At 35.8% G+C, this 54,117-nt stretch overlaps 3 protein-coding genes across 4 annotated transcripts; 2 read left to right on the top strand and 1 right to left on the bottom strand.

Moving 5' to 3' along the window:
• Positions 1-7,057: 7,057 nt before the first annotated feature.
• LOC306863518 (vesicle-trafficking protein SEC22c-like) lies at positions 7,058-13,418 on the bottom strand. Its single transcript, XM_079406895.1, has 7 exons — positions 13,229-13,418; positions 12,290-12,501; positions 11,184-11,347; positions 10,854-11,033; positions 10,657-10,775; positions 10,012-10,077; positions 7,058-9,887 (listed from the first exon to the last, which is right to left on the bottom strand). The coding sequence occupies exons 2-7, from the start codon at positions 12,469-12,471 to the stop codon at positions 9,687-9,689; spliced, it is 912 nt and encodes a 303-aa protein (XP_079263021.1). The 5' UTR covers positions 12,472-12,501; positions 13,229-13,418; the 3' UTR covers positions 7,058-9,686.
• A 455-nt stretch (positions 13,419-13,873) lies between these two features.
• LOC306863489 (NK-tumor recognition protein-like) lies at positions 13,874-28,456 on the top strand. Of its 2 annotated transcripts, XM_079406838.1 has the most exons (17): positions 13,874-13,955; positions 16,256-16,332; positions 17,362-17,436; positions 18,324-18,431; positions 18,560-18,604; positions 19,724-19,811; positions 21,076-21,105; positions 21,262-21,407; positions 22,850-23,063; positions 23,342-23,500; positions 23,724-23,811; positions 24,076-24,224; positions 24,448-27,162; positions 27,250-27,333; positions 27,422-27,478; positions 27,575-27,661; positions 27,764-28,456. In XM_079406838.1, the coding sequence occupies exons 2-17, from the start codon at positions 16,275-16,277 to the stop codon at positions 27,831-27,833; spliced, it is 4,173 nt and encodes a 1,390-aa protein (XP_079262964.1). In that variant the 5' UTR covers positions 13,874-13,955; positions 16,256-16,274; the 3' UTR covers positions 27,834-28,456. The 2 variants fall into 2 exon arrangements, with proteins under 2 accessions (XP_079262964.1, XP_079262965.1); XM_079406839.1 differs by lacking the exons at positions 13,874-13,955; positions 16,256-16,332; positions 17,362-17,436 and adding an exon at positions 18,890-18,917 and having other exon boundaries at positions 18,380-18,431.
• Positions 28,457-29,085: 629 nt separating this feature from the next.
• On the top strand, positions 29,086-53,732 carry LOC306863156 (zinc finger and BTB domain-containing protein 47-like). Its single transcript, XM_079406368.1, has 7 exons — positions 29,086-29,291; positions 34,234-34,322; positions 43,529-44,775; positions 46,331-46,478; positions 48,331-48,446; positions 48,826-48,970; positions 51,141-53,732. The coding sequence occupies exons 3-7, from the start codon at positions 43,591-43,593 to the stop codon at positions 51,545-51,547; spliced, it is 2,001 nt and encodes a 666-aa protein (XP_079262494.1). The 5' UTR covers positions 29,086-29,291; positions 34,234-34,322; positions 43,529-43,590; the 3' UTR covers positions 51,548-53,732.
• The last annotated feature ends 385 nt before the right edge of the window (positions 53,733-54,117 follow it).

The following is a 54,117-nucleotide window of genomic DNA, read 5'->3' as shown; positions in this document are numbered from 1 at the left end:
ATCTGCATTATGTTTGAAGGAATCTGAATCATTACCAGCATTTGTTACATATTGTTCAGCTTAGTGTTTTAAATTAATTTACCATATGCAGTTGATTGGATTAGATTCATAACACTGTAAACAGGTATTTGTACATGCTGGCAGATGTGTAAATGTCATTGTAATTGTGTGTGAGGGTCTGATTGTCATTTCCAGATGTTTGCCAGCTCTTCCCTGGATGTCCTACTCATAAACCCATTTATCAACTGCAGAAAAGCAACAATACATGCAATTATCCTCGTTACAATTGCTTTTGGTGCCAAAATTTAATTTTGTGAAGCCAGATTGGATGGCTACAGCACCATGAGATTTCCAGTGCTAGTGACACAATTATGTACAAAATTCAATCCACATTCAGTATGTTCTATACTGTCAAACTATGGCTCTGGTGGGTGCTGATGGTTTGCAATGACATGTCGTAGGGAAATTTTTGATGACTCTGTCCTTTAAGCATTATGTATATCAGTGGTTCTCAGCCTTTGAAGGCCCCCTAGCCCTAGTTTTGTTCCTGAAAACAGGGTTTCACACTGAAACACCATTTGTTATATAAGAATAATTTGATTTCTTTCCTAATGGCAGACCTAAAAATGCTTTGAGCATAGACTGAGACCATTTAGATTTGATTCAAGCCAACTTCAAATGAAAGTCATTATGAGATGAGTGAATGAGTGGACAGAATCAAGCTAAGTGCCAGATGTGAAATAATTCATGTTTTCCCAACAGTTTTCCTTCACTTTAAGGATGGCGTGACCTTTCCTTCATAAGTCCAAGGGAGTGAAGACATGCTCTCAGTGGTGCGGACTCACCCTGTGGCAACTTGCACAAGTTTTAATGGGTTTATGTTTTTGATTTTTCCAGAGGTGGAGAATTTCACACATGAATGGAGCAGACCTCTAACATCAAACAGAGACGGTGCTTATCGAGCGTCGACTTTCTTACCATGCTCTGAGGAAGCAAAACATATAGGTTTATTCGCTACGCTTTCTGAATTAGGAGGAAAACGTGGCTGTTCTGTACTGCTAGCAATGTCTGGCTATATGCAAATGTAAATGGCACTCTCACTAAAATATTTGATCTCTGTCCCAGTCTTTGATTTTAGTTGATCATATTTAAACAAAGCTAATCTTTCAGCAAAGTCGTACTGTTGTTCCATATTCTATATCTTATTGTTAGTCACTAGCTACTCATGTTATGTTTGAGAATTAGAGCTGCAAAGTACAGCTTCAGATAACCAGCAAGCAATCGCTTGCAATTAAACAGAGTAAGATTCATCAACGTAATAAACTCTAAAAGACCCGTCTGAAGTCTTTGATAAAAGCAGCTTAATCCCCATTTCTAATTACAAACAGTATTACTTTCTTCATTCAGTATGACTGTATGAAGCCAATGATTAATGCCTATAAAAATGATCTCCTGTGCTTAAAGGTTTGCTTTTAAGTGTTCATTTCAGATTCAGGAGGTAAAGCACTACAAAGCAAAGCTCTCTCAACAGGACTTCTCTGTTCATTTGTGTTTGTTCTTTAATGAAGGGTTTAATACCATTGTGGTCCTGATAGGAAAGTTTGTCACAATGAAATCGAATTAGTTTGAGGCTGAGATTCAACCATTTTGAGAAGTCAAATGGTGCCAGATTTCAAAAAGACTTGCTCCATTCAACCTGATACTGTTTTCAAATGTGAGGTGGAATAAAATTTGACAAAAGTGCATTTTTTGACTGTCATTTTTAAAAATATAATATATAAGAGCCTCAGTATTAAATATAATAAGCCATGCACAAATATGTACGGAGTATTTATTTAGCTCAAGTCCAGACTGTGTAACTTATTAATTAAATGGTAGTGGGGTAAATATTTAAATGTTATTCAGATCTTATAATATTGATATTATATTATCATTTTAATATTTGATATTCCTTGTATTATCTATATTTTAATATGAATTTCTCAAAAGCCTTATGTAACTGTAACTTATGTAAGTCTTATTTGAGGAGGATTAAGGCTTCTATAATAGATAAATTAGTCAGTAGTGTCTATAAATTAGTCTCCACAGCTTTTATCTGCCATATGTGTGACTTATATTTAAGAAACCTATATTTAGTGGGGAAAAAAATAAGTTTAAAAGCATAATTCAAAGTTGAACATAAAATAGAATAGTTAGTGACTGATTTTTCATCATTTCTCTGAAAACCAAACATCACAAAGAATGTATGCAGTAAAATCTAGAAGGATTTAGAATTTAGAATGATTTTCAAATAATAAGACTCATTTGAAAAGATGTCAGTGCTAAATACAAGAAGACCTGAAAAGTCTGAGGCCACTATGTGAAAAGGGGTCACTTTTGCTCTTACAAATTATTGAAGTCATTAAAGTCATTACAAATTAAGCATGGTGATTATAGCGAAAAGTTCTACTAAAATTTTCCACCAAAAAATAATGGTTTAATGGTTGTAGCACTTTATGAACTCCGCAGGTTTGTGCATAATCTGACGATCGTGTTCTCCAGCATAATTGGAGATGATTCAAAGAACATTTTGAACTTGGAAAGCAAGAACATCTGACCTTTTTACGATCAATGCCCAATTTTCTTATTTCAATAGTGACCTAGAAATAGTGCAGATTATTCATTTAATGCCATGACATGACTCTTTGTTTTACATTTTTATAATCCAAAATGTTTATAATTTAATAAATTAAAATCCAGTTTATCTAGTCTGTAACGGGTCCGTTTACTTGATCAAAAATACAGTAAAAACAGTAATACCGTGAAACATAATTACAAATAAATAATTCTATTCTATTTTAATATATTTTAAAATGTAATTTATTTCTGTGATGCAAAGCTGAATTTTTAGCATCATTACTCCAGTCCTCAGTGTTACATGGTCCTTCAGAAATCATTCTATGCTGATTAGTTGCTCAAGAAATATTTAATAATATTATCAATGTTGAACACAGCTGTGCCGCTTAATATTTTTGTTAAAAAAAGAAAACAAATCAGGATACTTTGATGAATTTAACGTTTAAATGAACAGTACTTTACAGTCCTGCATCCCTGCAGATTTGTTTATTAAAAAAAAAAAAAAAAAATCTTAATTTTGAACAGTAGTGTAGATTAGATTTTGAATCTCAGATGTTCATTGTGGTCTGAGACTGTATGGTTGAACAAAAACTGCTAAAACTGATTGAAACAACAGGGTCTTTCAGGGTCACAGCAATCTCAACTGAATGTGCAGGGCCCTAAAGAATTCTATAGGTAACGTGAGGTATTGTTGTAGTGTTGTTTGTGGAGCATCATTTTCTAAACACACACTGTAAAAAATAGATCCCTATTATCTTCCCTGTTTTTCACAGGATTTTTACCCATTTTATTTTGCACTTCGCTATTAAAGAGATAAAATTGTCCTAATTTTACTCAACCTCATGTTGTTCAAACCAGTATGCCTTTTGCAGAATTTGGCAGAATGACCATGATCATTCACTGCCATTGTATATGGACAAAAGGATACAATAAAGTATGTCTTTTGTACAGTATTCAACACAAAAATGACATGAAGTTGAGTAAAGGATGACAGAAGTTTTATTTTTGGCTGAACTATCCCCTTAATGTTATGTTTTAAATGATTAATGTTCAGTAAATCACTGTCTTTCAAACAGAACTAGGTGCTAAAACCATAAACCAGCTTGATTATATATCTACCCACATAATATATCATCTATGCAAAAACACATACAATACCAACAACCTGATTACATATTGTTTTGTTTAATAAGATATTCACAATGCTGCCAAAGATCTGTCTCAATTAACAGTGTTTCCGTCTCATGTTTGAAACAGAACAAAAGGTCTCTGAAGTGTCTCATTTTTACTGAGAGTACAATGATTTATCAGAACAAAGATTATTGTAAAAAACGATGGAGATGGTACAGTACCGGACACGGTTCCTGTGGTTCTTTTGTTTGCTGTGCAGACTCCCAACTCGAATCATGAGGCCTGTATAACAGCAATTTGACATTGAGTCACCAAGCATTGTTGGAAAGGGATTATTAGAAGCCTATTTGGTGAAAATCCTACTCAATTCAACACTAGAGTCCAGCTGAGAGCCGTGTCAAGTGCGTTTCCAATACAAATGCATTATACATGGACCAGTCAGGTGTGGAAACTGTATTGACAGACACTCGGATACACAATTTAACCTATGAAAAATGTATTTCCTTTTTTAGATTGGTGCATATGTGCCTGAATGAACTTTGTTCACAAGTTTGACTGTAATGCAGATATATGTGTGTCACGGGGGGAGAAAGACATAAAAATAGGTCACAAATAACTTCCTCAGATTCTGAATTTGTACATCAAACCCTTGATGCTGCTTTAACATAGTCAAAGTTCAAACAAAAGAGTTTTCTCAGATTGAATAAACTGTTGTACGGGTGCAGCACACAGCAATTTATAGTGCACTGCAAGCAAAAAAAAATAAATTTAGAGAAATTCACCTCTATCTCAGCAAACTTCCCATTAATCCTCTGATTAATGATTCATGTCCGATAATAAAGATATGCCTCTTTTACTTTCGACATCTGCGTTTATCATTCAGAAAGAATGTTAACAGATACTGTTAATCACAAATTTGTTAAGACAAAGTGAAGGGTCTATGTAAACATTTAACTTTTAGAGGAAAAAGCAAGGCATGACTACAAAAAGACTATTACAAACTTTAAATTTCTTCAGAATTTCTGAGACCAACAAGTTCCTTATTATACAGCAGTTAAGGGCTGTTTACACTGAGTACTAGAACTATAACAGTTTAAGGGATAGTTCACCCAAAAATCAAAATTCTGTCATTAATTACTCACCCTCATGTTGTTCCAAACCCGTAAGACCTTTGTTCATCTTCGGAACAAGAATAAATATATTTTTAATGAAATACGAGAGCTTTCTGACCCTGCATGTTCATTCCTCTGCATGTAAACAACGTCATCATGGTACTCTCAATAATGGTGGAAGATATGGACACTAATATACATTATTTATCCTTACCGTTGTCTTTGTGTCACAATTGAAGTATGAGTTAGATTTTAGTCTGTGCATTAGTGGTGTGGATTTTTCATTACATCATTATGCCAGTAGGTGGCGACAAATGACTGTCTTTATAAGCAAGTCATTGGCCGCATTCAAATACACATTGCAAAGCAAGTACTTATTTAAAATAAGTACCTTCTCAGAGAGTATGCAATTTTCGACGCAGCTATTGCCTAGTTTTCTCAAACGATCGATTAAAAAACAAAGGTTCCTTCAGGAACGAAACAAGTGAGTAACTGTATTCACTCAAGCGATTTATTCAAAAACCCTGATTCAGGAACAAATCAGTAGTAATTGAATAATTCATTCAAGCTGCCCACTCAAAAACACTGATTCATCAATTATTGTTTTGAATTATTTTTATTGGTGAGACAAATGCGCTCACAATGTTGCGTCTAAAATATACATTATCCAATATTACCCGAAGCAATATCGCAGTTGTGATCTTATGCGCTGTAGACACCTCACTTTTCTCAGGAAATAAAAGATGATGGCTATGCTTGCAAATTGAAGTGGTGAGTGCCAACAGGAGAAGCAGAACTCTGTGACTGATCCTCTCATGCTTGCTTAACACAAAAATGAAATGGATCAGTGCAGTAGAGTGATCTGGGTCAAACCTCTGCTCTAATCTGTTGGACCGAAGGTGACTATATACTGCCAAGATTTCAGAGCAGTGTTGCCAAGTAAGAGACAGCAACACTGGGTGCGCAATGCCGGCACCAGTCTTGCTTTTCCCCCCAGCATTATATACCTTGTTGTGACCTACACCATTGACCTTGATCAGTATTGCTGCTCTGATACGCAGCATTACTCACATGCCCTTCCAAAACTGTATACACAAGGATACAATTTTAAACCATACCCCTAGAGAATAGACCAACACCTCTGTTGGTTTAAGGTCATAAAGTTAATATTAGACATACAAGTCCCAAATCTCATCTTAACAATAAAACAGCTGAAGAATTGGAACATGAAACGTCATTATCATATAAACAATAGCAGTTCTTATTTACACACAACAGGGCATATTTCAGTTGAAAAAGTTTCTCTTAATCAGTATAGCAATACTAGGTGAACCAAAGGAAGATCTGACCTTCAGTTAAATGCATAACCATTTTGAAAAGTAAACTAAATCTGTATTTAATCCCTGTATGTAACTTCATGCGGTTGACAATCATAAAATGCACACAGCTCCTTCAGCCTACAATAAACTAGTTATATACTGCCACCCAATGTTCTGATACATATAGTACAACCTTACAAACACCATCTGATATGATAGACACATGAACCATCATAAAAAATGACTACAAAGAAATTAAACAGAATCTTTGTGGTCGTAAAAGCCTACAAATGTAAGATGAGAATACTAAAACATATGGTCTAATTGTAGAACTGTTGCTTGAGAAAATATATCAAATGCAGTTTATTTTTATTTACTAAAGCTATTACCACAATTGCTTTGAAACCTATTAAACGTGCAAAGTCTGTATAATTTACTGACAATTCTGTCAGTTTTGATGAAGTGAAATAGCACTTACATTTGAATTAGGAAGTAGATGAAATTTCTTGAAAACTACAGTACAGGAAACTGAAAGGCTTGAATTTAAAAGCGTTGAGCCATTTAGAACAGCCGTTGAATCATTCAGCATTTTGCACTGATTCAGCTTTAATTATAGTCTCTAAAGCAAAATATGATGTTTTCATGAGACTCTCTAACAAGTTGTTTCACTTTTCAGCTTCATCCGCAAAGTGGTATAAAATCGCCGTCAACATGAGTGTTTGAAACCTCTCTGGATATTCAGGCTAATTATCAAAACTATTTTTGAGTCAGCTTAATCTTATTTTTTTATCTATTAGGAAAAATATAAACAGCTTCAAACTGGAAAAATGAAGCAAATCTTTTAGCCCAACAGTTAAATAAGACAAACACACAGTTCTTATGTTCAGCTGTTGATTTATTAAATGTCTGAATCTGTTTTAGCAACAAACAAGTTGCAACAAGGGAATAATATTGAAGCAGGTTTCCACCACAGGATAAAATTGAGTTTTTATCTCACAATACTGATCTATTTTTTCCTTGTATTTTCTCAGATTTCCCAGAATTGCGATAACTCATAATTCTGAGAAACAAGTGTCAGTTGTGAGATATAAAGTTGCAGTTACCTTTTTTTATTTTCTATTCCGTGACAGAAACAAAAAAAACTATTTATATTTTGTTCATATCTTGCATATTTGACTCTTTTAAAGAATTTCTCATTCTTAGAGATTTCTAAGAATATTCTGAGATTAAATCAGACAGAAATCAGAATTGTTAGATTAAAAATTCACAATTAACTTTTCTTTTTCTTTATTTTGTGGCAGAAACAGGCTTCCACAGAATAGTGCTCACATTACTGTTCACTATTTAAAAATCTCTTACTTGGTTGCTGGAGGTTCATTGGTTGAAGTTAAAAGAGCAGTTCAACTCCAGTGAAACAAAACCAATTAAAAAAAAAAACCTGTCCATCCATTTAAGCAGAATCACTTGTTAAAGGCAAAATTGCCATAGTCCTTGATTAAAAAAAAGTTTTAAATGTATGCATCATCTGAATCAAATGTAGGTTGATGTAAGACAATATTGGTTTCAAGCTTTCATTATTACTAAGCAGTATGTAAGTAATAACCTCCAACACCAATTACAGTTTACTGACATAGGCTTTAAAAAACATGGGTCACAAATGCATGAGATAAAACTCATCTAAATACAGGTTCTCCCATTTGTGTAACTAAACACTCAATCTGATCTACAACATGAAAAACTATCATTATAAAAATACATATCTCATAGATTCAAACACAGTACTCCATGTATTATATGAGGAGTGAGTAAATATGTATCAGTTTAAAAGGCTAAGGGCACCACTGTGATAAGAAACCATGATTACAAATCGGAACATGTTGCTTTATTTTGTCAAGCTATCCTGGGAAGAAAGCCTAGAAATCAGTCAATAGAAACAGAGCCCTTACTTTACTATTATTACAATTAGTATTCGATTTACTGCACATTGGCTGCCGTTTTCACACGTTTTAAATTATAATACATACATTCTCACTCCTCTGTTTAACTATCTGTAATAAGGCATTGACATGAACATACTGTAGCTTTACCACAGCACTAAATGTTATCCTAGACAAAAACTTTACATGCAAGCTGCTGCTACAACACAGCAAAATGACATTTTTGCCAACTCTGCACCAACCATTTAGAAGCACAGCTTACTTGTAAAAATTCAAGAATTTCACTATAGTTCAGATAATTATATCTATGCTTATTACTTGCCTAAAAACTATTTCAGATGAACTTAAACGGATTTTTCCATGCTGACATGCTGAGCATGACATTTGCAACAACAAAAAAAAAACAAAATGCAGTAAACAAACTTACTATTCTGTCAGTACAACATGACGCTTCCTTATTATTTTAAACATATTTAATTGATTTAAAAAAAATGTACATAAAGAAACTGAACTTAATTTTAAGTTTGCTCATAAACTTATTCAATTATAATACTGTCTGCTGCAAAAGAAACATACAAAATGTCAAGTTTGTCAAGTTCAATGTTTTTTTTTCTATTTCATGAAGAATAATAGTGCAAATAAATTACATTAATATGTAAACTAAGCTCTATAAATCATCATTAATGTATGCTGACAAAGAATAATCAGTATTTTGTTAAGAAAATAGATGTGGACTTCAACAAATACAATTTCCTGCTATTCTTTAGCACCTCTACATCTTATCCACTTGATAAATAAATGTTGTATTATGATAATTTGTTGAAATTATTTCTGATTTATAGTCTTTGGGATGAGTATTATAGAATGGTAGGCTACACAAAATTATCTTATGTGGAAAAAATGGCATAAGACTAGTTAAAAGACCTGAATGTGCTTTGTATACATATTATAGTACTAATATAATACAAAAACATTAAGGTATTGTGGAGTAGCCCATTACTAACTAACCGACACTGCCCAAAATAAAACCGAAAGATCATGTTCATAAGGACTGAAATTGTTACTGACTAAATATCCTTCATAAACTATAATGCCTGATATTGAAACATGACCATGAATCACCCAGTTACTACCATTTCTACCCACTTTCATTTACATACAATATACGTGCATTTATAACAACACAAAAAAACCCTTCATACAGAAAAGTCAAAGATTACTGTTTTAAATTACCTTAAACAATATGTATTCTTATTTTGCAGAAAATAAATAAAATTAAATTAACTTTTAAACCAACAAAATGCCTACTTCATGTCTGTTTATCAATTTCTTCATATTACATTCATAATATTTCATTACAAACTTGATTTCTGATATGCATCATAGAATTGAAGACCCCTGTAGAAAAACCATTGCACTCACTATGCATGTGAGACAAAATAATCTCTTGATCATAATATTAGATCAAAGCAAAAACCAATGTCAGTTTTCGTGAGCCATCACGTCACACGGAAAGTCTCGTCCATCTTTTGGTCTCTCACCCTACTGTTGTCCACAGCCAGCTGAAGTCCTCATACTCCACAGTCCATGTTCCTGTCCAGCAGTTTGCGGTGGAGGGTGAGCAGCGTGGAGAGGCAGGCTACGCATATGTGGAAAGCCAGCTGCCAGATGTTCCTCAGGCCAAAAAGAAAAGCATTGCTTAAGATGATGATAGTCAGGAGAGTAAAGGATTTCAGCTTCTTCTGGCAAGCATGGAACAAGTATAGATGACACTGTGTGGGAAAAAGATAAAGATATGAGCTTAAATGGTGTATTTGATGGTGCTATACATGAAAACATTAAATATGGCAAGTGCATCATTTTTGATGCCACATGCACAATATTAATACAATTTACCTGGCAAACACAGCAGAGAAATGCCAAAAGAAACGCTACCACATTCCACAAACCGTCATAATCATCCTGTAAAAAAAGTGTCATATTTAATTACCTACTTAATTATAATAAAATGAATTACACCACATTCCACAAACCTTCATAATCATCGTGTAAAAATGGTCATATCACAAGACATTTAATCAGTAAATTATAATAAAATAATTTACACCACATTTCACAAACCATTATAATGATCCTGTAAAAAATGGTCATATCATAAATTAAAATTAAAAATCATATGAAATAATAATCTTATAGACATATACTGCTAGGGGAAAATGAATACAATAAATGATCAGTTAAAAATGAAATATTTGCATATTCAGAGAAATCAGTTGATAAAATATATTTTCAGTATTGGCCAATACTGGATATTTAATTTAAATGGTCTTTAAAAACAGCAATATGTTAATGACTATTAAATGTAATCTTTAGCTAAATTTTTCATAATGTACATTATAATGTTATGATGACTTAATTTACTTGCAGCATTTAAAAAGTTAGACAAAATAGTATAGAACTAGAATTTTGTCCATTAATCAGTTATCACCCATTACATCCCTAATCAAGATCATTCTGTTCCAAATGAACATCTTGTGATACCTGGAAGGTGTATTCAATAAGATGGACACCACGTATAAGGTTGAGGGCAGCACACATGATGTTAAGAATCAGTGAGAGGATCCCTGGTGCTGAGACTGGTTCCAATCTCTGACTTTGACCTTCAAAATCAACAAGGATCAATAAGTCAAATTATATGCAGCCCTTATGAATTAACTCTATTCTTTACTAGAGCACACCTGATGCAGCTGTTTGTTCTACATGCCCATTGGCTGCTCCATTGGTGAGCGCCACGTCCTCCATGGTGAGAACCTGTGGGGGGCTGGGCCTGAGGTCTTCTTGAAGCTCGGCCAGGGTGACCTCCAGAGATGGACCCCCTTTCTGGTTATAATGCTGCTGAAGTTTTTGAATGGCACTATCTGAAATAAAACCATCAGACAAACTCATGATCAGCTTATTAGTTCAACAACTTTGGCTATTCATGGATTAAGTGCCGTGTTAATGACATAACATACAGCATTAATAACTCATCTAATGCTTAATCCAATCACTTCTATCTGTCATCCTACCAAAGTCCAGAAATGGGTACGGCCTGTTTGCCAGGGCCACTGCAGAGTTGTCAAAGCATGCTGTGAATTCCCAGCGCAAGTCTTCTAAGAAGCAGAAGGCCATGGCAGCAGGGAGACTGCATGAACATACGGTCATGTAGGACACACCCTCGGATGAGAGGAAGCTACAACACAGAGAGACCAATTAGTTAACAAATGATTTCACAGGGCGGCCACCAATTTCCTTGGCTTATCTTGGACTCTGGAACGCAGGTAAACAAGACCAGGGACATTCTTATCGTTCTTGTATCATTCTGATACGGCAAGACTTGATTTTATTTTCATCCATCTCATGATTTCAAAAGTTGTCAAAGGTTATATCTTTAAATATTATTTAACTGACCTGGGCTTGGTTGTATTTTTTATTATCTAACGTTAACCAAAGATTAAAAAATACTGTAACAAATGTATTGATCACTGCTAGTTAATTCTTACGCTTTAAAAAGCAAACAAATTCATAAAAACATTTAATTAATTAATTAATCAAATTAATTAAAAAAATTTACTCTTTAAAAATAAATTCATAAATACATTCATAAAAATAAAAGTTCCATAAAGTTTTGCGTTTTTCATGCAATGCCATAGAAGCAGAATTTTTTAATAGTTCTTAAAAGAACCTTTTTTTAAAAAACATCCATTGGACAAATGATCTTTATAGTGGAAAAACATTCTTTAGATTATTAAAATGTTCTTCACATTAAGGAAAAATGGTTCTTTGAAGAACTGTTTACTGAAAGGTTCTTTGGGGCACCAAAAATGGTTCTTCTATGGTTTCACTGTGAAACCCCCCTTTTGAAATCTTTCATTTTAAGAATGAGTGGCTATTAAAGGTTCCTTATGTTCCTTAAATCTGATTTCGGAAATTTAAGCATAAGCCCTTTGATTTTTAAGATTTTAATATCATGAGAAATATCAGTAATTTATTAAAAACAAACAAACCTCAAGGGTTGCTCAAGGACACAAGGCTTCCTGTATCACACATTAAAGGTTTGAACCAGAAGACTTTTGTTTTCCTGCCTAGATCTTTAATTGCTAAGAAACATTATTATCCACAATAGTGCACTTACTGAATGTTGAGCTCGTGGCCCTTGACTGTTCCTCTCTCTGGTAATAAACTCAGGGATTTTGAGATCTCTCTCAGCTGTTGCTTTCTCTCCTGAAGTTCCTTGTTATGCAGGAAATCAGTGGAGGCGGAGAGAGGGAGTCCATCCCTGACCCGGACCACAAAGGCAAACAGGATCAGTGACATGCTCCTCGTGGGTCTCTATGAGAACACATCCTAAATACAAAGCACACAGAAGATACGAATGATTATTATGAAATAGCAATTACAGCACTTGTTATAAAGCATGTCTGACAACAAGGATGGAGAAAAGGGATGCTATTCTTTTCTAAAGTATAGCTGCAGCTGTGCATGCAGTCTAAACTAGAAGCAAACATATAATGCAACATTAAAATGTCGTATTAGTAATAAACATTACTAATACACTCATTATTAAAAACAAAGGTTGCATCCGTAAGTATTGTTTAATTGATCTGGGCTCAGTTGAAAGTAATTTTAAACAATTAAACATAGGCCCTAGGATCAAAACATTTTTTAAATCATAAAAAATATAAATTTGGTAATCCAAACCTGTTACTGGTAGTGTATGTCTATGCAATCTAAAGACCAATATTACTACCTTCTATATTGCAATACATACATATTACAAATAGATATAGCATATTACAGAGCTGTTCAGCATGTTTCATTGAAAATAAAACAAATATCCACGACTGCAAACTATTTTAAATGCTAAGAAGTTGCATTAATTTTAGAGTTTTAATAGTGAAAAAAAACTTCCACCACAGGGTTGCATCCTAACCATTGGTTCCAATTACAGTGATCACATTTGCCAAGTTTGGATATAATGTATCCTTAAATGTGGACTGGATTTCATCTGCCTGATATTTCAGTCATTTTCTGCTAGCAGGTGCAGATGCGCTTTAACGTTACCGTCCCTTACCTTACAACAGCTCAATACATTTACGCTGAGTATAACAACTATGTTTCAAAAATGTCTCAAGATAATTATTTCAGAGTTATTTATGACTTAATGATATTAAGAAGCAAACAGAGGCTTTTTGTTTGTCTCCGTGAATTATGGGAAACAGGAGCATCAACAGCAGCCATTACTTCAAAATAAAAGTCCTTACGTTGAGTCTCAAGATGTCACATGCTGACATAAAATGAATAATAATTATTAAAATAATTACAGATAAAAGCTCAAACATTCTTTACATTCGTCAAGAAATATAGCATGAATAATATTAACATATAAATCATTTTCGATATTCTCAAGGCAGAAGGAACAAGCATTTTTGTCATTTGTAATGCTGATGGTTTCCGACAGTCGGCGGCTGTGCAGCATCTCAGAATACAAAGTAGAGAAACAGCGTTGCCATGTCCTCTTTTTATAAGCGGCTTATAAAAAAAAAACTAAACTCGTGGGTTGCGATTTTTAGGATTATTTGCAGAATACAGTCAAATTAGAGAGGAAAGATAGGTGGTGATATTTATGAAAATGATTACATTTTCCAGAATGCATACACAACTATACCGCTACCCTTCACCCTGCAAACACAACTAGCTCAATTCTCATGAGAGATCTGGCAACACGGTAGGAGCTACAGCGGATAGCATAGCAGAGGGAGCGGGTGTAGTAAGCTTTTGCCCTTTAACAATCTACACAGGTGAGTCTAGTGCAATAAAACGGTACGTTTGTATCAGTAACGTATATGTATATCGGAGTCATACGCTTTTTTTTTATTTAATAAATTGCCCGTGAAGATTCCTTTCCGGGTTCTTATAAAACGTTACCAGCTAGCTTTAACGACAATAACAATGTTAGCCAGCCAGCAACCAAGCGACTATTGCCCAAAAACAAAACATTTAATCGCAGTATTTAAAGTTATTATTTTTTAATAATCTTAAATAGAAATAGCTTTTTGTTTGACTTCAGTCGTGAGGTGTTGTTAGCTAACTTACCCGTGCATCTGTTTAGCATTTGGCTAAAAGTCTAAACGAACACCTCATTTTGCTTATCTGTGGTTCAATTTAAGTTAATTAATTAAAATCACAATCATACTTAATTTGATGTTTCGTATGAGGGGGCGTGCTTTTGATTTTAGGCTCTGCACATTTATTTGAATCCCTGCATTACTGCCACAGTCATATTGGAGTAAATGAATGTGGTATTGTTTGTGTGCTATGTAAGTTACTGCAATCAGAAATCGAAAGTATGCCTGGTCTACATTGTGTAACCTGTCTGAGAATGGATTATAACTGCAGATATTGTCTGTAGATGTAATGCGTGCTTAACCCCGTGTATGCTGTTGAGCATTAAGTCTATGCTCATTGAAAATAATCATGCAACCCATGGATTTAAATCTGCAGAAGTCATGTAACTGAACGCTGTTGAATATCCATGAATGCATTAGCAGATGTTTTGTTATGAACATACAAGACTTTCGAGATTGATTTAAAGTTGTCAAGTTAAATTTTAATCAATCTTAACATTTCATTTAACAAGCAAGCTATTCCAGTTCAGTTGGAACCGGGAGTGTCTCTTGTATTCAAAAGTGTTTTCCAGATCTAACACATGGAAATATCCTCTTTCTCCTCCTGTGACATTTACTCTGACATTTGCCATTTCCCTAAGCAGACAGCCTGTGTTAGCAATCAGAGGAGTGATAAACAGAGTTATTTTGATATGGGCAAGCAGCTGGCACAACATTTTCCACAGTTGTAACATAATATGTGCCATAAGGATGTTCAATAATTTCATTCCCTTCTTGTAATTTGAGATGTTTATCTGGTGGCTCAGCTAAAAGACTTTAGTGTCTGTGATTCAAGGAAAAGTAAGTCAGGGCTGTTTGATGCGGTGTGAAAATTTACTCAACCTCAGGCCATCCAAAATGTACGCAAGTTTGTGTCCTCATCGGAACAGATTTGGTTGCCAATGCTTACCAATGGATCCTCTGCAGTAAATGGGTGCCGTCAGAGTGAGAGTTCAAACAGTTGATAAAAACATCACAAGAATCCACACGGCTCCAGTTCATCAGTTAATGGCTTGTGATGTTTGTAATAAACAAGTCCATCATTAAGATGTTTTTTAACTTCAAATTATTGCTTCTGGCTAACAAAGAGTCCTCTGTACATTATATTGGTTTCTGTCTGAACCAGGAGAGAAATATGCACAGATAAAGCACAGTTTACAAGCAAAAACAGTTCTAGACAAATATAATGGTGAGTTTTAATGTAAGAGGACAACAGTGGATGAATTACATTGGCTGGAAGTGACAGTTTAAAGTTAAAAGTCCTTCATGATGGATTAGTTTTTTTTATTTTTATATAGAAATGCAACTTTTCACTTCAAGTTAATTGATGGACTGGAGTTATGTGGATTACTTGTGGATTATTGTGATGTTTTTATCAGCTGTTTGGACTCTTATTCTGATGGCACCCATTCACTGCAAATTATCCAGTAGTAAGCAAATGATGTAATGCTGAATTTTTCCAAATGTGTTCTGATGAAGATGTGTTCTTGTTTTCGTTTGTTTGGGCCCTTACTAAACTATGTTTGGAGCTCCTCCCCCAAACAAAAGCTCAACTGTATGTAAACACAGCCCAAAGATAGCACACATCTGGTTTAACCAGGGTTCCTAGTTTAGGATGACAGCACACATCAACAGCAACAATGGCTCATTCATCACACTAGGGTGGTGCCCAACAGCAAACCCAGTGACAGACAGAGCACTGCTTAAAAAAGGGGGTGGAAGTTGAGGTTGGAGGGGCATGCATAGAGATGTGCATTTCATTGGTTAAGCGTAACACCAATCTCAGTGTCTGACTTTCTTTTCACTTTCTGTTCATATGACCTGGAGAGAAACAGTATCTTGGAAGATATCGGAAATGGAATGTATTTCTTTCTGGTGTAGGTGATTTGGGAATACAAGATCTAACAGTGTTTTGCTGTGATTTTACACTACAGGAAGCCCACTCTTTACAAAATGGGGGTGAAAGATCGCCCTCAGTGCTATTTTGATGTGGAAATCAACAGAGAACCAGGTAAGATGTGGCAATGATTTTTATTTGGTTGTTCTGAAATAGTCTTTTGTGAAGGTCAAACTGTTAAAAGTAGAAGTTGTGATAGAAAAATGCTTAAAATGTTTGCTTTTAGATTACTATTTTTGTATGTTTGGCTTTCTGTGGTTTTCAAAATCACTTTTCCAACTACAAAAATCATGTTTAGTAATGCAAAAAGTAGTCTGTTTATAAAAGGGATTCAGACGTGTGATCTTTATCGTAGCATTTGGTATAATCTGAAGATATCAAGTTGTGAAGTTTTAATAAAAGGTAAATAGTTGAGCCAGTTGTAAACATCTAATAATGAAAAAAGTGAAACATTATATGTGTATGTTTTGTAAAGCACTTTGGTAATGGCAGTTCAAATACCTGTGTCAGTGTGTGAGAAGCTGTTGTGGCAGTCCACACCCTGACTGGCAGGGCTCTTTTAATGAACCACAGATGTAGTGTTTCACCTCAGTCTACCACTAATTATGTGTTTTAAGAGAAACGTATGTGTCATAAAACCAAGACCTCTTATTTAGTAATTTTACACCCATTATTTTACAAAGCAAATGTTTTAACACCCTGTTTATATTCATTTTATTGCTTTTAAATGAAAAAGATCAAACTAGCTTCATGTACTATGCAAAGACACACCCTAACCTAAATATGAAGGAGCTGTTGTCGTTTGCCATGCTAAAGTCAGCCTGAAAGTTATATCCTATAAGTTGAATTGCAATAGTCACACTAATCTAATAATTGCTTTCTTTAAGCAAGCTTAAACCCTATGCACAAAACATACAGGTGCTGGTTTTAGATACTATGCAAAAGCACACCTAAATTTGAATGAGCATGCATTTTGAATATGAAGGAGGTATTGCCATTTGCCATTCACTGAGGTTAATCTAAAAATTACAGTTTATTAGTTGAATTGCCAAGTCACACTAATCTAATAATGTCTTTATCAGCAAGCTACAGGTGTTAGATTTCTGATCCATGAGTATAATGATCCCTTTTGCTTTCTTCCAGTTGGACGAATTGTCTTTCAACTGTTCTCCGATATTTGTCCCAAGACAAGCAAAAATTTTCTTTGCCTGTGCACTGGTATGTATACTTGACATTTGTTGTTTTATCAGGCTACAGCAAGTTAGTTTACCTAGACTTTGTCTTTAAAAGAACTCCTTTAACCAAAATTATATTACTTTGCAAACACACTCAAATAAATTTTCAACAGAGTTAACCTTGAATCTATTTGAGTGGTTTTATCTAAAATAACCTATAAAAACCTGATATAGGTTTTAAAATGGCTCTTTTATACTATTTCTCCTTGTTAATCACAATGAAAATATCCAAGGAAGCTGGAATGGCATTAAAGCGCCAATCAACCAACCAGCCTTAGCCTTTATATAATACCCATTTATGTCCACTTATACAAGCATAAGCTTATAGGGTAATAGCACAAAAATAAACCTGGAGGTGACTAAATCCTGGCTGTATAACGACAAGTGCAGGTGTTTTGCTGACAGCACTGAAGAATAAACCAAAGCTTTATTTACAGCCTGTTCTTAGAAGACAAAAGCCGCATTAGTCTGCATTGAGAAGGTTTGGTCATAAATTACAGTTGGTAATGCTTTGGGTCAATGCAGGGATCGTTTATCTCACCAGCTGAGATTGAAATTGGAGACGCATGCCTTCAGCTGACTGTTGTATCGAATATATACCAATCCCCAGGGCACCCACCCGTATTCATTTCAGTTTTATTGGCATCTCTTCCATGTTGATCAAATAGGATTAACCTTTTGCTGTCTGTGTAACTGTAGACTTCAGGACTGAGTCCAGTTGTTCAATTCAGAATACAGTACTTTACAGTATTAGTATCCACATTTTTAGTCTGTGAAATCTTGTTTTTTGGTTTGGTTCATGGCTGGTACATACTAGGTCTGTTATATACAAGTAATCATAAACAGTGTGTTTCTCTGGTTTGCTTGCAGGCGAGAAAGGCAGTGGCAAAACTACAGGGAAAAAATTATGCTATAAAGGCTCAACTTTCCATCGAGTGGTAAAGAACTTCATGATCCAGGGGGGTGATTTCACTGAGGGTATGTGCGGTTGTACTCATTGATTCGGATATGTGGAGATAGAAATATCTGTGGTGCCTTAGTCTAAGCCTTTACTTTGTATATTCAATTGCCTGTTCTTGTGAGTGAATATGCTTTTCTTTGCTTAGGCAACGGAAGAGGAGGAGAATCTATATATGGTGGATTCTTTGAAGGTAAGCCATTTTTAGATACGTTCTGTTCTTTATAAAACATTCAGTAACCTTAATTTGAGTGTTTAAACAACTTTTGCATGACTTTTGAATGGGCATCTCAGTTCTGTGCATGAATTACCTGTCATTGTTTTTATCTCGCTGTAGCTGTGAATCTTGACTCTTGTTTTATTCCTGTGATCTTATAATGATCTTCTATTTGAGTCAGCATGGAGAATAAGGGCTATTTATTTATTTAAAGGTCCAGTCTTCTTGCCTAAAATTTTCAACATATTCTTTTATTTATAGAGATTGTGGTCTTTTGCAAAATGAGAAGGTAAGAGATGTACACAGTGCAGTAACACAATGTAGACTAAACATTCTCCAATCCCCTGCCAAAAACGTCCACGCTGCACAGAGTGCTCATGGATATATGGACCATGAAATTGATTTGGTTAAATTAATACTCTTTTCTTTTTCTTTTTTTTGATGCTTTATTTTGTTTCTTTCTTAATTTTCCAGGATGGGTTGACATAAAATACAATACTCTTTAACATAATACAACTTCTAAAAGGGTTTAGTTCAACCAAAAAGGTCATTTATTCATCTCTCATGTTTTTCCAAACATGTCTCAGTTTCTTTAGTAGAACAAAAAATAAAATTTAAATAATGAGCAGGTCAATCTTTTCCAAGCAATTGCAATTAACTTTTACAACACAACTTTTTTATGGAATCTTTTTGAAGCTTCAAACCCCTAGCAATTGCATGGAAAAGAGCTGAATTTCATGACCACTTTTTCCTTTTGTGTTCCACAGTAAATCACCTGGATTGGATTGACGTGAGAATGAGAAATTAATGACACAATTTTCAGTTTTGGGTGAACTATTCCTTTTTCGAAATAATTCGGCCCAACTTTATCAAAGGTTTTGATTTAAACAGTAGTTGTTTTAATAGAAAATCACTCGCTTTTACACTAAAGAGCACGAGAAACACTCAAGAGTTCAGAAGCAGCATAGAAGCATCACTGATATCAGGTGTTCATGAACGTCTCTTTGCCTGCTCCTGTCCTTCTCCATAACACAACTTTTTGAAGCAGTCGACAAGCACTCAGTGTCCTTTTTTCTTCATATCTCTCTTCAACAGATGAGAACTTTACTCTCAAACATGATAGAGCCTTCCTCTTGTCGATGGCCAACCGTGGCAAAGACACAAATGGGTCCCAGTTCTTTATGTAAGTACTATTTACTCTGGTATAAGACACAGAGAGGGTGTATGTGTATATAGAAACAACCACTCATCACCAGATCTTCTGCTTACCATTTAATATGACTGATTGGTCACTATTAAATGACACATGCAATACGTATAAATTATTTATCCCCCCCAGTGTTCAGTTCTACAGAACTATTTTGCTTCAGTCATAGACTTTATAATAATATGCGCTTGAAAGCCTGTATCTGTTTTAAGAGATTGGCCAAAACCACAAAGAGCATCTGGGCTTTTAACTTTGACCCAAGTGTTGTACCTGCTTATATACTTACTCATACTTATGTCACTCACAATTTGTTGACACATCAATACAATTTTTAAAGACCAGTTGTGACCATCTTGACCATCTTGCTTTAATAGTAAAGCAAGATGGTGAAAATGGAACATTTTATTTGTTCTGTCTACTTTTTTATTGATTTAGTAAAACAGTCATCTTAGCTTCCCCCTTTGCCATTCACACGCTCTCTAATCTCTTTACCACATACATATTTATTTTGGAGACTCTACATGGTCTACATGTTCATGTGGGATGCTGGTGCATTTTCATCTCCCTTTTCACTTGTCACTGTGCATTTAGAAATATTTTATAATCAGAAAGCATTCCTTTTTTGCCTTTTTTGCCTACAAATGTATTACAATTTTTCTCTTGCCGTTTTTGTGTAAAATTTGCAGAAACTCTAGCATCCTGCTCTACCAAGGTAAAGTGTCTCTCCAAGGCTGTGCTTCTCTCTCCTGACTGTGTATTTCTGGTTGCTTTTAGCTAGCACTGGCTTCTTATTTATCATTAAATAATTTTCACCTCATAATAAATTCTCCCAGCACAGAGAACCTTGAAGTCTTTATTGATGTATTTCAAGTTTACAATCACAGGATGTATTTTCCTGCCATGGACACTGATTTCTAATTGAAGTTGTCCCTATAATATTTTTAAACAGGTTTAATTGGTTTTGTCAGTTTTGTCAATGTTGGCAGATGTTGGAGCTGTTCCTGTTCATCATTAGAATTTATTCATCCAGCCAATGTTATTGTGCAAGCACTACTGGTTTTAAATTCCTCAGTGTTTGAAATGATGCATACACATTTCTTCTTGATGACACACTGAATGCTTTTTTTGACTAAATGTATTTCCTTTTACCCCAACATCCCCCCCCCCCCCCCCCCCCCCCACACACACACACACACATATGTCCCTGTTGGATGACCTGGACTCGTTTACCTGACAACAGAACTACTAAGACAGCGCCTCATCTAGATGGGTAATGATCCAGTGGCTTTGTTTAACCATTTTTATGTTGTATATGTTGCATTAAAATAAAAAAGTTAATCTATATATTATAAGATCATTTGGATGCAAGCTTTTTCCCTAAATCCCACAATGTCTTGTAACTGTAAGGATTGTTGGTCTAATTTAGAGTGCATGTAGTTTTCGGGCTGGTCATCTCTGGCTTTGAGGTCATAAAGAAAATCGAAGGGCTGAAGACCGACTCAGCCAGCAGACCCTATGCTGACGTCAGAGTGATTGACTGTGGACAGCTGATTACAAAGTCTGCTAACGATGGTAAGCTTGTTCTTGAGTGCGAGATATAAACTAGGAATTTTGGCTGCACACTTTCCGCCTGTCACTATGCTGTTTGAACTTGTCTTTACCTAATGGAGAATATTTTTTAATCTCCACATCAACTGAATTATGGAGTGAAATATGGTGGTTAAAAATGGAACTGTGAAAGATCATAAAATAAAATGACGGGTGCTTTGAAATGCTGCCGAAACCAATTTTAATACACACACTTATGCTGCGTTCCAGGCAGGTTTTTGAGCCCGTAAATCACAACTTCAAACCACGACTCACGACTTTGTAGCGTTCCAGGCAAGTCATGCCAAACTGCCTGAGCGTAAGGAATTGTGGTAGCTAGATGTAAACAAACCAGCATGACCGTACGGGGCTTATGCTCATTTACAATCATTTCTATCATTTCTATCGCCAAAGGTGCTTACTCCTTGCTTATTTGAGGGAAACGGAGGAGGAAAAACGGCACATAAGGCAAGAGAAGCTGTTATACCTTTTATTTTACGTTATTTGTATATCCGTAGGGGCTGCCATGGTTGTTTCGTGGGCTATGTAGCGTCAGAGTGCTGAACTGGGAGTACATCGATCTAGTACGAGTTCACGGGTGGGAAGTCACGGGTTTGACTGCCGTTCCAGTGCACTTTCACGGGTAGAAGGTTGGAAAAACACTGGTTATGTGTTGCCTGGAATGCAGCATTACACTGTGTCCTAACCAGCATGATGCTACAGAGCATCAATTTACAGTCACAGGTGTTCCACCACAGCAAATGATGTGCAACAAGACATTTTGCCAGTCACTTGAATTGAATTTTAATCATGTCGTTCTGGGCAGTGCTGCCCAAAGTGAAATCTCACTGGTTCAAAATTCTTATAGATATATCTCATATATAACACGTTGCATTGTATTTTTCAATTTTTACTTGCAATATGCTTGGTTTGGACATAGTATGTGTGTTCCAGTTTGCGTATTTGCGTACAGTTGTCTAACGGTTTTTAGTATAAATAGTGTGATTAGTGTGTTCTCATTCCAAAAAGAAAAAACCTGGATGATGCACTTAATTAACCTGAAAAAAAACGTTAATTAAGTGTGGAATGTTGGACACTTAACTGTCGCTTTTTTAATTACTTACTGGAAGGGGAGAGGCTAATAGACTGATGTTGGATGACAGAGCAAGCTTATATAATTCATACACTAGACAGTTAAATACATAGCTTTTCACTAGTGTATAGTGCATCATTTAGGACACAACTAGTGTTGTTCATTATAAGTTTGTTTTATTTTGTGCCATGCACACAAAGCTCAAGTTCAAAATAAATTCACGCGCTCTGCGCATTGATAATGTAGTCAGAAATAAAGAGAATGAATAAATTACATTCTGTGGTGAATGTTCAGTACATTATCAGACAGTTTGAAGTTTGTTGTATCTCTGTAGTTCTTCAAGGCAAAAGGAGGAAAGCTTTCCATTCTGAGGATGACTCTCAGAGTTCTTCGGAGTCTTTATCTCAGTATTCCTTCTCTGATGGAGAGTCAGACAAAAATAATGCATCTCAAAAGAGGAAAAGAAACTCGAAGAGTAAGCACTCAAAGAGAAAAAGAAGAGAGACAAAGAAGGACAGAGAAACAGTTAAAACAGCAGGACATGTAAGGTAAATGATTGTGACCAGTGCCTTTTCCTCTTAAGCAATTTTATTTGTTATTCAGCCAATGATCTAAAGCAATAACACATTTGGTATTATCCTGTACTCACACTTTTCAGCTATATCACAGTCACAGTAAAAAATAATATATTGATAACCTTCTCAAATCCAAAGGTTTCACCAAGGAATAATTTAGAAATCTGAGCTGATTATGAATTCATTTTGTTTTGTGGTTGGCCTTTGTTTTTAGTTGTATAATAAAAATATACTGTCTACCCGATTCATAGTCATGCTGAGGGAGAGATGGCAGAGGAAGGTGATGGTGAGGTTGAGCAGAATGTGAAAAGGGAGAAGCCTGTGGTTCGACCAGAAGAGATCCCACCTGTGCCAGAGAACCGCTTCCTGCTCCGCAGAGACATGCCTACCCAAGAGGAGATAGTAAAAACGTTTGTGTCTTTTGTATAATTCAACAGATGTTCCTCTTTTCACTTAAACATCACAAGAGTCTTTCCTATGCATTCCCAGTTATTAGATTTTTCTAAAAATGCAAAAAAAAAATTGTCCTTAACAATTAATCCTTGAAATCCATGGCTCAGCTTTGATGTATATTGTGTGTATATTAAACCAAAAAGGTAAAGTCTTGAAACTGTTAAGTTTTCCCCCCAATAGGGCTGTGCAGGACACAGTCGTGACACCAAATGACACAAAACCAACTGTCACAAAATCTGGACGCAAGATCAAGGGCCGCGGTACTATGGTATGACAACCGTGAATTATATTTATATCACCTACAGAAAAAAAAAAAAAAAACAAGTCACAAAGTGACATTAAATAAAGTACAACAGACAAAATGCATTTTTACAAACCCAAAATTCTATCAGCTCCTTTAATAATTATTATAATTATTTAATTCTAATGATTTGACATTGACTTGTTAGAAAGGTGGATAGGTGCTTGATGGAATGATAGTTTGATTGGTTTGCCATGCATGAAGGGTTGTTGTTTTTTATTCCCTCTGCAGAGGTACCATACACCCCCCCGGTCAAAGTCCCGATCGGAGTCTGAAGGGGAACGGGGGAGCAGTGAGACTCCTCCACACTGGAAAGAGGAAATGCAGAGGACCAAGGCTTACCAGCCCCCCAGTGTGGAGAGATGGAGTAAAGGAGAAAGGTTTGTTCTTACACCATTTGAAAACGGTGCAATGATCAGTGTGATATTCAAAATTATTGTACGTGCCAAGATAATATTGGTAATATTGGCTTATTTTATAAGGTTTATATTAAAGTTTTTGTTTATATTAAGTTTTTGATTTGCTTTCAGAAATATGTTTAAAGTTGTGAAAAACATAGTTGGAACAGATTTTGATTTAGTATTTTTAATATTGTTCAAACAGATGGGATGACAGAAGTGACACCCCAAGGTCTAGGTCAAGAGAAGAGCGTTCCTTAAGTGAGGCTTCTGTATATTCCAGCCCCCATCAATCTAGAAAAGAAAAAAAGAAAACCAAACGCAAGAAGAAAACTAAGAAACGAAAGCACTCAAAGAAACATAAAAAGAACAAGACCAAGGAGACCTCCCAATCTGAGGATGAGATATCTGGGTCCTCTGGCAAGAGGTCGAAATATTCAAGCCATGCAGAGAGGAGACATTCTCGATCACGTTCTCATTCTTACTCTCATTCATCGTCGCGCCACTCCCACAGATCGTATAGATCAGGATCAGAAAGGAGACGTTACTTATCAAGCTCTTCTAGAGATTCACGATCTTATTCGAAGTCCAGGAGCAGATCTTATTCCAGAAGTCGGTCAAGGTCTGATAAACGGGTTCGGTCATCCATGAGGTCAAGTCATAGTCGATCAGGACGGTCTGTTACATATTCTAGGTCACTGTCTCGTTCTCGATCCAGATGCAGGACAAGGTCAAGAACCAGATCAAACTCTAGGTATAGTTCAGAAACCCCACCACGTTCCAGGAAAAGAAATGAGTTGAGATCCCTTCGAAAGTCAAAGCCTACAGAGGGCGGTATTTCCAAATTGGACAAGCATGTCCCTAAATCAGTTCAAGGTGAAGAATCTAAATCCCAACCAGCAGCAACTTCAGAGAGTGTCTCTGTGTTGCCTTTGAGTGACAGTCCACCTCCTTCTCGATGGAAACCAGGCCAAAAACCCTGGAAACCCTCTTATGTCTGCATTCAAGAAATCAATGTAAAATCAGCCCCAGCTTCAAATGCACTAATCAGCCCATCATCAAATGTACCTCTGGAGGCAATGTCCTCTCTAAAGCCAGACACGGCTGTTAGTCAAAGACACCCCAGCAGCAGTAACAATAATGTCCCTGATAGGCTTCTGCAAAGCAGTTTGTCCAGAAGCAGTTCACCTACTCGATCACGAAGTATCAGCAAATCACAGAGTCAGTACGGCAGCAGATCTTCCTCCTGCAGTAGGTCGGAGTCGTATAATTCATACAAAGGAGGAACCACTGAAAAAAAGAGAAAACATCGTAGATCTCTCAGAAATAGCCAAAAGAGAGTCAAGCATGCAAATTATGGTAGTGGCCATAAAGATTCATCTCCCTCCTCAGAGGACATATCAGATAATCCATACAGTGCTATCCACAGACACAATAATTCCTTGGTACAGAGAAACACACTGAAAGGCACAAATCCAAATCAAAGGAAAGGACCATTAGTGGACAACAATAATACATCTGGATGGGAAAGTGAAGGAGAGAACACAAGTAAGACTAATACTGCTCTGGAACACAACCAACTCCCTATTAGTGACGAGGGACTTACTGAAATGAAAAAGAGACAGATTTTGTCTCGTTGCTGGGAGTCTGAGAGTGATTCTGAAATGCCAGACAAAAAGGTAGTTAGTGATGCCAAACATGTGTCTGAAAAAGAGGAGGGAGAGGCTAGTTCAGAATCAGAATATGAATACCCTTTATGGACCTCTAACAAGTCAAACCAAGGTGCAGAAATGTCTAATGAATTGAAAGGTAATGAGAAGCTGTCTGTAGACACACAAACTTCAAAGCACAAGAACAAGAAAGCCAAGCGGAAGCGGAAGCACAAGAGGAGGCACTCTTCCAGGTCAGGATCTCGCAGATCTAAGGTCAAGAAATCCAAGAAGCACCAAAAGCCGAAAGAGACATTTCACTGGCAGCCTCCACTGGAGTTTGGTGATGAAGGTGAGGAGGATGATTCAGTCACTCAAGCAAAACAATTTCACATAGCAAATCCTGATGGTGTCAATGATGGAGCAAAAAGGCGTATAAAAGCTGGAAAGATCAAGCACCAAGTCTCAGAAAATAAGGATGAGGATCAAGGGAATATTGAATCATCACAACATATGTTTTCAGTAGAGTCTTCTAAAGGAATTGATGAAAATGTGAAGGTAACTGAAAGCCAAATATCAAAGCTAAATAGCAATACCGAAAGATGTCCAGCTCTAGAGATCCATACTAATATTTCAGACACTAACTTGGCAAGTAACAAACCAAGGGACCCAAATAAAGTTGATGTATATCCTCCAGAGGGCATCCCAGAAGCTAAGCAACCAGGTGCCAAAGCGATTGGCTTTTCCCCTCTAAAAAGTATTCAAAATAATGGTAGTGCGCTTGTTCCACCTCAAATAGAAAAAGGAAACTCTGTAACTATTGGTTCTGTTTTACCTCAAGGCAGTCAGCAAGAGGAATCTGTACCTGGTGACACTTCTCTCTCAGCAGTTGAAAATAAATGGAAACCTTTGACAGGCATGACTGTTGTGCAGGCTATTACTACAAAACCTTTGATTATGAAAATAAATAAAATGAAAGATCAACCGGAGGAAAAGGCCCAGGGTCTCAAGATTGAGATCAAGAGCAAGAGTAGAGTCCGCCCAGGATCCTTATTTGATGAGGTACGAAAGACAGCTCGGTTAAATCAGAGACCCAGACATCAAGACAGCTCGAGTGAAGAAGACTCTATTCCAGCAACAGGAGAAAGGGCTGGATCCCACTCTCGGAACAAGTCTAGGTCTGTGTCCAGTCACAAGTCGCACCACAGAAGTAGGTCCCATTCATATAGCCGCTCCAGGACTAGGTCCAGAAGCTACACCTACTCTTCCAGGTTGGTTACAACAGACAATGTTTTATGAATTTGTATGCCCAATCTTCCATGTCAAGTAAATTTTGCATGGTATAATTGTTCACACAGGAGCTACAGTAGAAGTAGAAGCAGGAGTAGATACAGCAGAGGACACTCTCTTTCTCGAAGTAGCACCTACCGAAGTTCCCATAGGTAAGTATTGAAAGATATTTATCTTTGATATATGTCTAATGGGGATCAAAATGTTTCTAATGAAGATGCAACGGTGATCTTGTTTTAGCCGTACAGCCAGTAGAAGTCATTCTAGAAGTCGCCACAGAGGTCGCCACAGATCAAGGTGAGCATGGAGCCAAAATGATTCATGCATTTGATCGCAACCAACCTAGTGTCGCTTAATTATTCTTAATTATGTCTTTTGTTCATGGAAATACAGGTCTGACTCTTACGATAGTTATTCTAGCCGCAGCCGCAGTCGTAGCAGGAGAAGAGAGCATCGGAGAAGGGAGAGCTCTGACCGCAGGTCCAGATACATAAATAAATCCATGTATTATTAACACTGTCTTGTTTGAATTTGATAATGTGCTTCATTGAAGCTAATTCTCTGATGTGTCTTCACGTTCAGGTCATATCGCTCTTACAGTCGCAGTTCCTCCAGGAGGCGAAGTCATAGCCGAAGCAGTCGATACAGCTGAGCTGAATTGATGTAGCATTAAGCCTCCCTATCCTCCTTCAAATGATTCTGAACGAATGGCTCAGTTTAAGATTGAAGTATGTACTTTGATGTACACTGTATCATCATTTAATGTGTAATTCACATACATTCTGCTGTATTTTTCCAAACGAGTCTATGTATGAATGTACATTTGAAACTAAATTAGTCCGTGCTTTATTCCGGGACACTTTTTTTAGTATTCCTAAGAAATGGAGCATAGAAACCCTCCAACTGTTAAGCTTAGGTTATATATCAACAGCCACTTACCTCAGTCTTTTGAACATGAAATTCTGTGAAATGTAAATGCCATGTTTTGATATGGCGTGCAGTTTTATTAAACAAATCAATGTAGACATGGATGGGAAATGTTTAGTTTTGGCCAAATTAATGTTTTGTGGATGCCCTCAGTGCATTTTTTAAAATTTGTACATAAAAACAAAATGTCTTGCTGAATGTATCTACTGCTGCTTATTGATACACCATTTAAATATAACAAACGTATCTTGCCAACTGTAAATAAAACTACATTTGTTTGTGAAATCTTACATGTGTGCTGTAAAATGTGTATTCTGTGAAATATATTCTTGTAACGACACCTACTTCATTTCAGTGACTCCTCCAAATATACACAAAGTTGAGTATGATGCATTAGAATGTGGATAAAAGGCCATCTCAAACATGTTTGTAAGTATTGACCACTACAAGCATGTCTGCTTTTTGATTTAGTCCTGTACTATATGGGTACTAGTGGGGGTACTGTACCTGTGCAGGGGTGCACTAGGATCAGAATTGACAACCACTGCACTGATCATGCATCCAAATGTACTGTCGGAGTTCTCTTATGAAGAATTCACTTTTGGCTGTTCTAAATTATTTAGTATAAACTATGCATTTCTAGATGCACTACACATACTAGCAATCATCAAAGTACAGTTTAACCACAAAGAGCAATTTTATTGGTATCTAAAATGCTAAGAGCACAGATCACATTTCTGCATTTTTGAAAAACTAGGGCTATAATTGCTCTGGATTTTCAGGATTCTGCATGCTCTCATGCACACAGTGAGATGCCGTCAAACATGCAAGGTCATGAGCACCTCCATGTCCCCATAAGGGCAGCTCGTATTGATTACTCATTTTTTAGCAGTAGATGCAGACTAGAGCTCAGACAGAAAAAAAATATCCAGTGCAATGGCCCTTTAAAACTTCTGACAAAAGCCCATATGATCCCTGAGCTCCAATCACCAATTCCTACTGCAAAAGCAGCCTCTGCATTTTTGTCTGTCTGAATGCTGCTAGCACGGCGAAAAAAACAGTGAGGGGAAGGAAAACTGAAGAAATGTGAAAATCCAACGTACTATTACATGGCGAGCGGAAGTCCAATGCAAATGGAGTTATTCGCAGACTCCTTCGATGCTACAGACCTCGGATCAAAATGGTACAGTAGACAACGACATTTTGATTATTTTATATCCATATTTTATCACTTGTAATTTTAAACGACTTAGCTTGGCCGATGAAACTTGCAATAGTTTGTCCCGGGATGTGTCTGAGTTTTGAATGTGTTAGATAACGTGATGTCGCTAATAAATCTGACCCCGAAATGAAGTTTGCAACTTGCACAGAACGCCGACAGCCACAGAAATTGGAAGGTTAACAAGAATGCAATGACCACAATAGCAACATTGTTGCATTTAAAGAGTTAAATTCTCTCATATCAGTGTGGATAGGGATCACGTCGTGACTGGTGCATTTTGTGGACATTGATGCATGCCAAATTAAAAGCGAATTTAAATTTTTATTGTAAATATACTTTTGAAATCATAGACTTTGTTGCACAGGACGAGAACGAATTCATGTCACAACACTGTTAACTTCACATGACCTTAAATTTGTGGATCCCCCATCCGTAGAGTTCATATTTCAGTTGTGCAATAACTGAGTCTCCAAATAAATATTGAAGGCGCTACTCTTTTTTTTTTTTTTTTTTTTTTTTTTTTTTTTTTTTTTTTTTAACAGGAGCTTGGAAACATTATACTTTAAATGCCATTTAAATTATTTTATATTAATATAAATAATTTTCTAAAATGTAGACATAGCCCAAAACAAAGATGAATTTGATAGCAAATACTTATTATTAAATAAATAGTATCATTCAGTATTATTAATAGAATTGATAATTGTTAGTAATGTTGTAGTCCAATGATTATTTAGTATTGTCAAAGCAAAAAAACAACAACTATAATTTAAAAATTGCTCTACAGATTAGTTATCAAAGTAAAACTAAAATCTGCATTGTAAATAATAATATAATTGACTTAAATTTCTACAAAAAAAATAGAAAGATAGAAGAAAGATGGGGAAAAAACAAGCAAAACAAGCAGTCAACACTTAAAGTGTTCACACAGTCAACTAGGAATATCAAGTAATTAAAAAATTATAATTTCAGGAATTGCAAAATCCATTGAAATAAAGAGAGAGAAAAATTTAAGATTTTTTTTCCTAGTATTTCATTGACTAAAAATTGCAACCTCTGTAAATAGATTTTTAAAAATCCTTACCCACCTATCACAAATGACAAAAAAAAAATTATATTCTCTATGAACTCAATCATACGCAGAAGAATAAAATGGGAAGAGAATGATAAAAGAGAGATGTTTTGTTTTTGTTTTAGTGGCTTGTTTATATGTCAAGAACATGATTGTTTATATTATTTCTTATTGGCAAATAAGAAAATAAAAAAGTAAAAATCATTAATTTAAAAAAGGGATGTCTTACACTTGGGTGTATTTTGGTGTTTTTTTTTTTTTTTTTTTTTTTTGTATTTTTCAGTATTTTTATAGTATTTAATATTCTTCATAAACAGAGGGAGGGCATCAGAGAGGTTGTGGGATGAAAGCATTGTTGATTTTAGGAATGCTCAGTAAAAATAAAGCATGTGTATTGTGGTACGTTCATGCTGTAATCCAGAGGCCTCTTCACATCTGGAAGCCGGGTTAATATCTGGGTCAGGTCACTATTTTAGTGCCACGACCCTGTCTATTTGACCTCCAGTTGCTCACTTGATTTTTTTCACATGACCCTCAAAAAGTGTTGTTATTTTTTATTATTTATACAGTGCATTTCCTATTTGCCTGTAGTGGTTAAATATGCATAGGCTATTGTTGGTTGGCATGTGAAATGAGTCAGAACCCAAAGAATTCATTACGCCCCCATTAATACATTGTATATGAGAATCTAATCAATTTTAGACAATCACCGAAAGAATATCACTTGATGATTACATTAACCCATTTAATTTCCAAAACGCTCTGTAATAACAGAAAAGCAGCTGAACTTTACTTGGTGACTAATTCACATTGCTCAACTAGTTAAGCACTGGTGGTAAAAGCACGAAGGTCATCATGTTTGAGATGCATACGGTTAAATTCTCATACAAATGAATAAATGCATTTAATGCATGATGATTTCCTAACATGAACCTACATGAATCGGCCCTTTGTTAACTATGCCTCTTGAAAGTGCTACGAAAATTTCTACTTTAGGAAGAGCTGAAATAGAATGACTCCTGCTAAACTCTGCAGTCTTGTCCTTTAGTGCTGCGGCCTGGAAAAAAGCATCATGCTGAGGGTTTTTATGTAACCATCTATTCAGGACATTCCTGCCCACCCTTGACTTTGAGGCTTCGTTGTCTCTTAGTGCTCTGCTGTTGGGGTCACTTAAATCCATGTGACAAGTGCTCCTCAAACGGCTCCCAGCATTCAACTCCAGTCTTGTTCTTATTATTATCAATGTTGAAATGAACTGTGATGCTTAAAGGGATAGTTTACCCAAAAATGAAAATTCTGATCGTCTAGTCACCCTCATGTTGTTCCAAACCTGTATGAGTTTCGTTATTCGTTATTTCGATATTTTGAAGAACGATGGTAGCCACTAACTTCCATAGTATAGAAAAAAATATTAAGGAAGTCAATGGATACCATCAACTGTTCGCTTTCCAACATTGTTCAAAATATCTTCTTTTGTGGAATTTTATAAAATCAGCATGAATTAAATGCTACTACTAGTATTCAAATATGATGAATGTGTATGTATGCATTCTTCGAAGGATCCATTTGCTAAATCTGTACAATTTTAATCTTTATCAACACACATTACCTCCCTTCTCCTTTTCAGTTATGGAAAAGAGAAGACATTTATTTCCCTATTTCACAGTTGTGTTTCTCCCGGTGTCTGTGTTGTTTGTCAGGTTCAGTTCCTCACATTGCTGCATACTTAGGTCAGAGTCTGAACATGGAGAGGAGTTGGCCCATGAGCAGAGTTAGCAGATCTGTGGCAGTTTGTGTTTGTGCTTTATGTGGCAGAGACATGCCAACTCCACAGGCTCTTCTCTTGGCCAGAAGTCCTGACTCAGCTCCTGCTCGCATAGCTCAGGCTGAATTCTCCTGGCAGTCCTGCTCAGGCCATGGTATCGTAGCAGATCACAGTCTACAACCTTGATTATTCAGTTCCTGCATTGGGTAGTTTAAGCTCTATTACAGCCACATTTTGTGCTTGCTTGGCTGTATTAGAGAAGTGGGCGAATCTCTGGAAATCTGTCATTAACTTGTCAGGGTCATATTTCAGCGCTACATCTAAAGGATGATGATAAAATATTTTGTATGAAGAAAATAACGCCTTTTTAGGATTTTGTTTTATTTTTTTGAGGGGAGATTTTTTTAAATAAAATTCTAATCGGAATCAAAAGACATTTAACTTTTTTCATTCTTATTGTTCTCAATTAATACTCATTATTTAAATGCAGTACTATAGTATAATTTTGTACTATAATAGAATAAATTACTGAAATATACACTACGTTTCAAAAGTTTTGGGTCAGTAAGTATTTCAAAATATTTTGTCGTCTCTTCTGCTCAGCCAGGCTAAATTTATTTAATCAATAATATGGCAAAAACACTGTGAAATATTACAATAAAAAAATACAAACTCAGGTTTCAGTGCCACATGATCCTTCAGAAATAATTCTAATATGCTGATATGTTAAGAAACATATTATTATTATTTTTTTGAGGGGGGGGATAAAAAGTTTGCTTTTTTTTTTTACAAAAATTCTTATCGGAATCAAAAGACATTTTAACTTTTTTTTATTCTTATTCTCAGTTATGACTCATTATTGAAATACAATACTATAATAGAATAAATTAATTAAAATATCACGCTACCATTCATAATTTTTTTTATTGAAATGATTGTTTTTCAGCAAGAGCACAGTAAATTGATCAAAAGTGGCAGCAAAGACACAGCATTTACAATGTTAGAAGATTTCTATTTCAAATAAATACTGTTCTTTTGATTTTTCTATGCATCAAAGGATCCTGATAATAATGTTTCTTACCTATCAGCATATTAGAATTATTTCTGAAGGGTCATGTGACAATGAACCCGTAGAGGTTTTTTTTATTGTAACAATTCACAGTGTTACACTTTTTTTTTGCCATATTTTTGATTAAATAAGTTTAGCCTGGTGAGCAGAAGAGACTGCAAAATAATTTTAAAAACTTACTGACCCAAAACTTTTTAAATGTACTGTGATTCTTCAAAATTAAAGGCAGTACAACAAATATTGCCGTGATGGATAAAACCTTTAGTGTTGCATCATGACATGCAACTATAAAATGTATTTTGTCAATAAATTAATTACTTTTTGAGGGATAAAATGACTTTTGTATAGCTTTCATGAGATTCACCTGAGAAGTAAATCTCTCTCTCTCTCTTTTGCTCTTTTTCTCTCTTTTTTGCAAGAAAGATTAGGCCCCTGAGATTATAGTATTTTGCAAAGTTGTTTGCTGTTCCTTTTCATTGCGAATATAAATTTTCAATTTTCTCCCGGCGGTGTGACAGTGATCTCACACGGCTTTGTTTGTGTCGCCAAATGGTTCTGGCTGTGGATATACTGTCTCTTTTACGAGAACCTGATTCCTCTCCCCTTGTCAAGCACACTTTTTATTATTAGATGCAGCAGACACATGAGCGGTAAAATCCTTTGTTTGTTTGTCTGGCTCAATTTCATGCCCCGCTTGGCACATAATATTTCAAACTGCGATTCTTGTTTGCATTAACATATAGATGGAAATGAGAAGTCTTCTAAATATATCTGCCTCAGTCGGCACAGGAAAAGTGCAATGAGTCGTAGACATTCCCATGTGGTTTGTAATAAAATAAATGTTGTACAACGGTTGCAGTCTCCAAAGGATATGAGAGAGTTAATGCGTTAATGTTGCTATAAAATGATTTTCATTTAAACTAACACAGTCCCAGCGTAGTCTTCCAATTTTCAGGTTTATTGACTGATTTCTTGTGAATTTTTTTTTATCTCACAGCCGATGCCGATGAGGACTTCCCTTCCCTTACAGAAACTCTGCAGTAAACACCTGCTATCCTCCCTTGTTTTACTAAAACCATAGGACAGGTGAGCGCTTCTGGATTTCTTTGCTCCTCAGAAAAGAGCTTTCACTGGCTTCCAAGCCGTTATGCTGTTAATTAGCTGCTGAACCTGACAGGGGAGCTCCATCCCTAATCACTTATTCTGATTGAACATGGTAATTGGATGAAGGGATGGATGACACCCTCTTTCAACAATATTTTCTAACCTAAGGGAAATATTCATCTTTGTCTAATTAATTTGCGTTAGAGTCAGTTTTCAAATTTTCACTATTTTTATTTATTTATTTTGGTTTTCAACATCAGTTAAGTTTTAGTTCTTTTTCATTTTATTAATATTTTTTAGTAAAATGACTTTTAGGTTTATAATTCATTCATTTATTTTTGATGTACTTTTATTTCGTTTTTATTTTTAGCGGTGTCTTCCAGAGCCCTTTTTTCCTGATTTCTCATTATATACAACATTGTAGTTTTTGTACATATCAATCATGTCCTGTCTAACAAATACACTGATAGTCAATCTTGAAATATGAATTAAATCCGTTCAGCATTGATTCAACATTTGAATGCTAACATAATTTTCTCTTTATTTCTGTTCATATTTTTTTGTCGACTATCCATTTAGTTTTTTTGCAATTACTTGTTTTTACATTTATTTAAATAATTATTTAGTCTTATTTACCTAATTCTATTAAGCAAACTTAATTTGTTTTCTATTGCTTCAGGGGTCTGTAAGATTTATTATAAATGAATACTTCTATTCAGCAAGGACAAATAAAATTTGATCAGAAGTGACAGACATTCACACTGTTACAACAATAATTGTATTTCATATAAACGCTGTTTTTGAATGTTTTATTAATAAAAGAGTCCTGAAAAATACATAACAATTTCTACAAAAATATTAAGCTGCTCAACTATTTTCAACGTTGTTAGAAAACGTTTCTTGAGCAGCAAATCCGCACATTAGTATGATTTATGCAGGATCATGTAACACTTAAGACTGGATTGATGATAAATGAAAATCCAGCTTTGCAATCACAGCATTAAATTACATTTTAAAATGTATTCAAATAGACAGTTATTTTAAATTGTAATAATACTTCATTCGCAATATCACTGTTTTTACTGTATTTTTTGTCTTTGAGAAACATGACAATCTTTTTTGCCCTCAAACTTTTGAACAGATTGTGTCTATGCAATAAAGCAATAAATACAGTCTTTTGATTTACAAAACATGTAATTCAGAAAAACCAAGACACAGTAATTATACATATTTCTTCAATAAAGTTTATTTTCTGCGTCTATATTTTTAAATACACCTCGCACTTGATTTTAAATGCCTGACATTTGTAAACTAAGCTTAAAACGCTAAAAACAAATAGAAGTCAGTTATATTTTTCTCTTATGCAGATGTACTGCACCCTCTGTTCTGCCTATGCTTTGCCTGTGCTTAAAGCTCACATTATTCAGCACTAGACAGACAGCTGATCCGAGCAGCACCAAACAGCCCTGTTCAGTGAACTGGCATGTGTAATAGCAGGTGTTATAGTTCAGGAGGCTTTCTCAGTGAAAGTGATGCTGTGGTTTGTGGCAGCTCTCTGACAGTGTGTAATTATCAACTGCGCTGGCTAGTCTGAATGGGTGAGAAGACATAGATATCTGTATCTAAGAGACCTTAAAGAGATAGTTCAGCCTAAAATGAAAGTTATATCATGATTTGCTCAGTCGCAAGTTGTTCCAGACGTGTTGTTATCTTGCTTTCACTTATAAATGATAAAAAAAGCATCTTTATCTGTCTCCTCATCTAATCTTGCTATACTTAACACAGAATTATTGCTTACTTTGACCTTTTTATTATATTTAATAAGGACTATTTTTTATATTGGGAATCAAAGTGTGGCCTTGCTAGCTCTCTTTCTGTCTTTCTCTCTGACACACATGGACCTGCTCATGTCTTGCTAATTTACAGCGTGCACACACACACACACACACATACTCATCCAGGCCGTAAGTCATTTTGGTATCTCCGTGAGGGCTGTAAGTATTTGTCTGTCTCGCTCAAGGTCAGGAGTGAACGTGTGTCCTGATTGGATCGGGGAGGGCATATGCATCGAGCAATACCACACGCATACACAGACACCCAGGGCATCTGTTTAATTTTTTTTGGTCCTCTGAGGACAGCTCCATCACCTTGGCTCTTCTGAGAGGGCGATTGGTACACAGGGGCTTCAAAAGTAGAAAATCTTCTCCGGAGGGGAAAGAAAAACTGAATCTTTTACATCTGGTCCACTGAGGCTCTTTCCTCCTCACAAATACACAGTTTCTTTGTCCTCTGGGAAATTACCATAGGCACTAACAGACTGACTCAAATAAACCCAGTCTCTGCTCTGTTATTTTTTGCTACGTCATGAGAATAATAGACCTGTGCAGAAGGGGTAGTCCATCCATTTTTATCTATCTATCTGTCTCTCCGTCTCACTGACTGTCTACAATAATAAAATAGTTATACATTTCTCTCTATATAATTTTCTCTCTATGTTCTTTATAAAAAAAAAAACAATTAAAGTCAGAACAATAAAGCAGATTACTGCTTAAATGAAAAAAAAAAGTTACATTTACTGTAAAGAAAAAATGTACTGTACTCATTTATTTTATATAAAATAAAATAAAAATTACAAAATATTTTGGAATCTATAATTGGAATTTAAATTACCTATTAAATTTGAATCTAAAAATTATAAAATGAAAGGCAAATGTCTAAGTATGTTTTGTTCCAAATTTGAAGTTGATATCATAAAAATGGAGGCTCCTTTGAAAGTTTTGTTGACACTATACCAGGAAAAACCACTGAATAACGCCCACTGAATTTTTTATGCATTTTCCTGTCACAAATTTATAAATTTCTGTCACAATATTGTTTCCATCACAAAATAGTCACTAAATATGGAACCTTGAGACTCTCCAACAATGTTTGTCAAAATTTTTGATATATATTTTTTAAGGTTTTGTAAAATGACAATTAAGGAGGAGCCTACCACTGTCTGTTTGTCTACATAATATTTATGTAAAAAAAAAGAAAATGAAATAATATATATTTATATAGATAGATAGATAGATAGATAGATTGGATTTAAATAAGATGATATTTGATTTTTAATTTTTAGTCAGTACTTATTTTATCTTTTTCTGGTCAATCTTGATGGCAGCATTAATAGCCAAATGGAAAATCTTTGAATTATTTAGAAATGTTGTTGTTTTAAGCTTATTTTTTCTACAGACCTTCTGTTACTCATTTCTGTTACTTCTTTCCAATAACAGATCCAGGCTTTCTTTAGTGCTCTATTGAAATGCAGGTCATTTCTAATTGTGCATATTGTCTTGGGCAAAGAGACTCCAGATGTCGAGTCATTGCTTGGCATTTGTGTATGATTGATGAGGAAACAGTGCCAGACAACAGCGCCTCTGCATTTTACAGCGCTGTGAAACTTCCCCTCGAGCTGGCAGCACAGGAAGTGGAGGAATCCAGAGGGCAGGAGGACAGCGATTTGTCTCTCGTCTCTTTAATAGCAGCCTGATTAGATTCCCATGATAATGCTTGTTTTTCATTAATACAGAGTGGGCAACAGCCTCAAAGTTTAGTTGAAGGTCAAAAGAGTCACTATTCTGTGCCATGGATGCACAGTTGCTATGTTCTCCTGGCAGGGTTAAAGAAATAAAATCATCATATAGTCAGTTATTATTGTGTATATCAAAAAAGGAAATGTTTTGAAAAGATGTTCACCCTGCACTTTTCAATAAAACATAATAAAAGCTAATCATATTCACATTTGAACATGTTCAAATTTGGCACATCAGGATGAATGTCTTATAATTGAACACGATGTGCTAAGTTTGAATATGCATAAGTATTAGAACTAGAGGAAAGATTTTTAGTGAAGAACGACCTAAATTTAAGTCTGTTCCTCACATAACGCGCTCATATCTAAGTCATGTCAACCGCTTTTATGTTGCTTTTTCATCAGTTATGTTCTATAGGGAGTCTGCTTGGTGACTGATGACTTTTTCCAGTATTTTTGAACTCTCATTGCAGAGAGCACATAAACCAACGTTCCTAGTTCAGATAGGATCCTATAGTCACATCACTTTCCAATTGTCTCTCTCTATCACTCTCACTTTATTTTCCATAAAGTCTGCTGTAGTTTTATGCTGACTTATGCTTTAGTGAGTGTCTGTTTAGATCAGTGTTGAACAATCGTTCTGAAGCTCTATCCTAGCCGTGTCTCTGGCCAGTCTGAGGGAGATTGAGGCTGGCGTGATGCCCGTTTGGGTTCTTGAGGGTGTCACTCAAGCCTCCCAACTCTGAGCTCTTGTTAGGACAATGCTGAAGGGGGAAAAGGATCATTGAGTTGGCATTTCCATCGTTCAGTCTTTCGCCAGCAACAGCCTCCCTCTCCTCACTTTCTGAGGTCTGTGGTAACAAGAGAAAGAAAAGCTAGCTGGATTAGCTTGGGTCAAGTTACCAGTCTTTTCCGACACAGAGACGCTATTTTTGTCAAAAATGACTTTGTCATTAAATAATTTGAATCAGAATATGAATAGTACTGTTTGTTTTCAGTCTTATTATTTCCAAGATAAAAATATGATGAGTTATTCTGTATTGTTGTAAGGTTCCTGTGGCTTGTTGCTGTGGTTTGTTGAGTTTGTATTGTGGTATGACATCTTGGTGGGCTGCTGAAATTGTGAGCAATTCATCAAAAGTTGTTGAGAGGTTGGTCAGTGGTCTTCACAGTGGCTGCATTGTTACAGGGCTCGGTGTGAGATGATGTACTCATCACTCTGATTCTCACTGAAAACATCCAAAATAACTTACATTTACTGTGATGAGATGTTTTAAAACATGATTCCTGTTTTTATTCAGTCTGGGCTCATTGGAAAAATGTGACTGTTGTGACATTTCTGCAAAATTATGTTGCTTCTTGCATGTTTCACCACAATTTCAAAGTGAAATGTTCAGTGAGTGGCACTAAAATTCAGTTTTTAGTTCAGTACAAAAATGTAGAAAATTTTTGGGGCTGGTAAGATTTTTAAAAATTATACAAGGCTACATTTATTAGATTAAAAATACAGTAAAAACAGCAATATTGTGAAAAACGAAATACTATATTAATTAAATATTAATTTAACTATTTTAATATATTTTAAAATGTAATTTATTCTTGTGATGCAAAGTTAAAATTTCAGCAGCCATTACTTCGGTGTCACATGATTCAGAAATCAGACTAATATGCTGATTTGGTGCTAAAGAAACATTTATTATTACTATAATACAGCTGAAAGCAGTAGCTTAATATATTGGTGGAAACTTTTTTTTTTTTTTTTTTTTGCTTTAATGAATAGAAAGTTCAAAGAAACCACATTTCTATCATAATAACTCTCTGAAGATTTTAGCACGGTAATTGATTTGACAATGTATTTGGTCTTGGCGGAATAGATCTGCTACGCTGCTGTATTATTTTACTGCCAAATGTCGAGAGCGCATTTTTATAGCGAGAAAGTAGATTAATATAATGCGCGAGCGCGAATCTCCCCGCTCGCACGCGGATTTCCTTTGCTCTTGCACAAAACCGGGGGCGCGCTCTCGGATATACGTGTGCGCACTTAAAACATGTCTCTCCTCTCGCTCAAGTGTGCGTGTGTGCACGTTATAACTTAGTCCTGTGCACTCGCACATCTCTCCGTGCTCTTGCGCTAGATATCAATTCTTTTCACACCTGGATTAAACGTCAAAAGTTATCAACCAATCAGGTTTTTCTACGACTGACCCAATGAAAATACTAGGCCTACGTGAAGAGGGAACTGATCCTGGAATTTCTCTACAATTTAATAACATTTAGTCATATGAAATGTATATTAGAAATGGCTAGGAATTGGGAATATGCGTCCGGTTTTGTGCGAGAGCAAAGAAAATCCACGCTCGCGCATTATATTAATCTACTTTCGCGCTACAAAAATGCGCTCTCGACATTTGGCAGTAAAATAACGCCATAGTGCTGCTGCTGCTGCTGTTGTTGTAGATTATTGCTCCTGCTGTTGCAAATCAAGTACAGGAACTTGCTGCTACCAATACATACACTGATATGGTGCTGTGAGTATTTAAGACATACAAATAGCATATATAATAATAACCCGTAGCAGTTCTATACAGGTGGAGCTGGGGAAGGTGGAGGGTTTCAGAGCACTTTGAACTGCTCTGTCTGGATGCTAACCAGCCATTTAAATGTAGAGCAGTAAGCTCATTGGCTGCATATGCAACATGAACCAATAAGCTTGCGCCTTATATATTAACGCCGTAAATATCATCAGTTTGCATTACGACCCAGCCAGCCTGCACCAGTTTCATGACAGAACTTAGCATATAAATCCTTGTAACATTATTGACTTTAATGACACTTTTGATCAATTTAATGCATCCTTACTGAATAAATGTATTAATTTATTTTTAAAAGTTACTGATGCAATGTTTTAATTGGATGAGAAAACAAGAAAGTTCATTGACAATGTTATTGAGTAGAATTGCTCTCCATCTCATAATTTTTGAATGGGAAAAAAGGAGCATTTAAAATCTCTCTGAAGACTTTATCAGCAGAAACAGTGGCGTTATTTGGAGTTGTGGTAAACAGTGCAGTAAAGATCGCAGAATGAAAGTGAGACCGCTCTGCTCTCTGCTGCCTGGCACTGTGGTGAACGTCCTCGGTCAAGTGCATACCAGCCGGCCTGGCCAGCAGCCCTGAGTCACCTCTTATTACGTGAAAGCAGTCCGAGTTTCTGCGCTACAATGAGTTCAGCTTTATGAACCAGAATGAGGAGCATTACACTACCCATTTTGCTGGTAACAGGTCTGTTTAACAAGGTTTTGGCAATGGTGTTGTGGTAGGAGTGTTAGTGAGCTGGCAAACTACTGTGAGACTGTTGAGTGCGATCATAGGTTGGTCTGTGATCAGCAGTAAGTTAGTCACACTTTATATGAAGGCTTTTGATGCACTCTTTTTTTATTGAAATGTTACTTATGTCAGTGAAAAAGATTTAAAGAATTAATATGCTTCCTGTTTGTATATTTGCCTAAATTGCTTGAAACTACTGAATACAATATTGCTGTCATTTATATACATTCACGTCCGTTTATTTTAGGGGATTTTGTCTCTTTTTATTCCACAGATGTAGTAGAGAGTGACAGGAAATTCTTGAGGAGAGAGAGAGAGAGGACGACATGCACTAAGTGCACACTCACTAACCGCTGTGCAACAGCTCAAACCAATTTAATGTATCTCAGAAATGTTTCATGTTGCCAGTTTTGAATTTGATACAGCTGACTAGGTATTGTTTTGGAAAAACAACCCCTTATCTCTTTTCAATTATTCCTGGTGGCGCTAAAGAATTTATTTATCCAAATGAGCTGCATGAAAGCTTCTGAACTAGGTTTGGTGACTTGTGTTTTCAGTTTAGCAGTAGGGTTTTGCTCTTTCCCAATGATAATCCACCTCTGAATATATAAAAAAGCATGCTCTGAAAGCATGCATATAGAATTACATCAGTCACCCATATTTAATCGGATTACAATATATTTCCAGGTTTAAATACTTTCTTAAAACATGTTGTCTTGCAAAAGGCCATACAAATATGTCAGTCTGATGCAGCCAGCCTTTTTCTCAGAATAATTTTAGACATTTATTACATGTATTTGTGTATGGTCACAGTGAGTACATATGAGGATGGACATGACTGTTTCAAATACTGTTCATTCTGTGTAATTTTGGGTGATATTTAACAAGATCAATTGGCTTCTTAAAAATAAACTTATCCTGTTTACGGAGATAAAAAGTAACCCTGATATTTACTTTCTCCTTGCTCTCTTTAATTGTTTACTGGCCAGTGTTTTGTCTTATGCATAATGATAACTCAGAGAGACAGGATGCAGGAGGACGAAGTTAATGGTTAGCGCACGGCTCTGAATATCAATGTGCTTTTTACATGCTTCTCTTTCTGTCCTCTCACTTGGTTTGTCTTTTTCTCTTTTTGCTTTCTGCCTCCCTCTGTCCCTTTCCTTTTCCTCTGTGGAGTTTTTAAAGAGATGCTGTCCAGATCGAAACCTTGTCCTTCCTGATCTAAAATAAGCCAACCTTGGGAGCAGAAGGGGAGGGCATAGCAGCATGCTCCAGTAGCTTCTGCCTTTCTCACTCTCAGATGGGCATTGTTTTATATTGTTTTCAAGGCTGCTGTGAATAAAATAAACGTCTGTGCAGAAAAGTATTATTACGTGTTCTGATGGTTTGTGTCATACTTTATATAGTGTTACTTTAATATTAGTTATTTCTAGGGGTGGTGTTATAACTAAACATGTATATTTTCTCTTATTTTTAACTGTAAACTATAGGTACACCAATATAGTGCTCTGAAATGGCTTTAAAGAATAATTTCAAATCGGAGGAAACATAATTTCAACCAAATCACATTTAAGTAGATACCAAACCAAGTACGAACAAAATGTTTAATGTAGTAAATACAATACAGAAAACAGTAGTTTAAACAAGTTAACAATAATCAAGCATATAGTTTTTGAATAATGAAGACAAGGAATTTAATCATTTATACTTATATTTACCAATATAACCAATTAGTATAATAAACAGCAACATTTTCCTTTATTTTTTAACTTTTGTGAAACCTTAAAGATTTAGCGAACATTAACCAGTGTTGTTATTGCTATTAGAAATTGAAATAAATATGTTAATTGAAATAAAACTGAAATATCTAAATATTGACAAACTTGCTTTAAAACTAAAAAACAAAACAAAAATTTCCCAAAAATAAACAAAAACTAAGAAAAATTACAAAAGCTCATAGCAAAATTACTAAAACTACATTTTGAAATGAAAACTGATCAAAACTAGTATATAAATATGACATTGACAGTTTTGTAGTGGTGATACAAATGAACCATTGAATCAGAGATATGAGTTCAATGCAGTAAATCAGACTGTTAATGGCCAAATAAAACCACATTAAAATAGTTATTATAAGTCGTATTATTGCAACATGCACAAATTTGCTTGTTGTATTTACCACCTTGCAAGTGCTTCATTGTAGAAATGCAAAGCTAAATTGTTTATTCTTGTTCTGTTTTCAAAGTGGATATACATATTAATACATATTTTCTCCTGTCTTATCTCACAGTGGAGAGAAGTGCTGCTGAGTTCTTTCTGCTGGAGGATGCAGCGCTGCACTTTGCTCGTTTAATGGACAGGCATCTCTACCAGCCTCACTTGTGCGACGTGGACCTCGTGCTGGTGTCCCACTGTACGTTTTCCGCCCACAAGGACGTGTTGGGTGACCACATCCCCTACTTCCAGGCCCTCCTCTCCCAGAGTCAACCGCTGCAACGCATAAACCTGGCCTTTGAGTTGCTAAGTATCCAAATCCTCAACATCATCTATATCTCCATCTTTGAAGTCCTACAATTGGCAATTGTGCTCCAGATGAGTTCCTGCCACAAGCTACTTGGGTCCAATGAGATGGCAGACACAGACAGGCAGGGTACTGCCTCGTCCAATCAGATGTACAAGATGAAGGAGCTTGAGAAGATGTACACACAACAAGGAAGTGGTACATTCTCATTGCTTGACAGTGGGGTCAGTAGGGAAGTTACACAGACACATTCATCAAGCGTCCAGTCCAGCCATCAAGCCAAACACTTCTACAAAAAAGATGACAGTGGAGGGGGAGTGGCTAGTGGAGGTGGACGGAGCTTATGCACCATGGAGGGAGGAGCCGGTGTAAATGAAGGGGGATCCCAGGATAGTTCTGTCTCCTTTAACAGAGAGCAGATTATCGTGGAGGTCAACCTCAATAACCAGACTTTGAATGTTTCTAAAGGGTCCGATGGCAAGGGCGTCACCTCAAGTACCTCATCCCTCCTCGTTCACCGCCACACCAATCTTCCCAGTGCGGTGGAGGGTAAGGAACAAGACGATAATGAAGATGTTGACGAGGACGAAGAAGAAGAGTATGAACACAGAAAGGAAGGGATGGAAAATTGCAGCGATGACGAGGACGATGAGGATGAAGAAGAGAATGATCTCGACATTCCAGAAACAGGACGCACTAGCGTGGAAAGACGGCGTGCCACGAGAATACCAACGGACACCATCAGCATGAGACAGACCCTAATTGACTCTACACTAGGGGAGGGGAGGAAGAGGAGGAAAGAGCAGGAGAGTCTGGGGCAGAAGGTGAAGCTGGAAGAAAAGCAGCACTTTTCTTGCAAGAAGTGCCCTCGTATTTTTAACAACCGCTGGTACTTGGAGAAGCACATGAACGTCACCCACAACCGCATGCAGATCTGCAATAAATGCGGCAAGCGCTTTTTACTGGAGAGCGAGTTGCTGCTTCACCATCAGACAAACTGTGAGAAAAACATACAGGTACACACTTGTCTGCATGCACAAGGTCAATCGATGAGGCTGATTTCACACAGGCCTTTGGTGCAAAGTCAGGGTTTGGTTCATTTGCTTTGTGATTGATTCAAAATAATACAATAAAAAGAGAGACATGCATGGATAGGGGGAGGTAGCAAGAATTTAATTGGACCCAGCGGTCAAAATTGTGTGAAAATAGTTTAAACACAAATCTCTTAAGTAGGCCCACACAAAATCTGACGGACATTCATTATTTGCAAAGTTATAATTCGTAATGAAATTAACCAACAAGATGATACTTTTGATGCAGGTCAAGGTTATTATAGATAGATAAAACTGAAACTACAATTAAAACCATTATAAAACATTATGTAATTGAAATGAAATAAAATATATTAAAACCTAATTTCAGCTAGTTGCCAATAAAAACTATAAAAAATTTAAGTTGAAATAAATAAAAAATGAATAAAAAAAACTATGTAGACTATATATAATAATATAAAAAATAAACTAAAATGACAAAAACAACAAAATTACTAAACTTTGAATAAAATAAAAATAAAAACTGATTGAAAATATTAATATATAATTATAACTAATAATATTCAGCTTTTTAAGAAATTAATACTTTTATTCAGCCAGGGTGCATTGTATTTGTCAAAAAGAACATTTGTTATAATAATGTATTAATAATAATAAATACAATTCATAATAATAGATTAATAATGTATAATAATAATAATAAATTGCATATATCTGTAAATACTGGATATGTAATTTTTTATTTCTTCTCTTTGTAGCTGTAAATCATTATCTAACGTTTACTTCGTTAATCTAAAAAAAAAAAACGCTGTTAAATGTAATTTTTAGCCAATTTTGAAATGAATACAAATTCAGCTGTAGTCTTTGAATTGATTTTTGTATTTAGTCTTTAAATATAATTAATTATTATTGATTTCATTTCATTTATTTTGATTATATTTAGACAAAGTTTAGATTTAAAAATGTATCGGTTAGTGGTCAGAATATGAAAATAATAAACTCGGGGCACCAGTTTTCATCTTTTAAAAATAGTATAGACCTTTAGCTTCTTAAAGCACGTTTTGCCATGTTTAAAGTTGGATTATATGTATTCTCTTCTGGTATTCTGCTATGAGTGCATACTGCAGAGCAGAATGATAGACCAGAGATTGGGATGATATATAGGCACAAACTGTATTAGGGCGTGGAGAACAGCTGTTTTGTGCCACTAAAGCAGGTCTGCCAGGCCATTTCCACCTCCAACTCCAACTAGGTCTAAACCATCCAGCACTCATTCGTCTCTGCTGTATGAAGCACTTACAGGGAATTGAGTTTAATTAAGGTAATTGTGCTGTTGTGCTTAATTTCATCTAAATGAATTTTAAATTGGAGGTGCCCTTTGCAATATTCATTCTTTATTTAGCCTATGCAGTTCTCAGTACTCCCTCAGAATGATAAAATCCTGTTGTGTATTCCATCGACCCCTAAGGGAGAGCTGTTTAGTCTAATGCCGTTCCTTTGGATCCTCTGATCTTTGTAGTGCGTGACTTGTGGAAAAGCCTTTAAAAAGCTGTGGTCTTTACACGAACACAACAAGATTGTCCATGGATATGCTGAGAAGAAGTTCTCTTGTGAAATCTGTGAAAAGAAGTTCTACACCATGGCACATGTCCGGAAACACATGGTTGGTGAGTACTGGGTCGTCATGTCATTATTTACTCACTTTTGTCATTTCATACATGTATGGCTTATATCTCGCAGTAACACAAAAAGTGATTTTTTTTTTAAAGAATATTCTAGACATTCTTTTTCAGGGTCATGAACGTGGTTAAGTTGTTAAAGGAATAGTTTACACAAAAATGAAAATATGCTGAAAATGTACTCAAGTCATCCAATATGTAGATACGTTTGCTTCTTCATCAGAACAGATTTGCATAAATTTAGCATTACATCACTTGCTCACCAATGGATCCTCTGCAGTGAATGGGTGCCGTTAGAATGAGATTCCAAACAGCTGATAAAAACATCACTATAATCCACAAGTAATCCACATGACTCCAGTCCATCAGTTAACAACATATGAAACAAAAAGTTGCATGTTTGTAATAAATTCAAAATTAAGACATTTTTTTTTACTTTTTTTACTTTCAGCTAAAATACATGTATCCATAATATTGCTTTCTCCAGTGAAAAAGTCTTCTCATCTGAATCAGGAGAGAAATATGCACAGATCAAGCACTGTTAACAAGCAAAAACAGTCTAAACAAATAGGCCTACGTTGGTGGATGTTGATGTGAGAGGACAACAGGGACAACTTTTTCACTGGAGGAAGCGTTATAATGGATTATGGACTTATGGATTTTGGCCAAAAGTGACAGTTTAAAGTCAAAACGACTTAAAGATGGATGTTTATTACAAACACAGTTTTTCACTTCAGTTGTTAATTGATGGGCTGGATTCATGTGGATTGCTTATGGATTATTGCAATGTTTTTATCACCTGTTTTTTTTGTACTCTCATTCTGACGGCACCTATTCACTTCAGAGGATCCATTGGTAAACAAATGAGCCAATAATAAATTTCTCCAAATCTGTTCTGATGAAGAAACAAATTCATCTACATTTCGGATGGCCTAAAGGTAAATTTTTATTTTTGGAAGAACTATTAAACAAATAAATGGCTTACATCTAGACCACAAGTCCATTTGCTAGATTTTTGTGAGGAAGAGAATTGTAAATTTGAATAATTAATCTCTGAATGAAGTCGGATCTTTACAATGAATCAGTTTATCTAGTTCACAAAACCCGCATGAATGAACTGTCTAAACTCAATCCTCTCATTTGCAGGCAACAGGCCACACCTTTAAACTTTATCCTCATCCACATTGTGCATGACATTAACAAGAACTCATGGATCCACTTTTAACATCAAAGAATACCACCACCTGTCACAGCTAGGTGGCAGTCAAGATGCTGCAAAATACAGCAGCTCTGTCTATGCACAAAGACATATTGTGGTGTAAATGAACGTTCAGGCAGATGTAATACAGCGCACAATGGCCCTCATACCGTACGGTACTTTCATTTCCTGAAGCTTGATCTTCCCAGAGCTTGGTCCAACACAATAGTGAAATACCCAGCTCTGTTTTGAGCCACTGTGACCTTGCTTTACCATCCAGAACACACTGAGCCGAGGACAGAGCCTGTATTGTTTAATCTGCCCTGAGAGTAGAGAGGAAACATCTTATCTAGAAGTGCTTCCTTCTTCCAGAACCCACTCGATTTTCTGCAGGGCAACAAGTTACACTTGCTCATTTGACACTGACAACTGAATATGTGCAGTAATAATGTAGTGTGTAGTTATTATACATTAAACAAGCTAACGCTCTTGCTATCCTTAAAATTAACACTGAGGCATGTGATAAGATGTAAAATGAAGTTTTAATAAATTTTATTATCAGTTAACTGTTACTATGAAAGCATTCTGAAGCAAGATGATGTAATTTTTTAAATATGAATTTGATCTGTTATTTTGTTGCAGCTCACACTAAGGACATGCCGTTCACTTGTGAAACGTGTGGGAAATCCTTCAAACGCAGCATGTCTCTTAAAGTGCACTCTCTTCAGCACTCTGGAGAAAAGCCCTTCAAGTGTGAGGTGAGTTCCATCATGCGAATTATCAATCGTAGGCCCAAGAGTATCAAGTATTGCATTTTGGGTCTTTTTCTCAGAAGTCAGTTTCCCTTTAGTTCAAACAAGTATCTTATCAGAGTAGCCACATGTGCACATATGTATACTTGAATTTGGGTTCGAAAAAAGTCTCATTTGGTCAAAGGCTGCATTTATTTGATCAAAAATACAGTAAAAACAGTAATATTGTCAAATATTATTACAATTTAAACAATTTACAACCGATTTCTATTTTTTTTCTATTATATGTTTTAAAATGTTATTTATTCCTGTGAGGGCAAAGTAGAGGAACACGGATGTAAATTATAATCTACTGTATCAGATGATGATGCTACTTATGTTGTAGAACTGCAGTGAAAGATTCCAGTACAAATACCAGCTGAGGTCACATATGAGCATCCATATTGGACACAAGCAGTTCATGTGCCAGTGGTGTGGGAAAGACTTCAACATGAAGCAGTACTTTGATGAACACATGAAGACCCACACTGGTGAGAATCACCACTTTGGTGTCCATCATAATCACAGTTGAAACAGTAGTATTATCTGACTGTTTTTATTATAAACAATTATAATATAATGATAAATTAATATAAAAATAATAAATATTTATTATTATATATAATATTATTTACCTATAGGTACCATTTCAATATTTTAAAGAATTATAATATTATTATAATTATTAATGAATAATAATAATTAGAAGTAATTATTTATTTTCTACTAATTTTGTATCATCGAAGAAAAAAAAATGGTTAAAGGGATAGTTCTCCCAAATATGAAATTTCTGTCATTAATTACCCTCATATCGTTCCAAACCCATAAGACCTTTTTTCATCTTCGGAACAAAAAATTACGAATTTATGAAATCCGAGAGCTTTCTGACTCTGCATAGACAGCAATGCAACTGACACATTCAACATTACAGCTTGTTGCGTTACTTGTGACAGAGACGTAAGGCGTGCGGATCCACGTGCAAGCTTTTTATTAAAAGGACGTGGTCAACAAAGTTTGGCACGAGCAAAACACAAGAGTAGTCCAAAACGAGCGTGGGTCAGTCGACAGCAAACGATATCCAGAGGTCTTGACAAAGAGACATAATCCAGGTACACAGCAATAATCCAGACAGGGGCAAATAGAGTCCGAACGGCAAGACGAAAGGGGAAATCCGAAATACACAGGCGAGAATCAGAGCACGGGAAAACAGGCAAGGCAAGGCAAGACTTTAGCCCTATTCGGACAGTAATTGTTTCTCAGGGGGACGCAAGTGAATTTCACCATTTACAGGGGGTAGTTAGTGATTTTACTGACATCTTGGATTCGGACGGCAATGTTTTTCTCTCACAACCCCCATAAAAATCCCCGGCCGAATTACTTGATGTTTTTTGACAAACACCAAGTTTGTGTGGTAATTTAATTGCCGTCCGAATCCACATCTCTTAGTTTACGTGAAAAAATCTATTCAAAATTCAGTGTTTAAACCCTTTTTGAGCACTCCCGGACGCCGTAACGTTGTACTTCGGTGTAATTTGCTTACAGATTTATTTCTGAAATGCTGGAAAGTATTTAAAAGAACAATACTTCATAACTGCTCCACCACAGCGAGTGGGAACAGAAAAAGACTAAAAGCACTTCAACATTCGAAATGGGTCTTTATTATGACAGCAGCATGTATGCAATACAATTTTAAAATTTGTAAAAATATATCGCTTATAATTATATACAAGTATAGCACGTCTATTTTCCTATTTTCAAACAGGATATTTAAATAATCAAATAATAAATAGGAATTATGTATTATAAAATATGCTTGGAATAAGAATACATTTTACATAATAATAACCATTTTTAAATACATTTTACACAATAATAAGAATAAATTAGTAAATAAAATTAATTTTATTTACAGCAGACAATCATCTTCCCGGGTGCGTAGTATCATAGAACTTGCTCCTCCACTGTGAATAAATTGCCATCCAAATCCATGAGTTTTATGACTGAGGTGATATTTAAATTTATTTTTACAGACGTCCAAATGAGAAACAATTACCGTCCGAATCGGGCTTTTGACTAAACTATGGCAACTAGAACTGGCTCCATAGAGTAGCTATCGCTAAGAGAGTGATATACGCTAAACGATACTCAGCGACTTTAGCAGGATCTGAGTGGGTGTTATATAGTGTGTGAAATAGCTTTCAGGTGAGCGTTTGATTGGTTGCAGGTGGATTCAACCAGTGCAATGGAACATGGGAAATGTAGTCCAGGGTGATGTGTAACAGTCTGTGTGGTGTGAGAGTCAGTATAATGGGAGAGCGACCTCTGGTGGCAATTGGATAGAAGGCCACAGACCGGAATTGTTACACAGCTGAACCTGTGATGTCACATGGACTATTTTAATTATGTCCTTACTACCTTTCTGGGCCTTGAACGTGTCAGTTGCATTGCTGTCTATGCAGAGTCAGAGAGCTCTCTGATTTCAAAAATATCTTCATTGGTGTTCAGAAGATGAATGAAGGTCTTACAGGTTTGGAATGACATGAGGGTGAGTGATTAATGACAGAATTTTTTATTTTTGGGTGAACTATCCCTTTAAAAAATGAAATAAAAATAATTTATACATTTTCAATCCAAGTTCTTCCATCTGTTTTTCTGCTCCAGGAGAGAAACCATATATCTGTGAGATCTGTGGAAAGAGCTTCACGAGCCGACCCAACATGAAACGGCACCGCCGCACTCACACTGGCGAGAAGCCGTACCCCTGTGACGTCTGCGGACAGCGTTTCCGCTTCTCCAACATGCTCAAAGCTCACAAGGAGAAGTGCTTCCAGGTCAGCAACCCCATGGTATCTGATACTACCAACCTTGTGGACCTGGACCCTACATCAACTGATATGGACACGCCAGCCAGTCAGTTACCCAGCCACCCTGTAACCCCTCCCAGTGAGGCTTCCAGTCTCCACCAGGTCAAGTCGCTCTCGCTACCCTTTGTTCACTCTATCGTAGGTCTTCCATCTCCCCCGGGCCTGTTTTCCACTGAAAGGATTAACTCTGGTAACATCAATTAACTCTAGTTTTGAAAATAAGGTTGAAGTTCCTTTTGATTGTTTCTTGTCTAAAACCCAAAGCTAGCAGTAGCTCCCCATGAGCTTTTTCATTCACATCCAATGTGAATCACTCTCATAGGGGTCTCCAAACATGCTGAGTGAGGTCTAAGACTTCCAGCAGATGTTTAAACAGTGTGTGACACTGAATATTCCTTTTAAACTGTGCAAATTTTCACTTATCTTATTCTCATAGAGATATTTTATATACTGTTCAAATAAGCTTCTCGTATTACAGAAAGAAAGCAAATATTCTCATTATTTTTGTTGTCGTTTAATGCATTTTTTGTGAGCTACAGGATTAGCATTAGGTATCGCATTTCTGCATTTAACATGCTTTTGCGATAGACTTAAAGCTTTTCCAGTTTAGTCTAACAGGTTGAGATTCTCAGTAGCTGCCGTACGAAATATAGACACGTACTGAACTCACAGCAGAGGGCGCTGTGGGACATGAGAATTTTGAAGTTTAGGAACAGCTCTTCAGCCAATAAGCATGTAGCAGCTGTGTCCCCCTGCCATAACCAAATCCAGATGTATTGCAGTAACCAAATCCTGTTAGCTTATATGTTATTACTGAATATGAAATGTATAATCACTCCAGCACCTTATTTTTAATCGTAGATGTATTTATATTGTCCTGTCTTCTTCGTATCGTATCCTGAAAGTTTAAAGTTTTGCCACATGGTCTCTTCTACGTATTTGCAGAGGTTTGTCTGTGCAGGGCACAGGTGGGACGTATGGTTTGTGGCAAAGGTTATATGTATCAGAGGCACTTGAGAATAATCAATGTTTGATGCTTAAAGGAGTAATTCACCCAAAAATGAAAATTTGCTGAGAATTTACTCACAATCAGGCCATCCAAGATGTAGAGTTTTGGGAGAAATTTAGCTTTACATCACTTGCTCACCAATGGGTCCTCTGTAGTGAATGGGTGCCATCAATCCTAAGAGCTTGTTAAACAACATCACAATAATCCAAAAGTAATCCACATGGTTTCAGTTTATCAGGTAATGCCTTCTGAAGTGAAAACTGTGTTTGTAAGAAACAAATCCATCATTAAGGCTTTTCAACTTTAAATTGTTGCTTCTGGCAAAAATACCAGTCCATAATCCATGATAATACTTCACCCAGTGAAAAGGTCCATCCACTGTTGTCCTCACACACTAAATCCAACAACATCTTTGTTTAAACCTTTTTGCTTGATCTGTGCATATTTCTCTCCTGATTCAGGCGAAATGGATTTTTCGCTGGAGATGTTAATATTAAGCATAGAGGACTTATATTTTAGCCAAAAATAAATATTTTAAGTTAAAAATCTTCAATGAATTTGTTTCTTGCAACCATGCAGCTTTTTGCTTTACAAGACGTTTTTATCAGCTGTTTGGACTCTCATTCTGACAGCACCCATTCACTGCAGAGGATCCACTGGTGAACAAGTGACGAAATGCACAATTCTTCAAATCTGTTCACATGAAGAAACAAACTCATTTGCTTCCTGGGTGGCCTGTGGGTGTGTAAATTTGAGCAAATACATTTTTTTTGGTGAACTGTTTTTTAAATAAACTTATTATTTTCAGAAAATCCCAAAGAAGAATGTTTTACTTTTTTTTTTTTTTTTTTTTTTTCCTCTCTGTATTTTTTTATTTATTTCCAGAGCACTTTACTCTCAGTGTTGGCCATGTGTGTAATGGCAAAAATCTGAAAGGCCTAAACCACTTTTGAAGAAGTGAGTGTGAAAAGGTGTGTTTTTTATTTGCACGGAGGCAATATCAATTCTGGATAAACACCAGGGTGTGTTTGGTTCAAAAATATTTTTGTGTTGAATGTCTTAAATGCTTTTTGGTACATCGAGCAGGTTGTTTTTTTTTTACATCAATTTATTAGTCATCATTAATGCTTTCACTTATTTTTTTCACTTTACACTATTTTATGATGGCTTTGAATGACAGACAGCCTGAATAACTTGTGGAAAATGGTTACTTGTGGAAAATGTATTAGCCAAATGATGAAAATCATATTTTTGTTTTGTGCCCTAAAAATGTAATTATGTAGCAAACTATTAGACTGGCCTTTTTGGACTCATGTACACTGTAAGATGGTCCTGTTAAGAGGCCACATAGAATATAAAAAGAGTTTATAGAAAATTTGTAAAAAAAAAAAAATATCCTTAATGTCAGAGGATTATATAGACAAAATATAGCTCTAACAACTCTCTAACAATTCTAGGAGCAGTGAAATGTAGTATTATAATAGGTATTATCCTATATATATTTATATATATTTAAATATATAAATACACACACCCACACAAACATGTATATTGTATAAATATATACATACATAGTCTGTAAATAAATTCTGTTTCCTGTCAGTTTTTGTTTAATCAGTCTTCTTTGTTTACATTCTTTATAGAGTCAAATGAATGAAATGAGCTTATATATGTGACCCTGGACCACAAAATCAGACTTAAGTGTAAATTTTTCAAAATTGAGATTTATACATAATCTGAAAGCTGAATAAATAAGCTTTCCATT

Source organism: Barbus barbus, assembly GCF_936440315.1.
Source record: "Barbus barbus genome assembly, chromosome: 44".
Classification (NCBI taxonomy): domain Eukaryota; kingdom Metazoa; phylum Chordata; class Actinopteri; order Cypriniformes; family Cyprinidae; genus Barbus; species Barbus barbus.
This window is presented reverse-complemented; position numbering and strand designations above follow the sequence as displayed.

Excerpts from the sequence above, each read along its gene's own strand:
- LOC306863518 (XM_079406895.1), bottom strand. The coding sequence starts at position 12,471 with ATGTCACTGATCCTGTTTGCCTTTGTGGTCCGGGTCAGGGATGGACTC. Across the intron at positions 11,034-11,183 it reads GTACCCATTTCTGGACTTTG|ATAGTGCCATTCAAAAACTT; the intron begins GTAGGATGACAG and ends GTTTTATTTCAG. Across the intron at positions 10,078-10,656 it reads TTATTGAATACACCTTCCAG|GATGATTATGACGGTTTGTG; the intron begins GTATCACAAGAT and ends CTTTTTTTACAG.
- LOC306863489 (XM_079406838.1), top strand. The coding sequence starts at position 16,275 with ATGGGGGTGAAAGATCGCCCTCAGTGCTATTTTGATGTGGAAATCAAC. Across the intron at positions 17,437-18,323 it reads TTTTCTTTGCCTGTGCACTG|GCGAGAAAGGCAGTGGCAAA; the intron begins GTATGTATACTT and ends GTTTGCTTGCAG. Across the intron at positions 23,064-23,341 it reads AAAACAGCAGGACATGTAAG|TCATGCTGAGGGAGAGATGG; the intron begins GTAAATGATTGT and ends CCCGATTCATAG.
- LOC306863156 (XM_079406368.1), top strand. The coding sequence starts at position 43,591 with ATGGACAGGCATCTCTACCAGCCTCACTTGTGCGACGTGGACCTCGTG. Across the intron at positions 44,776-46,330 it reads ACTGTGAGAAAAACATACAG|TGCGTGACTTGTGGAAAAGC; the intron begins GTACACACTTGT and ends TGATCTTTGTAG. Across the intron at positions 48,447-48,825 it reads AAAAGCCCTTCAAGTGTGAG|AACTGCAGTGAAAGATTCCA; the intron begins GTGAGTTCCATC and ends CTTATGTTGTAG.